Source organism: Triticum aestivum, chromosome 5A (assembly GCF_018294505.1).
Source record: "Triticum aestivum cultivar Chinese Spring chromosome 5A, IWGSC CS RefSeq v2.1, whole genome shotgun sequence".
Taxonomy (NCBI): domain Eukaryota; kingdom Viridiplantae; phylum Streptophyta; class Magnoliopsida; order Poales; family Poaceae; genus Triticum; species Triticum aestivum.
Genome location: NC_057806.1, coordinates 39,442,769 through 39,513,786, shown reverse-complemented (window position 1 = coordinate 39,513,786; position 71,018 = coordinate 39,442,769). Strand labels below are relative to the sequence as shown.

General features: G+C 45.3%; 4 protein-coding genes, 1 long non-coding RNA gene and 1 pseudogene across 10 annotated transcripts; 3 read left to right on the top strand and 3 right to left on the bottom strand.

The window, feature by feature from the left end:
• Positions 1-12,370: 12,370 nt before the first annotated feature.
• On the top strand, positions 12,371-17,935 carry LOC123106484 (uncharacterized). Its single transcript, XM_044528634.1, has 3 exons — positions 12,371-13,753; positions 16,456-16,538; positions 17,542-17,935. The coding sequence occupies exons 1-2, from the start codon at positions 12,447-12,449 to the stop codon at positions 16,508-16,510; spliced, it is 1,362 nt and encodes a 453-aa protein (XP_044384569.1). The 5' UTR covers positions 12,371-12,446; the 3' UTR covers positions 16,511-16,538; positions 17,542-17,935.
• Positions 17,936-26,653: 8,718 nt separating this feature from the next.
• Positions 26,654-30,847, top strand: LOC123102178 (pentatricopeptide repeat-containing protein At4g21190). 3 transcript variants are annotated; one of them, XR_006448802.1, is made up of 8 exons: positions 26,654-26,907; positions 27,006-27,103; positions 27,215-27,313; positions 27,648-27,791; positions 27,980-28,192; positions 29,346-29,736; positions 30,273-30,387; positions 30,527-30,847. XR_006448802.1 is itself a non-coding variant. In XM_044523480.1 (7 exons), the coding sequence occupies exons 2-6, from the start codon at positions 27,014-27,016 to the stop codon at positions 29,688-29,690; spliced, it is 891 nt and encodes a 296-aa protein (XP_044379415.1). In that variant the 5' UTR covers positions 26,654-26,907; positions 27,006-27,013; the 3' UTR covers positions 29,691-29,736; positions 30,273-30,847. The 3 variants fall into 3 exon arrangements, 1 of the variants encoding a protein (XP_044379415.1); XR_006448801.1 differs by having other exon boundaries at positions 30,486-30,847; XM_044523480.1 differs by having other exon boundaries at positions 30,273-30,847.
• Positions 30,848-31,901: 1,054 nt separating this feature from the next.
• LOC123102177 (wall-associated receptor kinase 3-like) lies at positions 31,902-33,314 on the bottom strand. Its single transcript, XM_044523479.1, has one exon. The coding sequence runs from the start codon at positions 32,773-32,775 to the stop codon at positions 32,071-32,073; it is 705 nt and encodes a 234-aa protein (XP_044379414.1). The 5' UTR covers positions 32,776-33,314; the 3' UTR covers positions 31,902-32,070.
• Positions 33,315-33,461: 147 nt separating this feature from the next.
• On the bottom strand, positions 33,462-37,152 carry LOC123102175 (single myb histone 5). The gene is made up of 7 exons (XM_044523478.1): positions 36,897-37,152; positions 36,560-36,811; positions 36,224-36,462; positions 36,014-36,098; positions 35,608-35,691; positions 34,522-34,878; positions 33,462-34,201 (listed from the first exon to the last, which is right to left on the bottom strand). The coding sequence occupies exons 2-7, from the start codon at positions 36,707-36,709 to the stop codon at positions 34,187-34,189; spliced, it is 930 nt and encodes a 309-aa protein (XP_044379413.1). The 5' UTR covers positions 36,710-36,811; positions 36,897-37,152; the 3' UTR covers positions 33,462-34,186.
• Positions 37,153-43,360: 6,208 nt separating this feature from the next.
• On the bottom strand, positions 43,361-46,175 carry LOC123102174 (uncharacterized). Of its 4 annotated transcripts, none has more exons than XR_006448800.1 (5): positions 45,457-46,173; positions 45,234-45,361; positions 45,083-45,143; positions 44,135-44,246; positions 43,361-44,029 (listed from the first exon to the last, which is right to left on the bottom strand). It is a non-coding gene; the product is annotated as an uncharacterized lncRNA (long non-coding RNA). The 4 variants fall into 4 exon arrangements; XR_006448798.1 differs by having other exon boundaries at positions 45,234-45,850; positions 45,934-46,170; XR_006448799.1 differs by having other exon boundaries at positions 44,408-45,143; positions 45,234-46,175.
• An 11,812-nt stretch (positions 46,176-57,987) lies between these two features.
• Positions 57,988-61,273, top strand: LOC123101185 (BTB/POZ and MATH domain-containing protein 2-like; annotated as a pseudogene).
• Positions 61,274-71,018: the final 9,745 nt, after the last annotated feature.

Sequence of the window (71,018 nt, the reverse complement as noted above, 5' to 3'; positions counted from 1 at the left end):
CTTGATATTCGCAAACGACTGGAATTTGCGAGATGGCATCGAGTTCACCCTTCTCATTGAGAGAAAACAGACGGATGGTATCATCACGAGCGGCAAAGACAATTACATCCTCAGACGAATGAGTCAATTCAATCTGCCTGGCAGCACAATCAAGCTGAGCCTTGTGCTTAGAAAGCCAATCCATTCCGAGAATAAGATCAATATCCGATTTACCAAGGATCATTGGGGAAGCCAGAAACTTGAAATCACCCATCGAGATAGAAATATCCGGAACTTCGTAGTTAGCAAGCAAGCATCTACCCGGAGAGACAACTGCTAATGGCTTATGCATAACTTGAGAAAACCACCCATGCTTAGATGCAAAAGGTCTCGAGATAAAACAATGCGATGCACCAGTGTCAAAAAGAACTTCTGCAGGAACATCGTTAACAGGAAGGTTACCCATGATGACATCTGAAGAATCCTCTGCCTGAGCTGCATTCACCATATTGACCTTGGCGTACTTGGGGTTATGCTTGACCACAACTATACTTGCCAATCTAACAGGAGGAGGAGGAGGAAGATGCCTCTGGTTGAAGCACTTGTTGGCGTAGTGGCCCTTCTGTTGGCACTTGTTGCACGTGACCTCTAAAAGCGGACGGTGGTACGGAGCACTCGATCTTGGAGCTTGAGACGAAGTCTTGTTCTGAAAGCCAGGGTTGGGTGGGTGGGAAGAACCACTACCACTTTTACTCTTCTGCTGATACGGCTAACGGAACGAAGGAGGAGGAAGCCAATACTTCTGCTGCTTGGCCACTTGAGTAGAGGAAGAAGGAGTAACATCTCTGACTCGCTTCTTGGAAGCATTACACCTCAACTGAGCAGCCTCTTGCTTCAGTGCCATGTTGTAGAACTCATCGTGTCTCAAGGGCTCGAAGAGAACAAGAGCTAGCTGAATTTCTTCTCTAAGACCACCCCTGAACTGGTATATCATGCTCTTCTCATCAGGGACGTCCTGCTTGGCAAAGCGGGCGAGCTTCTGGAACAACTTGTTGTAGTCATAGACAGACAAAGAGCCTTGCTTCAGATTGCGGAATTCCTCACGCTTGCTTTCAACCACGCTCTGGGGAATATGATGAGCCCTGAAATCTCGACAGAAATCGTCCCAAGTGATAACATGTCCACCTCTGGAGTCCTTGTACTGCTGGAACCATTCTGCAGCTTGATCTTTGAGTTGGAAGGAAGCGAACTTAACAAAGTCCTCAGGCCTGATGTTACTGCACTCGAAATGCTTGCACAGATCCACAAGCCAATCGTCAGCATCAGTTGCCTCAACACAATTGCTGAAAGTCTTTGGCCCGTTAGCAAGGAACTGGTTGAGTGTAGCAGAGTGATTCTAATTGCTGCCTTGATTCCCTTGGTTGCCTTGATTGCGCTCTTGGAGAATTTGCATGATCAACTGTGTGTTTGCATTGGTTGCGGCCATCATAGCTTGCCATGCCTCCGGAGGAGGTGGAGGTGGTGGCGGATCAGGATTCAGAGTCGTGCGCGTTGGAGGAGCCATCCTGAAGAGGTTGACCACCATTAGCACATTGACAGACAAATATTGAAGCTGAATCGAACGGAATGAAAATTGCAACATATAGTCTTTACATCCGAACAAAATGAACGAATGCATTCTTCTTGAAATGGTCACATATCCATAAATTGAGAAGCCACGTAGAATTAAGGTAGAGAAATAAATCAACAAGGTACGGATCAAGAACGAATAATCGGTAAGAAATCCCAATCTCAAACCAATATCCGTGGAAGAAGAACTAGAGCTACTAGAATTCCCACCTATGAAACTCCCGAACCTTTCCGGTTATGCAATCAGGTGTTGGGGATATAGGGGTAGCATAATATCTCACCCAAATCTAGCAAATCCTACATCCAGCTGTATCCATCCTTCAACACATAACCAAGAAACCTTCGGAAACCATCTACCTCAACCTTCGAAAAGCATCCGTTATACAAGTTATGGCGATACTCCCGAACTCCCGCCCCAGTACTGGGTGGCATCCAGGTTATCTCACCAACGAACTGCATAAAAGAGATTTTCGATGTCGGCGTACTAGACTCAGGTATTCCAGAACTGCAATGATAAAATTATGATGACAACACCTCGAAGCTCAACTCCCCGGGACACTTCCACTAAACCCCTGACAGGAGGCACCAAGACAATGTTCTCATCATAAAACCATCAAAACGATTCCAAGATACCTGCGTGATCCTGAAAAAAAAATTTAGTGAAATTTGAGAAGAGAAGAGTCAAAACTCTACGTCGGGATGCCTTACCAGAGCGATGAGGAGACTGGGAAGTAAAAAGAATTCCTAAACTCTCCGATATATAATTCCTAAATGACTCAAAACGTTTTTCTAGACACAACTCGGCCGCTAAAAACGATCAAGCAATGGGGCTCCTAAGGTCGGGGAAGGCTCTGATTACCAACTTGTAACACCCTCGATGCGACTATATCTCCCACGTGTCGAGGCACGACTTAGAGGCATAATTGCATTGAAGGCATATGTCGCAAGTTAGGTAATCTTCACAACATCCCATGTAATATAAATAATAAAGGGGAGATAACATAGTTGGCTTACACTCGCCACGTCAATCAAGTACATAAATAACATTACATCATCCAAACACTCATGGCCCGACTACGGCGCCAAAATAAAAGAGAACCCAACATGCGATAACGGTCCCAATCACCCCCAACTGGCCGCCACTACTGATCATCGGGAAAGGAAACATAGTAACGTTGAGAGTCTTCGTCGAACTCCCACTTAAGCTCAAACGTGTCTCCTGGAGCGGAATCATCAGTCCCTGCATCTGGTGTAATAGTAAACTGTGAGCCACAGGGACTCAGCAATCTCGCACCCTCGCGATCAAGACTATTTAAGCTTATAGGTATGGCAAGGTAAAAATATGTGGAGCTGCAGCAAGCGACTAGCAAGTATGGTGGCTAACTTATTCGCAAAAGAGAGCGAGAAGAGGAGGCAAAGCGCGTGCAAGAAACTAGAGAGCAACCTGCGCAAACATTACTCCAACACCGTGTCCACTTCCCGGACTCCGCCGAGAAGAGGCCATCACGGTAACACACTCAGTTGATTCATTTTAATTAAGTTAAGGTTCAAGTTATCTACAACCGGACATTAACAAATTCCCATCTGCCCATAACCGCGGGCACGGCTTTCGAAAGTTCAAATCCCTGCAGGGGAGTCCCAACTTAGCCCACGACAAGCTCTTACGGTCAACAAAGGCATATACCTCCTCCCAAGACGTTCCGATCAGACTCGGTATCTCGGTAATTCAAGACACTTCGACAGGTTAAAACAAGTCCAGCAACACCACCCGAATGTGCCGACAAATCCCGATAGGAGCTGCACATATCTCTTTCTCAGGGCACACTCAGATTGTCTAAACTTCCGGTAGGCCAGCCCAGAGTTGCCCCTGGTAGCCACCGGCGGCTGAAAGTTTGGACCAACACTCAAAGGAGCACTGGCCCGGGGGGGTTAAAATAATGATGACCCATGAGTCTGCAGAACCCAAGGGAAAAAAAGTCTAGGTGGCAAATGGTAAAACCAAGGTTGGGCATTGCTGGAAAAGCTTTAATCAAGGCGAACTATCAAGGGGTTCCCATTATAACCCAACCGCGTAAGGAACGCAAAATCCGGGAACATAACACCGATATGACGGAAACTAGGGTGGCAAGAGTGGGACAAAACACTAGGCGAGGGGCCGAGCCTTCCACCCTTTACCAAGTATATAGATGCATTAAGATAACAAGATAATATAATGATATCCCAACAAGTAAATAAAAGATGTTCCAACAAGGAACGGCCTCTCATTTTCACCTGCAACTAGCAACGCTATAAGAGGGGCTGAGCAGAGCTGTAACATAGCCAATCAACGGTTTGCTAGGACAAGGTGGGTTAGAGGTTTGACATGGCAATTTGGGAGGCTTGCAAGCAAGTGGTAGGCATTGTAGCAATGGCATAGCAAAAGAGTGAGCAAACTAGCGTAGCAAAGATAGTAGTGATTTCGAGGGTATGATCATCTTGCCTGCACAGTTGTCAGAGTTGACTGGATCCCCGAAAGCAAACTCAACGGGCTCCTCGTTAGCGAACTCGTCTCCCGGCTCTACCCAAACAAGACAAACAAGCAACAAGGATACAATCAACCACGTGCAAGGATCAAGCAATATGATGCAATGATGATATGCTATGCGGGATGCGATGCGGGATGCAAACTGCAAGATATGACAGGTAATGCATGAACCTGGTCTCAACTTGGAAAACCAAGTGTGCCACTGGAAAGATGAGATGAAATCGCTTGAAAACGATATAAAGAACGCCGGAATCGGAGTTACGGTTTGGAAATGGCAAGCGATTCAAAAATGACATCGGTCTGCGATTTACAGCAAGTAGCCATCTAAATGCAATGAGATGAACATGCTACAACCCCCAAACATGACAACAAAATACCTGTCAGAGATGCCCACAAGATGCTTAACAAAAGTCTAGCACTGAGCTACGGTCAATTCATCCATTAACAGGTTCAAACAAGCATGGCCAAAATGCATATGACAAACAGATTTCAGACTTAGTGAAATTAACACTTGTCTGGAATTACAGATCAGGTAGCCCTCTTCGGAGCAACAAAACTATATGCTACAGGACCTGAACATGGCAAAGTAAAGCATGGAATGGAGCTACTCAAAGAACTTAACAAAAGTCTCTTAGTGACCTTAACAAAAATACATGGGTTGCACCTCTGGAAAGATGACAAAACCCTTAACAAAACACATGTAGAACTCATGGGCATAGCATGCACACAATAATCATGGCAAAAATGACAAAAACCTAAACGGAGTAGCAGATCTGACAATTAACTCAAGTAGACCTCTTCTAACAGCATTTCGGGCATCAAGATGAGCTCAAATGAAAATGATGCAATGGAATGAAATGATGTACTCTCTGAGATGAACATTTTGATATGCTATATGCATGAATCGGAGCTACGGATGCAAAGTTACAGCCTGACGAACATGGGCACTTGGATCTGCAATTTCGGGAATTGGATGAAAAAAACAACCTCCGAATTAGGGTTTACTGTTCACCGCGAGCCGGATCCAGATCAGGCGGCACGCCGTTCGAGGTTGACTGGGGCAGCTCGCCGGAGCCGATGGCCGCGGTGGCTGGAGCTTGACGGGGAGGCGGCGGCACGGCGGCTGCGGAGGAGAACGGCGACGAGGTCGATGCGGCGTTGGGCGGCGCGGACCGGGTCGAGGCGGAGCGGAGCGGCGGCTGCCGACGTCGAGTCGGAGCGGCGGAGCGGCGGGCGCCGGTCGCCGGACCGCGGGAAGAAGAGGTGGGCGGCGGCGCGGGGCTCTGGCCCGAGCGGTCGGCGGGGAGGGCCGGCGCGGGAGGCGGGGAAGTGGGCGCGGCGCGACAGGTGGCGGCAGCGATGTGTCCGCTAGAAGGCGGACATGTCCGGCGGCGGTGGTGGAAAATTAGGGTTTCGGGGGGAGAGGAAGATCCGGATTTCGGGGGGTGTTTAAATAGGCATAGAGGGAGCTAGGAGAGTCCAAATGAGGTGCGGTTTTCGGCCATGCGATGGTGATAAAATGCTCTAGATGATGGATCAGAGTTAGGTGGGTTTTGGGCCAAATTGGAGGGGTGTTGAGCTGCAACACACACTAGGCCTTTTCGGTCCCTCGGTTAACCGTTGGAGTATCAAACGAAGTCCAAATGATACGAAACTTGACAGGCGGTCTACCGGTAGTAAACCAAGGCCGCTTGGAAAGTCTCGGTCCAATCCGGAAATGTTTAATCCCCACACACGAAAGAAAGCTAGAAATGACCACCGGAGGAGAACGAAGCGCCGGAATGCAAAACGGACAACGGGGAAAATGCTCGAATGCATGAGACAAACACGTATGCAAATGCAATGCACATGATGACATGATATGAGATGCAAGACAACGACAACAACACACGGAGACAAAGACCCGAACCCGAGAAATAAATATAACTTAACGCCGGAAGCGGCAAGAGTTGGAGTACAAATTGGGAAAGTTACATCCGGGGTGTTACAGTGCACAACTTCTTTGGATGAGGCAAACTTTAAAGTATTACGGTGTCATTTGTGACAAAGTGCCTCTTTGGTGTGACAATGAAAGTGCCATCAAGATTTCTCTCAACCCGGTCCAACACTTCAAGACGAAGCATATTGAGATTCGGTATCACTTCATCCGAGATCACATTAGGCGAGGGGAGATCGAGCTCAACTATGTCAACACTCATGATAACCTTGCATATATCTTCACGAAGCCCTTGGATGAAGCAAGATTTCGCGAGTTAAGGCATGAGCTAAATATCATTGATTCGAGTAATGTTGCGTGAACCTTTCACACTCCACCATACTGAACTTGATGTCTTGTTTAGATGTAGGCATGGACGTAGGGGGAGTGTGGTTCTCTCAATGAACCTTCCCTCCCCCATTATGCATAAACTAATCAAACTCTTTCACTCTAGCCATTTTTTGATGGTTCTTGTGCTTCAAAGATGAGTTTTGGTCATGGGCCCAAGGTTAAAATCTTCGTGGCGCCATACCTCCAGACTCAAACATAGGTGGCCTCGGCCACCGCCCTCTCTTGGAGAAGTGGGTGTTCTTTGTCTTCTTTGTGTTGGTTTTGCGTGTGTGTTCTCTCTTGTTTTCTAGTCATTTTGTCTTATTGTGCTAAGCCGTTTTGTCCAGTCTTTTACGGCTGAGCGGTACTACCACTGGGTGCGCGGTACTACCGCTGATGAACGTCAAGCGGTACTACCGCCCACCCCAGCGGTACTACTGCTACGGGGCGGGCGCTGGGGGTTATGTTGGGGTCAGGGGAGTTGCTCTTCTCCCCCATACCCATTCGCCCCACTCGCTTGTCTTCCTCGTCGCTCCAGCGACGTCTCGCCGCAGGAGGGCTTCGGCCGGCCGCCGTCTTTGTGCCCTCCCTCTCCAGTTCCTCCGATGGAGTCGATCCCCACCGTGTCCTTGATGACCCACAAGTATAGGGGATCTATCGTAGTCCTTTCTATAAGTAAGAGTGTCGAACCCAACAAGGAGCAGAAGGAAATGATAAGCGGTTTCCAGCAAGGTATTCTCTGCAAGTACTGAAATAAGTGGTAACAGATAGTTTTGTGATAGGATAATTTGTAACGAGCAACAAGTAACAAAAGTAAATAAAGTGCAGCAAGGTGGCCTAATCCTTTTTGTAGAAAAGGACAAGCCTGGACAAACTCTTATATAGAGAAAAGCGCTCCCGAGGACACATGGGAATATCGTCAAGCTAGTTTTCATCATGTTCATATGATTCACGTTCAGTACTTTGATAATTTGGTATGTGGGTGGACCGGTGCTTGGGTACTGTCCTTACTTGGACAAGCATCCCACTTATGATTAACCTCTATTGCAAGCATCCACAGCTACAACAAAAGTATTAAGGTAAACCTAACCATAGCATGAAACATGTGGATCCAAATCAACCCCTTATGAAGCAACGCATAAACTAGGGTTTAAGCTTCTGTCACTCTAGCAACCCATCATCTACTTATTACTTCCCAATGCCTTCCTCTAGGCCCAAATAATGGCGACCATTGCTAGCGGATCTGAGGGCAAGATCGCTGATGAGGAGGAGTGGATTCAGCAGCACTGTCCGTGGACCGACTCAGACACCGAGTAGTTTTCGACCGATGACGGCGGTGCAAACGATCCCGCTGGGATATGATGTTCAAGGTCCTCAGTTGGCTATCACCTGGAGCCGTAGCATCGCTCTTTGCCTTTTTGGTGTCTTGATGCCAAAGGGGGAGAGAGTTTAGGGATTTGTGTCGTTGTCGAGTTGCGAGCGTGTGTTTGTGTGGCGTGGTTGTCTTGCCTGTCTTTCTCGCAATATCTTTTCTCGTGTTTGAACCTTTCTTGTGTTGGTTTGGTTGTGCTCGTGAGACTTTTCTATCATATGGTGTAAGACATATGCACTCTATCGCATCTTATTGAGCTTATGTTACCTTGTGCTAGTTCTGATGTGCTGTTATCTAATATCTTGCTTAGTGTTAGCCTTATTTGTTGCAAGATATGCATTGTCTATAAAATATAGGGGGAGTGTTGATCCTAGTATGTGTGCCGTGTAGTCCAAAGCACTTTTCTAGATAGCACACATCTAGGGGAGCCCGTCTATATTTTAGAGATGTGGGGTTTGCTTATGTCATATATTTCCCCCTTTGTGCAAATCCCGTATTGTCATCAATCCACCAAAAACGGGGAGATTGTAAGGGCATATTTATCCCTAAGGTGTTTTGGTGATTGATGACAATGCTTTTGCGGACTAATCGTGTGCTTTGAGCATTTAAGAGATTCATCCTTTGGCACGAGACGATTCTTTCCCCTCGGAGTTTTTATTCAAGACAGTGTAGCTCTTTCGTTTCTGGTTTGGTGGACTTGTCTCGTAGGAGTCACCGTACTATCAAGAGGGGGTCCGCTTTGGTAAGGCTAGGGTGGAATCAACATGTACACTTCCTTTTCGCACCCTCTGAGCCTTCCCGCGTCGATGGAGGTCTATTTCCCTACTTTATGAGCTTGTTTTGGTCCGAGCGGTAGTACCGCGGTGCCCAATGGTAGTACCGCTTGTGGGTCCTCAGCCGTAGTACCGCTGCGGTACTAGGCTCCTACCGCGTCGACTCGAGGGGGTCGCCTCTAGTGTCGGATTGTGCGGCACTAAGCAGCGGCAGTAGAAGCGGTAGTACCGCTCGAGAGCGGTAGTACCGCCCTACCACCGCGGCAGTACCACACTGGGTTTGTTTCCTGCTCATACACCAGCCCTCCCAGACTGCACGGCAGTATCGCGAGGGGGAGCAGTAGTACCGCTGGTCCCAGTGGTAGTACCATTGCCCCCTGCGGTAGTACCGCCCTCTGCGGGACTGTTTTAGGGGGTAACGATTGGATTGTTCCCCCCTCTATAAAAGGGGGTCCTCTTCTTCATCGTTGACTCACCTCTTCCCCCAAAAGCTCCATTAATGCTCCAAGCTCCATTTTCGCCCGATCTCTCTCCCTAGCTAATCAAACTTGTTGATTTGCTCGGGATTGGTTGAGAAGGCCTCGATCTACACTTCCACCAAGAGAAATTTGATTCCCCCACTAATCCCTAGCGGATCTTGTTACTCTTGGGTGTTTGAGCACCCTAGACGGTTGAGGTCACCGTGGAGCCATATTCCATTGTGGTGAAGCTTTGTGGTGTTGTTGGGAGCCTCCGATTAAGTTGTGGAGATTGCCCCAACCTTGTTTCTAAAGGTCCGGTCGCCGCCTCCAAGGGCTCCAATAGTGGAATCACGGCATCTCGCTTTGTGTGAGAGCGTGAGGAGAATACGGTGGCCCTAGTGGCTTCTTGGGGAGCATTGTGCCTCCACACCGCTCCAACGGAGACGTACTTCCCCTCAAAAGGAAGGAACTTCGGTAAACATCCTCGTCTTCATCGGCTCCACTCTTGGTTATCCCGTACCTTCACTTGAGCAAGCTTATTTGTATTATTTCCATTGCTTGCTTGTGTGCTTGTTGTTGTTGCATCATATAGGTTGCTCACCTAGTTGCACATCTAGACAACCTACTTTGATGCGAAGTTTAATTTGGCAAAGAAAAGCTAAAAATTGTTAGTTGCCTATTCACCCTCCCCCCCCCTCTAGTCAACTATATCGATCCTTTCACTTGGGAGCAAAGTAGTCCCTCTGCATTAGCTTTTCTTCGAACACCCTATCCTGTTTGATCACTCTTCTCCCTTTGATTGAGCCCTTGAAGTTGAGAATATGCTCCATTTGCCGGTCCATTTTCTCGTGCATGCCCATGAGCATGATCATGTCCACTTCTACGTCTGAATCCGAGGAATCGAAGAACTCACCTTGAATCATTTGATCAAGCTCCGTCGGTCCATACTCCGCGTCCGATGAAGCATCCAAATCTATCGTTTTCCCTAATAAAATCACAAAAATTTTGTTCAAACAATGTGTCGAACACATCAGGCACAAGGCAGGGCCATAGAGTTGCCGGACGTATCGCGGTGGCGTCCGAGCCGGCGACGACATCCCCCGTAGCGAGGACGGGAGAGAGGACTGCTATACCAGAGCTGGTGGCACAGAGACTATATGAGATCTTCCTCCATGGGTTATATGAGATCTTCCTCTTGATACAAGCCCATGAAAAACACCTAACCCACATAGAACCACCACACACATAGATCACGGGTTAGTACACAAAAATGTAATGGACAATGCTTACCATACCGTGAGATCACTTGATCCCACTCGGTATATCTTCTATGTTTTGTGTTTTTTCTGAAATATGCATGGAAGCGTATCATTGCATTGATAGGTAGAGTTCGTTACAGGGTTAGAGGATCGCCAACACGTGCGCTAGTAAGGCATGTCGGGGATCCGCATGAGAAGAAGAGGAGCGGGTTACTCAACCCAGAAAGCAAAATCTATGTTAGATCTAGTATGGCTTGAATCCCCTTGGCGTCGGCCTTGGCCCAGGCGCGCACTCATCCTAGATGGCTAAGAGAAAGTCATCAATGGAGGGTTACCGATGATCGAAGATGATGACATTGCGATGCTTTATGTGTTGACCAACTTGAATCGACTCTTTGTACTTAGTCCTGATCAGCCTTGAATCATATCTTCTCTCTTCATAAAGATGATGTCTTGAAGGTAAACATGAATGTTCACACAATCTTCTTTTCAAGACATGCTTGCAATAGGCTCAACTCTCACATGACCAATCTTTGGATAACTCCTTGATTAGCACCTTGGTCGACACATAATCTTCTTCTAATAACCTTGAAACCATGAAAGGCGTAATTGGGAGGATAGTCAAAGGTGTAGCTTTACTGATCAAGATGAAACCATCAAACATCTCTTTCTAGATTGCCCGCTGGCCAAACTATTATGGCGTTCAGTTCATATAGCCTTTAATATCACCCCTCCAAATAGTATTCACACATTATTTGGGATGTGGCTAAATGGAGTAGAGACAAATATTGCGAGACATATTCGGATAGGAGTATGTGCATTACTTTGGGCTATATAAAACTATGGAAATGATATGGTTTTTAACAGACAAACTCGTATAAATTTGTTGCGGGTTATCTACAGGGGCACTGCTTGGATCTGTACGTGGTCATTACTCACCCATGTAGAAGCCAGGGAGCTTTTGGTTACTGGGTCTACCCGATGGGAGATGGTAGTTCGGCATATCTACAACCGGTTTGGATGGGGTCCAATAATAAGATAGGTGTTTAGTCATTAGTCCTGTTTTCGCCGGTTGTGACATCTTTTACTTGGTTTTACTTTTCAGCTTTAACGAGCTTGTTCTGAATCGTAGACTTTTTGGATACTTTGTTTAATAAAGGGGTTGCATGCATTATTCTGATGCAGAGGTCGGGGGTAATCCTCGTTTTCTAACTTGAAACCAATAAATGGTCTTCAAATAAAGCCTATGGACAAACCATTCAATTGTAAATCAAGGCAACCATTAGTCCATAAAGATTGTCATCAATTACGAAAACCAAACAAGGGGCACCATGCTCTTTCAGAGACCAAAAAAGGTTGCGGTGAACTAATCACATCCTATATTACTTGTGGCTTGTGTTGTCCGAAAGGGGCGATGTTGCTTGTGGCTAAAACCCTACTTGTCCAGCAAAAAGAAAATGCCCTCTAGTCCCTCCCTTTCGGTGCACTTACTTGAATTATCCGAAATCTCTGATTTTGATGTCAAATGAACGAGAGAAGTGGTGAAACGTCCGGACCGGTACATGGCATCCCCCCCATCCCTCCCCCCCCCCCCCCCCCCCCCATCTACATGTTCCGTCGCCCAAACCCTCCCATCTCCACAGAGTCGATGTTGCCCAAACCTACTCCTCCCAACCTGTACCAAGGCCCCCGTACTCTAGAGGCTGGTACGACATCACCCCAACCTGTACCAAGGCCCCCGTACCTCCCAGCTCGTAGGGGCGGATTGAGCGCGCGCCTCGCCGCCTTCCCCTGACGGCGTGGATTGAGACGAGCTCGAGCTGTCCACCAACAACGAGGGGCGCCACAAGAATCCATTCATTGCTTGCATGGACTTGTTTTCAAAATGGAAAATGGGGAACAGTTTTGGATTCAAATTTCAAATTGACAGAAGTCACACACACACACACACACACACACACACACACACACACACACACACACACACACAGCCTGGTCAGAAAGGAGGGAAAAGACCGGGCACGCAAAGTCGCAGACAGGTCTACAGTCTCCAGAGTCAATGAGCACCTCTACGCCCCTGCAGGCTGCAGCGTACAGGCTACGCTCCAACGGACCGCACCAAGCTCGAGGCCGCCGCCGCCGCCATGCCCCTCCGGCGCCTCCTAGGCCTCTCCGGCCGCCTCCGCCGCCCCCTCTCCACCGTCGCCTCCTCGCACCCACCGTGCCACCGCACCCTCTCGACCGCCGCCTCCTCGGACCCACCGTGCCCCGCCCTCTCCACCGACGCCGCCTCCTCGAACCCGCCGCGGCGCCGCACCCTCTCCACCGCCGCCTCCACGCTCCCGCCGTGGGTCATCATCGACAGCACGTCGCCCGTCGACGAATCGTCGTCGGCGCCGGGCGCGCGTCTCCGCCCCGTCGACCCTCCGCGCGTCTCCAGCATCTCCGTCCCGGCGCACCTCATCAACGCCAGGGAGCGCCCCGCCGCCGGCAGCAACGTCGTCCAAGTCCTCGGCGGCCGCGTTGACGCCGCCAGCGCCGACGGCCACCTCCTCCTCACCCACTACGACACCCTCGGGCCCGAGGGTGCCCGCGACTCCTGGAACCTGACCGCCGACGTGGAGGCCGAGCGCTGCATCCGCAACCCCGTCACCGGCCAGCTGCTCCGCCTCCCGTACCTCGACGGGTCCAGGAAGAGGCCGGAGTACCGCCACATGGGCCTCCTCACCAAAGCCGGCGACGGGGACGCGCCTCACCGGTTCGCCGTCGCCGAAATCGTGCACCAGCGTGACCGCGTCGTCATCGACCGGTTCCTCCCGGAGACTGGCAGGTGGGAGCTGGTGCTCGGCCTGCCGTGCCACCCGCCGCTCAAGTGGGAGATGGAGATGAACCAGGAGACGGTGGCCTTCCGCGACCGCCTCTTGTGGGTCGACCTCACCCGCGGCGCCATCTCCGTCGACCCTTTCAGCCACCGCCCGGAGTTCCGCTTCGTCGAGCTGCCGGAGGGCAGCAGCCTCGCCGACTTCAGACAAGCCCCCACCGCGACCTTCTTCATGAGGGAGATGGGCAAGTACCGGCGCATCGGCGTCAGCGACGGGAGGCTGCGCTACATCGAGGCTTCTCTTCACGCCCCGTTCCTGCTCAGCTCCTTCGTGCTTGACGACGAGGGCAGGAGCTGGACGCTGGAGCGCCAGGTGGAGCTCGGGCGGGTGTTGGAGGATGGCGGCCACCCGTGCGAAGAGGGGAAGAGGCCGCCGCAGATCGCCGTCATCAACCCGCTCAACGCCGATACCATCTACATCACCGTCGGCGAGCAGAAGCACATCGTCGCCGTGGACATTTACCAAGGCAAGGTGATCGCGAGCTCTCCGCTTCAACACGGATACCGTTCGCTTGTACCATGTGTGCTTCCACCCGCGCTTGGATCAAGCCGGATCCCTACCTACGGCAGGTAATCCATCACTTCCTTGTTCTGATCGATTGAGGCTTGTGCATTTCAGATACAGTACAAAATTTGTATGCGAGTGCTGATTTGTTGGTAGGATTGGTGCTATTGATCTGCTTACACCGTCTTACTGTAGATTGGCAGTTCTCTGTTTGGTAGTGGCGTTCACTCAAGCAAGTGCACATCATCTTTCTTTCTGTCATTTGTGCTTGCTCCTCTTCTTATTTTCGCAGATCGTTTTCGATTCTAGATTATCACAATGGCACATTCTCTTCTTTTAGGGTTAAATAATGTATGTTTTTTTTTGACTGAAGGAGCTCAAAGCTCCCAATTTCATTGCCTGAAATTGATAAACAGTTAAATAATGTATATGCGCCCATGAACTATGTTCATTCATAGAACGACATAGCTATGCATGTTATTTCAATCATGTATTTCAAAAGGACTGTGATATTTGGCACACGTGTGCCATATAAGCAAAACTGCCACACCTCTACTTTTTTCATTTTAAAGTACCACACGATTCCTCGTCCTTTGACCTCGCCTCCTCCCAAACGACCCTGTAGGCTCGCCCGAGAAATCCGCTTCTCCCGCACATCTCGGGCACCCACCCCTGAGAAAACTGTCACTTCTTCACGTCTACCATATGATTTCTCCTCAGGACAAAGTTACCATGGTATTTGTATGCAAGTTATCAGGCCTATATTGCATAACTTACCGTGCTATTTACATAGAATGTATCAGGTATCTATGCTTCAAAAACTACATCCCTTCAAAGTTACCACTGTGTTTTGTACACAAGTTATAAGGTCTTCGATGTGTAAAATACCGTGGTACTTACACATAAGTTATCAGGGTATATGTACATCAACCTCCCCCCGGTCAAAGTTATCATGAGGGATTGTACATGAGTTACCGGGTCTACAGTTCGTATATTATCATGGTACTTGCACCTAAAAACCTTGGTGTGTTTCGCTAGCTTTTTCCATAGGTTAAAAATTACCACGAAGTTTTTGCGTAACTTATCACGCCTATAGCACGTGTGCCCTCATGACACTAAATATTATGTGACTTTCTTGTGGCACGCCATGCGTTCTGTTCATCCAAGAGGCCCACGCGCGAGGCGAGTGTATGTTTTTAATAACTTAGTTTCCTTTGATAAAAAAGTTATCATCATGTTTATATTGCAAGTTATCGGTTATGCGGTGCTTATATTATCATGTTATTTACACAAAAAATATTGAGGATGTTTTGAACAACTTTTTTCCGGGACAAAAAGTTATCATGGTGATTCTAGGTAACCTATCAAGCCTGTAATGCTTAAAATATCATGCTATTTACACAAAATTTATCAGGGGTATGTTTTAGCAAATCCCCCTCCCCTCACGGGTCAAAAACTTATCATGGTGTTTAGTTATCGCAGTGCATATGTTTTCATGCTATTTACACATAAAAATGCCAGGGGAGGGAGGTATACTACCGTGCTATTTACATAGAAGATGCCGGAGTATCTTTTCAAAAAAAGATCCCTACGGTCAAAGTTACCATGGTGTTTCTACCTCAGTTATCAGATGTGCGCTGCGTATATTACCATCTATTTACACATAAATTATCGAGTATCTTTTCACATTTGTCTTCCTCAATGGTTAAAGTTACCATGATGTTTGTATCTAAATTATCAGGTCTATGGCGTGAATGTTATCGTGCTATTTACAGAAATTACCGGGGCGGGTTCAACAAATTTATTCCCAATGATCAAAGTTACCACGAACATGTCAAAAACAGTATTTCCCTTAGCTTGCTCAACAATGAGTGTCATCGGTGAGGTGGTTAGCTCCCTTTGTTGATTACCTGCAGAACAGAGATCAAATCCTAGTCCAAGCATTATTTTTGTTGAAAATCGGGAAGGCGCATGGGCCATAATTGACGATTACGAAAATTAGGAAGGCACGAGCGGGTGTGCCCGATAAAATCGGGGAGGGCGTGCGGGAAAGGAAAGAAATCGGGGGAGGTCGTGCGGGAAAGGAAGGAGATCGGGAGGCATGCGGGAAAGGAAAGAAATCAAGAGGACGTGCAGGGAAGGAAGGAGATCAGGGGGGAACTGACGGCGCTAGATGCGTGTGGCAGTTTCGCAATCTGCCACACGGTTGCCAAATACATTTTTCGATTTCAAAATGTACAGTGTTCTACAACAACATTATATATTCATGAATCCATCTCTCAATAATCTTGTTCAGGAAGGTACCTGAAAGGTTGTTGTTTTTACATATATAAGCACTCCTGTGCAATTATTTAGTTAACTGACCACCCAAGTTTTGTCCTCTGAATAAATTTAATCCCCTGGCGGGTCACAGGCTATGTGCTATCTGTGATGAACTCTTCATGTTCTGTTGTAGTATGTTTCAGTTCTGTTCCCTTCCCTGTCACAATTGTTATCAGCAATTCACACTGTACGTAAACCATGGAGCTGTGATGTTTTTCTGATTGGATTTTTTCTTTAGTAAGGAAGGGCATCTGAAGTAAAACAATTAATCCCACTTTGACAAAAGTCGCAAATCATGTTAATGTTATGATAGTGTTAGCAATTTTGTGTTGCAGTACCAGTATGTTGCATGGTCTGGACATATGCTACCGGTATTGTTTCTGATTGCCCAAACCGAATGCAGAGTTGCAAGTTAAACTTAGGCTGATGTTTTCTCCCATTGTAGGAACCCTCTCCATGACTTCAAAATGGTCACTGGGCCATCATCAACGCCATTTTAGCTAGAATTCTTCTGAGAAAGTACTCAAGGTATATCTTGTCAGAGTAGATTTTGATGTAGTTTTTTTCCTGTTTTACTATATCATGATGTAGCTTTTCTGTTTGAAAAATATCATAGTCTTCAAGAGCATGCTAAAATGAAAACAATAATCCTATTACCAATGAATATTTACTCTTTGGTGTTGGTAGTGCAGAAGAGTGCTAGGAAAACCTCGGTCTCGGGTTGAACGGCAGGCGTGTAGTCAAAAGTGACTAGACCTTATATGGGCTACGCCACTAAGGGCCAGTTCTTTTCGGCGATTCTCCCAGAATCACCCCCCTCCCCAGCTTCTCCCAGAATCGCCACTCCATATTTTTTTTACAATCCTATCTAGTTAAGGTCTAATTAGCTAGGATTGTAAAAAATATATGGAGTAGTGATTCTGGGAGAAGCTGGGGAGGAGGGTGATTCTGGTAGAATCGCCCAAAAGAACTGGCCCTAAATGGCATTACCATGATGATGGTCCTGCCCCGCCCCCACCCGTAAACCGCGTATTTTGCAGTACAGTAGAGGAAGGGAGCGCCGAGCGACGCCCTTTGCATAGGTGCCATACCTCTGGAAGACGGTGCCGATTTATTTGCATCTGAAACACTTGAACTACAATTCTTAGCCTACTTATCCTTGGCTCATCACGTTCATGGTTCCCGTGGTACTTCTGTTAGTCCCCAAAGGAGCAATAGTGCAATATAGAGAGGACAAAGAATACATGAGAAGATGCAAACACACGACTCAAGTACAATAGCTTTACATTGTTCTAGTACATCCATTAGAAGTATAAAAGAAAAGGCATTTTCCATTTCTTGGGCCTGCAGCTGGTGTTTTTAAGCCATTTGTTCCAAGAGATCCATTTGCGGTGTACATATTGCTCGGGCAATTGATCGATTCACCGCTAGCTTTACATAAACATCTCTTGATTGATTCTGTGTGTTCTCACTGAATGACTGAGGATTAAAGTTTGTCACTGATGATATCTTCTTGCTGATACTTATGTAGGTACCTACCGTTTTTGCTAAGCCAGGAGCTGAAGACAGGAAGAAGAGGCAACACTGAGACGCGCATTCAGTTATCCATGGGAGGAGCCTAAATTCAGTCATTATCTTGCCAATGCAACTTGGTTATTCTTATAACATATTTACAACTTGGTGATGCAACTGTCTATATAGGCTATATATATTTACAACTTGGTGATGCAACTTGGTGATGCAACTTAGTGGTAGTGGTGCTATCTTCTTCAGTTATCCCTGGACACTTGACATGTCAAGGCTGTAGGAAGAAGCTAAGCTAGAACATCAGTTAACAGCAACGCTTTTGGAACGCGTCGATGTTCTTGTTTCGATCCTTCGGAGCAAGGTCGCTTCTAGCTCTACTGCTGAAACCTGTATTTATAGCCCGCGCCATTTTTACTAACGGTAGGGGTTCCTTCCGACTGTCTACATTTATAAGTTCTGTTCTAGCTTGTACAGTTACATAGAAGAAACTCTAGGGCTAAGCTACACTACTAGTACAATTACAAAAGAAATTGCGACAACATATGTGGCAGCGCAGGGAATACCAGAAAGAAAAAGAACCCAAGCCTCAAACGAATTATAGATTAGGGAAACGTTTCAGGCCGGAGCGCCGGCCGAACCTTCGGCCGGTTGCGAGCCATGCTGGCACCCCGTGCCCGCCCAAGACGCGCCCCACGTGAGACTCCTGTTTATTGTTGGGCCCCATGTGGACCACTCCTCCTCCCTTATCTTTCCCCTGACTGCTGCCTTCATCCCCTACCTCCAGACACATCCTTTCCCATGGCCATATTTCTTCTTCCTTTTCCCTGCGCTGCTGCCTACCGGCGGCCGCTGCCGGCCGTGTGCTTCGCCAAGGCAGGGGGACTACCTGACTGCTGCCAGTCCTCCTCCTCCACACATCTTCTCCCCCAAAACATCTCTCCTTCTCTCTCAAATAAGCCATGGTTCAAGACGAGGCAAGGTCTGGGAAGGAGGCTGCAACCGGTGCCCGGGGAGGCTGCGACCGACCATGAGACGGCGAGCATGGTGACCTCAGGACGGCGAGGATGGGGCGACGCTCCTCCGAGAAAACAATCAACGTCGTTATTTTTGCTACATGCTTCAACCTGCGTCGGAATTTGCTACAAATGGCATCGCATACTGCTGCCACCGGTGTCACGATTTGCTGCAATGCACAATCGACCTCGCGTTTTTGCTACAATCGTTGTTGCGTTTTGCTACAACCGTTTTCATTTTTTGCTACATATGTTCAGGCTGAGCTGCGACCCGACGACGGCGGCGATGACTTTTTTGGTGCAACCATAATAGATTTTTGGTACATCCAGCAACAGTTTTTGCTACATCCATTCTTTTTTCGCCGGCGACGATACAATGGTGAGATACAACCACCAATGACGATGACAAGTTTTTTCATCAAAAAGCTGCAACGGGCATAGTCAAAAGCTGGAACCGGCCATCAGCGGAGCTGCATCTAGTGTGGTGGTGCCCCGGCAGCCATGTCGGGCACCTCTCGCGGAGCTCGACGCCCATGGCCATGGCGACAGCCCCTCACGGAGCTTGACGGCCATGGCCATGGCAGCACCCCTCGCGGAGCTCAACGGCCATGGCAATGACAGCATCCCTCGCGGAGCTCGACTCCCATGGCCATGGCGTGCCCTAGCAGCCACGGCGGCATCCCTCGAGCGGAGCTCGACGAACATGGCCATCGTGTCCATCACCAGGCGGGGAATCATGCACCTCGCGGGTCACAGGGGGCGCGCGTCTAGCGTGAGGAAGAAGACGAGTTTGGGGGAGATTCGAACAGTTACGGGCGCGCAGATCCTACAGCTACCGAGCGACCGGCCGAAGGCGCCTATCGTTGCCCTATAGATTATATACTACACGTACTTCCTCTTAATTAGCTCCCTCTATAAGCCACTTGATTTCTTCTTTCCACTTTGCTCGACAACTCTAAAATTAGGCTGGATGGCTTTAAGATGTATTCATTGCTGTGCTCCATATAGAGTTATAAACATGTGACAAGAATGATAATTTCAAGCGAAAAAAGTGTCTTTCAGAAAGAGATCAATGTGATTGATTTGTTCCTTGATAGAGCCTGCCAAAGGAGTCCATGCAGTACACTAGTAGACCCAACAAGCAGCTGCAGATTGACAGTGGAGGTTGAACTCTAGTTTCCAAAGTAACGCAAGTAAAATCGGGTATGAATAACTAAATCCACTGTCATATACTGTACGAATGAATATGTAGGAAGAACAAAAAAAACCTATTAAGACTATCTAAATATTGTTAAAGCACCAACTCCGGGGGGAAGAGCCACATGACATTCCATCCCAGGCAGCCAGGCTCGTAAAACCTCGTCGGTTTAGCATTCTGAGTTTTCATATTTAACACCTCGCCCGACTCGAGAAAATAGATGGCATCCTCCTTGATATCTCCACAAGGTGCAGAAACAAACTTGGAGAAGTGTTGGCTGATGAATAGTGCTCGGCCGCCACCGAGCCCATTAGCCATGGGCACCCATTTGCGTGTCTTAACATCGGCCATGAAAACATCAACCTGGCGAATGGATGAGGAATAGTCTGGAAAGATATGGATGTGTGGCTTCACCATGAGCAGCTCCCCGTGTGACTGGACTAAGTGCCAGCAAGTGTACTCTTTATCGCGCATAAATCCATGATGTGAGACATTCCGATAATTGAAGTTATTTCGACCATCATCATCATTTGGCACTGTTGGCCCCTCATGAAAATCATTGACCACCACATTATCAGCCACGGCTATCATGCCCACCGCAGCCTCTTCTTCTTTTTCTTCTTCCTCCTCCTCCTCGCCTTCATCCCCATCATCTGCAGCGACATCAATATCTATCACTTCCTCATCTTGGTCATCGTGATCATCAACATCATCTTCGTTGTCGTCGTCGTCCTCATTGTCATCTTCGACGTCGTCCTCATCTTCATCGCCATCATCATCTTCATCGTTGCTAGCCCTGTGCGTTCGGTTTATTCGGTTTATATGGTTTTTTGGTATGTACGGTATTAATACTTCGGTAAATACGGTATGAAATTAAAATACGGTTCGGTTTCGGTATATACCAAATTATTTCGGTATGGTTTCGGTATATACCATAAAAACCAAAGTTGACGCGAATTTGAAAATGACGTAATAATAATTTGCAAATTTATGACTCAAAACACATTCTATTTTACACAAATAGTATATGACTATATATATAAGTATATATGCATGCATTGATTCATCTGTTGATGGTTATGGACGTGCTTAGCATTTTAAAAAGAGAAAAATGACAATGTTACAAGAAAAATGTTGGTGCTTAGTAGTGAATTTGACTCATGTACAAGAAAAATGACAACTTGTACGGTTGTTCATCTCAAAAAATATATATTTATCTTTTACTTCGGTTTATTCGGTTAACTATTCGGTTTTTCGGTATATATCATAAAAACCAAAGTTCAAATCGGTATGAAAAGTTCATACCATACCGAAACCAGAAACCATAAAAACAAAAAAATCGGTTCTGTTCGGTTTATTTTCGGTATGGTTTTTCGGTTCGGTTTTAAAATGCACAGAGTGAATCGTTGCTACTATAATCATCATCCCAACCATCGTAATCAATTGGCCGTCGGATTACATGCCTTGCAATGGTGACCATGGGCCTTCCATCCTCATCCAACCCTAGGTCAAAAGGGATAAGGTCCTCCGCCTTGCTAATGCCATAGAGCTTCTTTTCATGGAAGGCAATGTCAATGATATAAACATATGGAACTGCCCGTGGTTCGGGCACCCACACACCCTTTCCTGGCAGGATCACGATGAGCGGATGGTTCTTGTTGGTGGTGACGACGGCCATGAAGTCATGGGCGGTGGATTGCATCCGGAACTTGCTGACGCGGTAAGCGGGGTGGAGGGCTGCGTCCAACTCGGTCAAAGAAACACGCTCTCCGGAGAATATATTGCGTAGAACATAGTTGTCGATGAGTTCGGGGGTCCGGTGGTAGACGCCGAAGAGTAGCCACTCGTCGGCGGAGCCGGAGAGATGTGAATTCTCGGGGATGAAGGTGGGGTGTCCCGAGGGACCGTTGGTGGGTGTGACGACTTCACCATCAGTGAAGACCATCCATGGTAGCTGGGCTGCCTGGGGTCCATGGCGTCGCACGGCGGAGTGCCATGAACGGCACACGGCGCGGGAACGGGCGCGGTCGGCGGGGTTAGGGAGACCGGCGACAACAAGGTCTAGGAGCTCCGGTGGGAGGTCCGCCCACGACGTCGCCATAGAAATCAATCGTTGATAGTAGAATCGTACCAAAAGTGGGGTACTTATTGTAGTCCTGGCAGAGATAGAGTCATGCACGTCGCCGGCGGCCAAGCTCCAATCTCTTGTACTAGTAGTATAGTTTGTATTGACGTCCATCTAATGCATGATTTGTTCTGTATCAAACTTTGCCAATTGTGATTCTCAAAAAAAAACTTTCCTAATTGTGCATGTTGTCAGTTGTCACTTCCAGGATGAAATTAGATTTTTTTTTGAAATAAGATTAAATTAGAACTTATTTTCCTTTGTTGGTCGGCTTTAACTGGGTACTCATATTTCCCTAAAAAAATATTTCCCTAGAAAAACTGGGTACTTATATTTCCTTTGAAAAACAATATTTCCCTAAAAAAGAAACTGGGTATTTATATAAAAAAACTGGGTACTTATACTATCACATGAGACACTGTATCAATGTACATTTTCGTAAGCATGAATGCATATCATTTTTTCCCGCCTAGACATACCGTATTTTTGTAAAATGTAGAAAATAATATAAATTTTTAACTTGTTGAGAACAACAAATACAGTTGAAACTCCACATCAAGTTAATCAAAAGATTAGCTACGACAATTAATACATAGAGGGACGTAGCCAGACCCAGGCTACTAGGGCCATGGCCTGGGGCGTCACGGCTTGTTTATTTGTTCACTGTAGCAACCGGAACACTATTTGACATTATTTACTAGGGATAATTAGATTTATGCCCCTAGTTGTGTCCCACTCGTCTGTTTTACTCTTAATTCCCAAAAGTCACCGGTTCTGTCCAAGTCACTTTGATCCTCTTATGCTTTTGCCCTTTGACCGTTTGACCGTTAGTTTGAAAACTTCATAACTAATTCATACAAAATCAAAAAAAAAATGCAAATAAGATACCAAAATGTTCAGAAAAACATCACCTATATGTCAGTGTCATTTGTATTCATGAAAAAAAGTGTTGGAAAGTGCACATCCAAGTTTAGCTCTTTTGATACCACCATGAATAGTAAACTCTAAAAAAATTCAAAAAAAATATGGTGGCAAAGAACGACAAGTGTTCTAAGTGCTTGCCAAGTTTCATTAGGGAACGGCATTCGTGGAAGTCGTGGCAAAAAAGTAATCTATTTTGGAGTGCTGATTGTTTTTTTTTTTGCCGCGGCACCCACGAATGTTATTCCCTGATGAAACTTGACAGCCACTTAAAACATTTGTCATTCTTTGCCACCAAATTAATTTTGAATTTTTTCTTGAATTTTTTTAAATTTTACTATTCATGGTGGTAGCATAAGAGCTAAAACTCGGATGGGCACTTTCCAACACTTTTTTTCATGGATGCAAATGACACTGACATATAGGTGGTGTTTTTCTGAACATTTTGGTATCTTATTTGCATTTTTCTGATTTAGTATGAATTAGTTATGACGTTTTCAAACTGACGGTCAAACAGTCAAAGGGCAAAAGCATAAGAGGAGCAAAGTGATTTGGACAGAACCGGTGACTTTTGGGAATTAAGGATAAAACAGACGAGTGGGACACAACTAGGGGCATAAATCTAATTATCCCTATTTACTACTGTAGTTAGGTTGTTAGCAGGGGCATGCTCCCCTGGCTACGCCTATGAATACATACACAATGCAAATGGGCCTGCCATAAACAGATCATCAAACCGCGTCTCGACCAACACCGGTCACCTCAAAGAGCAACAACTTCAACTGAACTTTCCTTATCAATGCACCAACCACCCTTCAAAATAGAACATAAAAGTCCTTTTGTACAAGTCTCCTTTGAAATAAAAGTCCTTCAAAATAGACGATGTACCAATCGTGCATTCTTGTAAGGGCATCTCCAACGCAGACCCTCAAATCGCCCTTATATGTCCTTTGCAGGAGTCGTGATGGGTTTTTCCATCCAATGTTATCCCTCAAGTGTCACTGAATAGTCCGGCAAACTAGAAGCAAACTAGGGGGTTTGCTTTGGGGGAGTCCAGACATCCGTCTAGCCAACCAAAAGCCATCATGTCGGACATTCGGGAATTCTCTCTCTCTCTCTCTCTCTCTCTCTCTCTCTCTCTCTTCAACTGCGACATGCACATGCATAGATGGATATTTAGGGGACATGATTGGATAACCGGCTTCCACATCGGTGTCCTTGAACTGTTCCGGACCAGACCGTGGACAAATAATGCACCCATTTTAGGGGTTATCATTCGAGATGCCCTAAGCATAAAAGCATACAAAATTTTATTCTGACCATGGTTGCCTTGCTGATTATATTAGGCATCTCCAATGCAGATCTCATTCCGACCTAAATTGTTAAGAGTCGTACTGTTCATCACGGATCCCTATATTACGCCTGACATGCTCGGATGCCCAGAATTCCTTGGGTTGATCCCAAATCGGGGGGCTCAATAGGGGATTCCGGAATCCGAATGTCTGCCGCGTCGAAATCTGATAGACCGGACCTACTCAATCACGCCCCCTCCATTTATAGGGTGTTAAGCAACTGGATTATGATTGCAAATTCAAGTTAGCTGGAGGGTAATTGTTGCTTGACATGAGTTCTTTAGATCAATGGTGACATAAAGCTAATGAAAATGCTAATATATTTAAAGAAAAGGTTAAAATTGGCATGACAAGAGAAAACAAAAATGTGAATTCAAAATAGGAGATGAAGTCCTTCTGTACAAGTCTCTTTAAGACATTTTGCAGGTAAATTTCTATCCAAATGGGAAGGCCCATATATCATCGAGGAAGTTTACTGGCCAGGAGCAATCTCCAACGCGGACCCTCAAATCTCCCCTATATGTCCTTTGCGGGAGTCGTGATGGGTTTTGCCATCCAATGCTACCCCTCAAGCGTCACGGAATAGTCCAGACGTTCAAATTCCGGCAAACTAGGGGGTATGCTTTGAGGCAGTCCAAATATCCGTCTAGCCAACCAAAAGCCATCATGTCGGACATCCGGGCACCCTCTCTCCCTTCAACCGCGACATGCACATGCATAGATGGATATTTAGGAGACATGATTGGATGACCAGCTCTCACAACAGTGTCCTTGAATTGTTCCGGACCAGACCGTGGACAAATATTATACCCATTTTAGGGGTTAGCGTTGGACATGCCCTAAGCACAAATGTCTATGTTGCTTCCGTGTACAACTTTGAAGGACTCTACTTGACCTTGTCTCGCCTTCTTTGACAGGGACTCCTTTTTTTAAGAGAAAGAGAAGGGCTTTAGGAACATTTTAACTACGTATTAGGATGATGCAAGTCATCCAATGTAGTGCCCCATCAATCCATAATCTCGCAAACTAGATGCAAATGTCGGAGTTCGGACGTGCCGCCACTTACCCGCCTGTTTGCCATGTCCTACTTAAAACTTTCTTTGCTCGAAAAACCCTCTCCAAACGAGCCGTTTGCAGCGCATTCATGTTGATCAGGCCGGTACAGAGCAGACGCGACTCCGCGACATTGATGCTTGTCAGAACAATGTGACCGGACGAGTGGGCGGCGCCGCTTCAATGCCAACACGGTGACCAAGAAGCCTGCTTCAGCTGGTGTGCCACATTGAAGCCAGTGGTCTGCTCGTTCGCCTGGCTGTGACTACTTAATTAAGCATGGCTCTGGCATCATCCACGCTACACATCACATTGTCTCCTCTTCATTCCTTTTCATCTCTGCTCATCATCGTCGATGATGACGAAGTTCTAGGTCTCCACGCCGACAAGTGGTGTCTCCGGATCCGGGATCGTGGCGTCCTCACGCCGCTCTCCGGGTCCAGGGCCATCGTACCCCACGGTGCCCGGATCCTCCGGGAAGGAGGAGATCATCTTCTGCTCCGGCGACGAGGAGGAGCGGAGCCACATCAGTCGTGCCTCCTCGAGGAGGTCGCCGCAACAGACGAGATTATCGGGCGCACTTGGATCTCCTTCTCGAGTGGCCGCTCGAGGACCGCGGTCCGTCGTCGCCCTCGTCGCCCCTCCATCGCATGAAGGCGGAGTCGAGTCGGCATTGTTGCTTCTCTGGCGCGTCAAGGCGAAGCCCTCCCCCCGTGCAACCTGTCCAAATCAGACGTCATGTGAAGCAGGAGCCGTGCGCCGGCGCCGCACCGCCGTTATGCCCGAATTGACGAGTCGGCGTTGCCGTCCTGCCGCATCTGGCGCGACAAGGCCATGATGGAGGAGGTGCCCCTGGCAATTGCGAAGGCGTGTGGCCGCCTGGCCGCAACGGCAGCTCCTCGTCGTGGAGCATCATGACGGCGGAGGAGAGGGTGGTCAAAAAGGTAGGCGGAGGGAGTAGCACAACGAACCACGCCGGGCGTTTGCTCTAGAAATTTGATCTACAATATTTTTTCATTATCATAGTGGATCTTAAAAAAAGGACTTTGCTCCTACTTAAAACAATAGTTGTAATTGTATTTCCGAGCTTAGGTTTATTTGCACCCGGTCAAAAAAATTCATAATGTTTTTAAAAAATTTCCCAAAAAATTGCACGGTAGATAATTTGGTGCATGAAGTGCGCTCCAAATTTCAGATCTTTTAAACATATGAATAGCTTTGAGCAAAAAAACAAATTTACTTAGAACAGTAAGCTTCTTTACAGACCCCCAAACTTGTCCATTTTGCCGAGAGTTACTCAAATGTTCAAAAGATGTAAAATTTGGAGTGGACCTCACGCACCAAATTATCTACCGTGCAAAAAGAAAATTAGAATTTTTCTGATATTTATTTTGATTTCTTTTTCCTTTAGCATGGGTGCAGATGAGTCCAGGCATCGAATTGCTGCTCTTTTGTATTACAGTGTTTTTCTTTTCTATAATTTTGTACGGTCAGTTCAGTTCAGCTTCAAAGAAGAGAGCACGAAGCTTATCTCAAGCTTGGAAAACTTACCTTTGTCTCTCCACCACTCGCCGCCGTCCGTACGAGGAAGAGGACCCTCTTCTCCTCCCGTCCCGACCCGGAGCTCCGCCGCCGCCGCGGCCGCCGCCTGACGCGCGCCGCCGCGTCCCTGCCCCCCTCCGCAATCTCCGGAACCCGGGTGTTCGAGGTACGAGCCTGCTCTTTCGCCTCCAAAGAACCGCGGAGAAGTAGGCGGGTAGTGACATTGGAGGCTTAATTTGGGGGATTCCTGCTTCCCTGCTGCAGATTTCATCATGCTTTCCCTGTGGTGTTGGGCGCCCGCATTCGGTATAGCATTCGAGAGAGCCGTCGTTCTGCGGCCGCGAAAGTTCAACTCTCTAGTGGTGAGCTGCTTCATTCGCCTCCATGGCATGCGGGGTTCGTTCAGAACTTGGTGTTGTTGTTGGTGGTGGTGGTGCTTATCCTGATTAGTACTGTGCAACCTTGTGGCGCAGGTTTGCGGTGCCAGGGGTCCGAGGCCGAGATATCCTCGCGTGTGGAAAACTGATAAGAGAATCGGAACCGTGTCCAAGTCGCAGAAGCTTGTCAAATGTGTGAGGTTCTTCTACATTTCTCTGTTGTAATTATCACTAGAATCTGTACTCTATGTAGATTTGTGCTTATTCCTGCACTGAGACACTAGATTGCCCCATAACTCCATGCCTGCACTGCGACAAAAACAGTTGTCTCTGCTTCAGCTTTCTGATGGAACTCTACAACTTTCAGTTGCTCTGTGGTGATTTAAATAAATTGTTACATGTAGACTGTTTATCAGAAAATAACTTTGGGCCGACAGGGATTATATGTTCCTTGTTATTTTGGCACCAAAGGGTTGCAGCCAGAGTTCCGTTTCAGGATTTGCGTGACACCTTTTTCCTTATCCTGCAGATTAAGGGTTTGTCTAATGTAAAGGAGGAGGTTTATGGTGCTCTTGATTCATTTGTTGCATGGGAACTGGAGTTTCCCTTGATAGCGGTAAAGAAAGCACTGAAGACGCTTGAAGATGAGAAGGAATGGAAAAGAATAATTCAGGTATCAAATAGGAGTTCATGCTTGTTTGTGTGAAGAGTCGATTATTTTGTCTGATGTGTTTCTATCTTGTATTTCTAATGAAATTGTTGGTGGATATTATTTCTCTATTGAATATCTAGAATTGACTCCTCCCTTTCAATAATATTTTTTTCTATGTCAACAAAATAATTGCATGGTCTTCTGTTTAGGTTATCAAGTGGATGTTCAATAAAGGTCAAGGGAAGACCATGGGAAGCTATCAAACTTTATTAAATGCTTTAGTCGAGGATGGACGAATTGAGGAAGCAGAAGAGCTATTTCAAAAGATATTCTCGAGATACATGGAGGGTTTGCCCCGTATTTTTTTCATGAAAATAATCTCCTTGTATTACAGATTGGGGTCATACGAGAAGATGTTTGAGGTAGGAAAACAAAACTTGATATATTGTGTTTAATTTCAATGTGCAAATCTTATAAATGTAGATTTTGCACCATTTGGTCCTACTTGCATGGAGGGGCAATAGCTATACTACTGTAGAACTATCTGCATACTTAGCTGACATAGTAATACGCGAATCTGTATTCCTTTTATTTATTTGAGAGAAGTGCATTTTTCAACCCCGAACTCTTGCCCTAGTCTAATTTACAACCCCGAACTTCAATACCATCTAAATTACAACCCTCAACTCTCAAAACCGGTCAGGATTCAACCCTCCCCTCCCTGTTGACTGGTTTTGACCAGGGGCGACCAGTTTTGACCAGTCAACGGGTCCAATCAGCATGCCACATCAAAAAAAAATCAAAATTTCAAGAAAATATAATTAAAAATCTGTAAGATCGAGAAAAAATCCGAAATAAAATTTCCTGGGGAAAAAGTTTGCGAAAAAAATTCGAGAACTTTTCCTGTAATTTTCGGGAAAAAAATAATAACTTTTTTGGAAATTACTTTTTCTAGAAATTTTAACTTTTTTATTTTACATTTTTAAATATTTTTCTTGGGAATTTGAAATTTTTCCCTGGAGTTTTTTTTATTTTAAGTATTTTTTGGTTTTTCATGGAAATATTGATAATTTTGTTTTTGGAAATTCGTTTTTTTATTTTTCCCTGATTTTTTCCTGCAAATTTGATTTTTTTTATTTCTTTTCCTGGATTTTTTTCGATTTTACAGATTTAAATTTTTTTGTTGACGTGGCATGCTGACTGGACCTGTTGACTGGTCAAAACCGGTCAACAGAGAGGAGAGGGTTGAATCCTAGCCGGTTTTGAGAGTTGGGGGTTGTAATTTAGACGGCATTGGAGTTTGGGGTTGTAAATTAGACCAGGGCAAGAGTTCGGGGTTGAAATATGCACTTCTCTCTATTTATTTTCACCTAATTTTGTGCTTGCCTTAAGAGATTTGGAGTTTGAGTTGGTTGTATTCTACATGGTATTGACCTTACACTGGATGTGATTGTCTCAACATTTGCTTTTGTGGTAGAAAAGCTAGGCTTAAAGGAACATTGTTGCAGAAATGATGCTTACTGCAATGGCTGTTCCATTTTTAACCGTTTCATGTTTCCTTCGCACCCCATCTAGGTTTTTGCTGATATGGAAGAGCTGGGTGTTCGACCTGATACCTCGATTGTCAGGATGCTCGGTGATGTATTTATGAAGCTAGAGATGTTGGACAAATACGAAAAGTTAAATAGGAAATATCCACCGCCAAAATTTGAATACCGATACATCAAAGGCAAGCGCATAAGGATAAGGGTTTATCCAGACGATAGTACTGAAGAGGTAACACAGAGAGACTCTGGTAGAGATGAACCGGAAGATGCAGGAAGCATGAATCCTGACAATGAATTGAAAGAAGTGCCAGGAACAGGCCTGGACATGAATGTATTAGGCGATGCGGCTTCTGGAGACCTTGAATTTGTGTAGCTCAGAACTTGAATGTGGCGTTTTCGTGTCTGCTTCATCATAGCAGGTAAGGTTAAATTTGGCTGGTTAGCTTGGTCTAGTTTTGTGTCAGTAAATCTTCAAATACTGAACTAGAGAATGTCTGAATTATTCTATTAAGAAACTGGGAGATGTCGGTACATATCATGCTGTTGGAAAGCAAACAAATAATAATTATTTCACCAGTTTTTCAAAGTTCTTTTAAGCAGCCAAGCAAACAAGTCATGAAATAAATTTTAGAATGTAATGTAAGGTGTCCAACATGGGAATGAGAGAATGTAGAATGTAAATGATTGGATCAAGATTATGTCTGCAGTGTAAGGTGTTTGACAATGGAATTTAAAGAATGCTGTGTTTGATGTAAATAAGAAAGTTCTTTCAGAGTATTGAGTATTCATGGTGGTTTACTACATCAGCATTTGTTCTGCTTGCATATTGCTCATGCTTCATCTCAATGCTCCTAATTTGATTTACACATATCTGTAGACACAAATCGTGATGATAGTATGGAGCTTTGTTCATATTTTCGATGCCTATAACATGGAGTGCTTCTGCATTTTTCAGTTGTGCCGCAACTCTTTCAATAATCTAGCAATATTAGGCCACTCTTGCCATATTTGGAAACAACAGCTGTCCAGCAATTTGACTGAAGATGTCCAGCTGTTCAGTAAATGATATGGTATGTTCTAGGGACCTGATGATAGTTCATTTCCAGGACAAGCTTTATTTAATTTTCTTCAGAAAGATATGTAGTTAATCATCTTTGGCATGAGGCAGGATACAGTCCTTGATGTCTTTGTTGTGTTGTATTCATCAAGAATTGTGCATTGGTGCGGGAGAGAGGCAGCTCATCCTGGATACATTGCAAGTTTTCACCATGTCCTGAGACGGATGGACTTAAAATCCTGACTACGGTCACACGAGATGCTTTGGGTAATGTTCAACTGTTTCAGGAAACATGTACAAGTATTATTTGTAGCACTAGCATTAGACAGTAGTACGTATCTGAAATGGAATGGTTGTACTAGAAAACCTTAGATGTTAGTAATATCGATCGGGTGTTGTAGATGAATCTTTTGCCGCTTTCAGCGTCGTCTTACATTACCTCCTTGTTTGAAAAAACGTGAAGCGCCAGTTCAGATAGTAGCATATAGCTATGGATTTGTAGCGAATCAGGTTTATTGCTCTGCAATTCTCAAACGTGGCCCTGTTAGATACATTGAAGGGTTCTTGAGCAGCTACTCGCCAATAAGGGAATCAAATGCTGCAGGTTACTGGAAATTTACAGTGTCTAATCTGTGCACGTACGGTTCATAGCCAAAGAGGGATAGGTGCTGTAAAGATGTGCAAAGACCATGTCTTGTTGAATCACATTGTGATCAAATCATTTGCTCTAAACTACCAATAGCACAATCAATTGATTATTTTCTTATATTTTGCAAGCAACAAGCATATGATACTAGAACCAACAAAGCGGCACACAAGACCATGTGTTGTTCCATGTGCAGAGCATAGCAATCTTCTAAGCAACAGTTTGACCATCCCTCCATGTAAATAATTATGCCTCACTTTCTTTGGATGATTCCATGACAAGAACTACGTGTACTCCCAGTTGGATATGCCTCCCTTAAAGCCACCTGAATATACTGACTTGTATGTTCTTCTCCCTCGGTTAACTTTTGTAAGACGTTTTAGACAACTGCCATTGAACTGTTTTGGGTGTTGTCTGAACTTTCTAAAACGTCTTTGAAAAGTGAACAAAGGGAGTACAACCAGAAGACTAGGCTTCTGACTACCTTGCTGAGTGGGCATTGGCCTAGTTATATGAATTGAAAATCACACAAAGGAGACGAAGTGGTGAAATTCCTCAACAGCAAAAAAAGGTGATGACTAATCCGGTCCAGTTCCAAGTTGTGAAATCATTGAGATAAAACTTTATGATCAAATATGTTACTAGAATGTAATTAATACTACAACTCAAAGAACTTTTTCATCACTTCTTTAGATAATGACAACTCAAAGAACTAGAGGTGCAACTGTTTCATAGTTCCCATCACCAAAGGAACTGGCATGCGCAAAATTGTGAAGCTTCTGCTTTTTCCGACGACATATTTCTACTTCTTTAAATGGACAAATTTCCCTTTTTTCTTTTGATACATCATTGAGTAGTGATGAACATGAAAGGTATGCATCTGAGTTTCGAAGATCACAACCAGCGTTTGCTCTACTTCAAATACAGTAATACTGGTACATAATTTGATGTCTTGACAAATTATAGCCAGTAAAAATTTTCAGGACACTAAAGCGGTTACATAAATGGATGGAATATTCAGAATATTAGCAAATTAATTGTATTCTTGTTCTAGTCTGTGGTTACCACATTCTTGCAATCCTTGAGCAAGGGAATATCATCCGGTGCAGGACTAACATCTCCTTGGTAGTTTGTCTCCTGTGTGGACTGTCCAATAATTTGGAAGAGGCATTGTTCTACTTGTTTCATGTCTAGGCGTTCTTCTGGATTAGGTTTAAGACACTCCACGGCGACCTCGCCGACCATTTCCAGAAGCTTAATGTCCCCCTCGCTTGTAATAGCCTGATAAAAAAAGTGCCTTGCTTGTTTATCAAGAGAAACTTGAACAAAGCTCGCAACATAGCTCCTTCGGTCGTCGTGTATGGCGGGCCTCCTTGTGATCAGTTCTATGAGAACAACCCCGAAGCTGTAGACGTCGCTCTTCTGTGTAACAACTCCATGCTCCATGTATATTAGATCTATGTAATTTAGATCCCCAACGACGCGCTCGGTCTTCACAGATTTTCCCCTCGCGAGCAGCCTCGTCGTTCCAAAGTCTGAAACCTTTGGAATTAATTTATCATCTAGAAGAATATTGGCAGATTTAACATCGCCATGGCGTATCGTACACTCCACTGCTGAATGCATGTATGCTAGGCCTTCGGCTGACCCGACAGCAATTCCGAGGCGCGTATGCACAGGTATGATATCTATGCGCCTTAGTCCAAACAGAACATCATGTAGACTCCCCCTCGCTGCATATTCGTAGACCAACATTGGAGCATCCACCTCCAGGCAACAGCCTAGGAGCCTGACGAACACAGAGACAACAATGAAGGCGGCAATGCCTGCAGAAGTGCAGAGTAATGAAGCTTTTAGTTAATGCTTGTTAAAACATTAACATAGTGAGTTCAAACAAAAAGATTAGAAGTAATGAAGTATGTAAGCTGTTGTTTTCCTATTATGTACAACTTATTCAAGAATTGGAGGCACTGTATTGCATTTGAAGAAGATCTCTCTCTCTCTCTCTCTCTCTCTCTCTCTCTCTCTCTCTCTCTCTCTCTCTCCATACGTCACACTTGCACTTCATCGCTCTTGTTTTTTTTATCTTCTTTTTTCGAGATGACCACCAATGTTTTGGTTTGCGGCCTCTATAGAACGTGTCTATGTTTGTTTGCTTTTCTTCTCTGCCGCTCGTACATTTGTTTGCAAAATCCAAGCTATATATGCTCCTATATATACAGGAACTGAGAGTACAATGAGTTGGTTGTTGCCTCTGTCAGTGTCCAGCTGACTGTAGCAGCCAGCGCATTTGATGAACATTTTTCTCCTCCTTTATTCCATGGAGAACAACAACGATTCTCTGGTAAACAATCACACGGATTGAAAAAGCATGTGTGCGCTTTGTACAATTCCAAGAAACTTTGGGTTGAACCAAGACGCACATGCCACCCAAGTTCACCGATATCAAAGATTGGTAGACGTTGGATCACCAAATGTACAACTGCGTTTTTTCCAAGCACCGGTACAATACCAAGATAAATATTGGGTGAATTCGGCCTGCCAAAACATGTTATGTTGCCAACTATTTTGGCTTGGCAAACTTATACAGACTGAAAACATGAATGAATTCTATAGACGCTGTGATTATTCTGTACCAAATACCTTGGCCTGGGGCAGACCAGACAGACAAGCGGCAAACTGAAAGGCACCGTTCATTCGGAAGATTCGCCGCAAAAGGAAGGTAAGGTAATCCAACACATGGTGAATAAAATTCCAACATGGCAGTGACCTAAACCATGACAGCAACAAGGGTCCAGAAAGATGGAATGACCATCATCTGTATTTATTCAGCTTCTCATCATCCCACAGCCCGTGCAGATCACATTTACGTCTCTGTAATGTGGGAGTTAAATATGAGTTTGTCTTCCTCCATCCCTCGGCAAACCGGCATGAGGGAGAAAGGTAACTAGCTTCAAGGTGCAAGTCAGAAAACCAAGCAAGTTTGCGCTGCTTGAATCTGGGATGAGCTTGCATGGATTAAAATAACAGATCAGCATTGCCATCAGCTCGATGGCTCCAGTAACACCAAAGCATCAGTTAGTTTGCGCTGGAATTCAGCAAAGATGCACGCGCGCACAACAAGGTCAGAGGAAAGCGGACACTGAAGCAGGTCCCACAAGATGTGTCAACCTCGAATGATCTGCATGTGAGCATGAAAGCGTTCAGGATTTGCTTAAGCAGATAACATGTTTTTTTTTCACGATTCTAAAGTGTCCATTTCCTATATAAATTGCTTGAAAGCAGTGATTCTGATTATGTGTGTTCAAGTGTTCCAATGTTTTACTCATGAATATGAATGCGACTGTTTGTGGAGGGGGCTAGAAATTCATATTAAAGCAAAGTGAATGTATTTACTTGCATTTAAGTGGCGTGATGTAAGTGTGCAAAACCAACAAAATGTCAACTGAAAACATGAAAAAAAAAAGTTGAACATAGAGTCTAAGTACTTGAAACAATTACCAATTTTGCGGAACTCCTGTTTTTTAATGTCAACATTGCTGCTTCCGCAAAGGCTTGTGCAGCTACAGCATCAGCTTCTGCAGCCTCCGCTTCCCTCATTGCGGCTTCAGCTTCCGCCATGATAGCGTCTGCCTCAGCAACCGCACGAGCTGCTGCAGCTGCAGCCTCTTCTGCGCTCATGTTTCTCATCCGTGCAAGTTCAGCATCTACCTGAGATTTGGTGTGGGCTGTAAAGCCATCCCGCTCTACCTTCTCTACCTTGGTTGGCTCCTTTTTTATATCATCAAGCAGCAGCATTTTGGAGCTTCGCCCTTCTAAAAAGGACGAGCTAGGGGCTATCCTGTACTTCCGATTCACCTAAAATTGTTAAACTAATAAACTTCAGTATTGGGCTGCATGGCAGATAGCTTATACACTTAAAAAGAGTAACCTAGCCTATCTAGGTGTCAACATACAAATTTTCAAGGCTAAAATATTAAGATTATCCAGGTTCATGATTTTAGGGACCTTACATTCCAACTAAATATATATATATAACAGCAATTTCCAGGTGGTCCATGGCAAAAAAAAATACGCATACAAAAGATATCATTGGAACCAAAGAGATCCAGCAAAAGGTATAATAGTACCTTTCTGAAATATAGTATGGCATTTTGAATCTTACTACCTAGATAAGTACTGTCCTACTAGACATGTTACGGCACTGAAAGCAATTATAATAGAATAGATAAGTACACCGTCCGTCCCAAAATATAAGAACGTTTTTGACACTATCACAGTATTTTGGGACAGAGGGAGTAGATGCCAATAGCAGGCAAACAATGTTTGGAACAGAGAGTGCTCACACACGTGTTGATAGGGTGAATGCATTTGGGGGGAGCACAACATATCAAGCACAGTCATCCATATAATGATAAACCCAGACATAATATGAAAACATCCTAGTTCATTGAACTTCATCAGACTTCATTTATATGCTACAACAACGGTAACAGGTGTGACTTTAATACTTTATATCAGGGCACTTTTTTCACACCTCTTTATAATTTACAATAACGGAGTTATGGTAGAAAGAAACGTTACTACCTTCATCAATTTCCCAGATGATGTCAACTCATTCAGTTTTGCAGACAGTACATGATCAAAATCAGCAGGTGGCCAGTATTGTTCCTACATGACATGAAAAAATATGTTAAGAACGGAGCAATCTACAAAACAAACTAGATTAGATAGAACTCTGCCACAAAGGAATGGGATTTTGTAGCCACTGGTTATCATGAAATCATTTCTGTGTGCCTATGTTGTCACATAATTTTTTTTCTGCATCACTGCCTGAATTCAAAAGTATATTAAGTGATGGGCAACGTAAATAAGCAATGTTTTATTCATGAAGACTACGAAATTTAGCATTTGTAAAGCATCATATATTATGTTTGTTGTTGACATTTCATTGTGATAAAGTACATGATAAACAGAAGAAGCATATAGAGACCTCTATGTAATTAGCAACGGCTGTTTTGTATGACCCTGTAGGCTCATTCAAGGTCTTCACGGCCTCCAGTATGATATTTTCTAGCCTGCAGGAACGGCACCATAGAGGTACATCAAAGCAGTCAAAACCTTGCAAGTTTCTGTTCGAGATACTGGTAGAACAAAGGAAATAAACAAGCATTCAAACCAGTATATCGAACAGGGCACCTACCTGGATAGCGATTTATTCCCTGAACCTGTAGTAAACGTCACAATAGGCTTTATGATAGGCTTCACGTCGATGACGTCATCATCGCCGTCGGAGGTGATGGTGGTGATCGCCGTCGGGTGGTTTTCCTGCTTCGGAGCAGACCTCGGCTTCTTAGCCGTGGGTGTCGTCGTGGTCGTCGTCCTCACTTTGTCGCGAGTGCCCGACGCGTTCACCGTGACATTCATGTTCCGCCACTTGTCCTGCAATCATGCAGCAGTCATCAGAGTCTCTCCAATCTAGTGGAGCGGCTAAAGCGCGCAGGGTCTGGCAGCCGAGGAAACGGACGCAGGAACGAACCTTGAGGTCAACGTTAGAGCGGTAGCGCAGGATGTTGCTGAACTCGGGGTCCTTGAGTATGGTGCGCCATTTCCCGGCCCCGTGCTTGCCTATCCCGGCCTTGAGCGCCGCCTCCTCCTCCGCCGTCCACTTCTGCTTCGGTGCCCCCATCTGCTTCGGCCTTGCCCTAGGAGTCTAGGGCTCCCTCTCCTCCTCCTCCTCCTTCAACAACGACAGCAACAGCGCCTGCCGCCGAGCAGATCGGAGGCGGATCTAGGCCCGGAATCCCTCGAGGTCACTTCGGGATCGACTAATCAACCACCGGATCGACGCCTAGAAAGCTCGTACTCGTACGTACCTCGGAAACGAAGGCTGCGGGCGGGACGGGGGCGGGGGCGCGGCGAGGTAGGGCGGAGACGGCGACCGCGCGCGGGGGGCGCCGGCGGTGGCTAGGGCACGTTCGGCGGCAGGTCTAGGGCACGGTGGATCGGAGCTTGAGATAGGGCAGGGCGGCACAGGGGAGGAGGAGGATACGGTGGAGAGGAAAAGTCGCCGCGGGGATGATGGATTTTTATTTTTTATTTTTTTTGCTCTGTCGACACACCGAGAGCGGAGGGATTTGATTTGTTTTGGCCGTAAACTAGTAAACGTGTACGTGCGCACGTCTAGATTAATATAAAATTATTTAAGGATGACGGTCATCTAAATGTTGCATATCATGAATAACAAAAATCGTTTAAATTGTTGCATGTCGTGAAATAACAAAAATCATTGTTAATTCAAATTGCAAGTCATGCACACGACATGTACATATGAACTAATGCAAACTTAGTTAAACCTATAACAAGCACAAACGATCGGATTGTGGCAATGTCACGGAACAACAAAGTTTTTAATTGGAATACCACAAACTTTGTAATTTACTTTATACTAATAAGTACTATAAATACCCTTTCCCAAACAAGATGCATTACCAGCTACATATATGAAGGTGTGCATATTCAAACTATTTTTGCCTCAGTAAAGGATAGACTGAGTGCTAAGCTTCCACACCAGGACCTCTTGGGACAAGTGGGGAGTATTTCACCCACTCGGATACATTCCCGAAAAGGTATCAAGCTGCTCACTCAAAAAACCTAAATTCATTCACAAAAGGCATCCGTAAGCACTTGGATACATGTAGTGCGGAAACAAGGTAGATAACAAAGTTAGTAGATCTTGGACTTCTTTGCACTTCATTTGCACATTGATATGATTACAGTAGTAACAAAGGGGAGAATATAGATATCAAGTAGATCTTGTTGCAGTTGATAGTACAATACTATTTATTCCCAGCAATTAAATCTCATTGTACATCAATTGCTCACCCATGGTAAAAAGGAAGCATCACTGATTTATGATCACTACAAAGTAGTCTAATTTAATTAGAAACCACATGCATTTAGCCAAAGTATCTCTGGTTAAATATTCAAACAATGAAATAAATCACTTCCAAGAAATAAATATGTGCTCTTAGAGATTCTAGAACTGTGTTCCTGGAGCTCTTTGAGGTAATCATTCTTTTTGTAATCTAAAACATGAACATGTGGATGGTAAAAAAACTTTGCATTAAATATGTGCATGATCATAAATACAAGTGTTTCCGGTTGTAACCTGAAGGCATCCAGCTCAATTGTAAATGTTAATCATGAAACCGAATCTAGTCGTTTGCCCTTGATAACCTGCACATTCTCTTGTTAAGTTGTTAGCACTAAAGATGACATGAACCTGAACATATATGAGCTGCTAAAAGACATATTCACATGGCCATCGACCAACAGTAATGCAGTATACATGGCGCATGTATAGGGTATTACTATCCTTCCTCTACCATGTGGCATCTGCGGACCAGGAGGCGGCTTTGACACCACCAGATGCTCAGCACTGTGATTCGATGGAAGAGTGTCGATTGGATGCCCACCATCCCGTTTCTCGCCATGGTAATGCATGGCCCCAGCCACAACCTCTTCCCCCATGTCCTCGGCCTCTCCATTGCATCATTCCAGCTTTGTCATAGAAACCATCCTCACCCTATATAAGAGACACACCATTAGATAGATACCTGCCGCATCTTCTTCTTCATACTCTTCAAGATCAACTTCATCCGCAACCTCCTCATCTCCACCTTTTCTTCCTTGACCGATCCCATGTTTCTAGTGGCCAGTAACAAATTAAATGTGAAAAAAAGGATCCCCTACAATGAAGCATGCGATATAATGGTGATATTAAAAAAGTCTTGTGGGAACAGTCTGTCCTCTAAATGTAATCTTCACTAAGCACTTAAGCAGGCTTGTACTCGTCAATAAAAAATGACAAATAGATGTAGCCAAAATAGTAAGATGGAGAAGGAATACATAGGACAATTTTGTGTGCATTATGCTCAGAATCAATCTATGATTACTTCAAATTTTGCATAAAACATGGCATGACCAATAAAAAAAGATATTGAATTGGTCAGGATTCATTAAGGTGCCAGGAGCGAACAAACTCTCCATGTCACCGATCACGTGTTGATCGATCCAAAATTTCAGAAAATTCAATACAAGAGGTAATTGAGCATACACAGAAGGTCCATTTACATATTTCATCAAATGGTATGTACGTATATCTTTGCTGATTCGTAATTGAGCATATACAGAGGGTGTTGCCGGCAAGCTCATGTGACCTCGATTTAGATCCTCTACTCAAACATACTGAACAGAGAGGTTAGAAACACAGATTGGGTGCAGAGGGTGCAGTTGGTCCTGCCGCCGCCCACGCCCTTATGCCGGCACCGCCGCAACGCCTTGCTGCAGCTTGAGAGGGACAGGAGAGTAGAGAGGGAAGAAGGAACATAGAGAGTGAGAGGGAGAGAAGTACCCTCGTCTGAAGAGCCTTCTCGTCACTGCGCTCGTCAGCGTCAAACGGCCCCACCCCGTCATCGTTCTTCCACGTCTCCACCGCAGAACCCTTGCGCACGCAGCAACACCGCGTGGGCATCAAGCGTCTGGTGGAGCAAGCGGCGGAGGCTGCGGGGAGGGAGCGCGGCGACCCGTGCAAGATGGAGCGGCTGCGGCGGCGGCATGCGGGAGGCTAGGAGGGCCAACGCGAAGGGCGCCCGTGAGGCTGTCCCGAGGGCAGTTCGGGAGAAGATTGGCTGTTACGTGATTGTAGGGATTTGTTTCCTTTTTTAAAGTTTTGTTTCCTTTCTTTTTGGATTTTTGGAATCGCTAGAGATGGTGGCAGAGTATTCGTCCAATGCCTAAAATTGCTAAACGCACACTCAAGGAGGATAAGTTGTTAATCCTGACGGTTAGATTGATATGAGTGGGCCTGATCTAAGGCTCTAATTGTTTCGGTTTGTTTTGTGCGCATTAGATGGGGTGCACTTAGCGATGAATATGTTTGCTTGTTTAATAGTAGTATAGATTCGACAAAATCGCACGCTTTGCGCATTTAATTTTTGACGAAATATCATTTTGTACTCCTTCCGTTCCTAAATATTTGTCTTTTTATAGGTTTGAATAAGTGACTACATTCGGAGCAAAATGAGTGAATATACATTCTAAAATATGTCTATATACATCCGTATGTAGTAACCATTTAAAATCTCTAGAAAAACAAATATTTAGAAACAGAGAAAGTATATTGTTAGAAAGTTTGTAAGGACTGGAATTTGGGTCTTTTGGTTCAAGGTTTTTTTTTTGCGAAAATGGTTCGAGGGAATTCATGGGCATTTAGAATATTTCTATAGGAGCAACTCCTATTGCTCCCTTATCCCTAAAAAAACTACACTCCACGAACAGTTAAGACAAAAATGGCACTTCCATAGCTTTGTCTCTCCTCCAAGGAAAGACCGCTACAGTTTCTGCCTTTCGTCGGTGGCGTCGCCGATCTGCCACGTCTCCTGTGGTCTTAGGACCATGGGTGCGCGGTACATCCCGGCCTTTGCCCGCGGGAGGGCTCCGTTTTTAGGTATTTCTTCAAGTTGTGTAGGGTTTGTGTCTTGCTCAGGTAGACGAAACGGCGGCGGCTACCTGAAGATGGAACAAGGTTCTCCTCGCCTAGCCTCCGTCCCGTTAGTGCGTCTAGCACCGCCGGAGGGCGCATGGAGGTGTGTCTCCGGCGGATCTCGCGGGTTTCGGTCGGTGAGTGCCTTTGGTGCTTGGATCAGGTCTTTATTTCTCGTTCTTCGCGTGTCTTTAGTTTAGATCTTTTCAATCTACGCTTCTCTTATCTATGGTGGTTACTGTTCTGGTGTGTTGGTTTTATGGGGCCTTAGCATGACAACTTCCTGACTGTCTACTACAACAAGTTGTGCCCGGCTCCGACACGGGAGGGCCGATGACGGTGGCGCACCTTCGACTCGTTTCAACGCTTGTAGTCGTCGCTAGGTGTTCTACGTAGCTGGATGTAATTTTAGTTATTTCTGGTGTTTGTTGTACTTTCATAAGTGAAAAATAAATAGATCGAAAGTTTCTCAAAAGAAAAAGAAACAACACTTCAATAGCTCACGTAAACCCCTTTCAGTATAATTTGGCAGACAGAAAACCGCGTAAAAGTTCATGGGAGTTAGGGATCATTAAGCTCGTAACTCGCTTTTTAATGAATAGTCAATCATTAATTTTACCTTTGTTAAATTTAACGAGTTTAACGAAGAAGCTAAATGGGTTTCACGAGTAGCTCGTTAAGCCCATTAGCACAACACAACACATATTTTTTATGCAACAACATTTTTGTAGTATGCAACCCATCTTTTCAATCTAATCAACTCGATCCAACCTATAAAGGACAAAAACCACACCTCTTCTTATAGTTATAGCCACCATATTTTTTCGTAAGAATTAGACCCACACTCTCATGACATAGACCATAATACATCATAGTTTGTTAACGAAGCCTCGCGAGTGTTCATGGATTTAACGAGTTTTAAAGACGGAGCCAAGCATGATTTTTTGGCTCATTAAGCTTAACGAGCCAGGCAGCTTTTTAATCCATCCCTGCGCTCGAGAAACCCTCGTGCAACCCCCTGCAGGCCCGTGCCACCCTGCTTGACCATGCCGACTCAAACCCGCGTCGCCCTGCCTCCCCCGTGGCCACCCTGCCGCGCCGCACCTTGTCGTCGTTGCACCATCACACATACAAGCCCAATGTCGGTCATGTGACGGACAACATCATCCGTGACATTGATTGTGGGCCCTAGGCTTGTTTAATGGGAAATAAAAATAATACGGAGAAGATGCTTACAGTAACTAAGAAATTACCTGACCAGCCAACTTATCTTAAGTTACATAGACTTCCCATAGAGCCAGTTTTACGGGAAGGTTGTTACAGGAGCTATAAAACTATTTGGTTTGTAAGATTGAAAAATGTACAACTTTTTTCCCATATGGTTGACTGTCCGTGCAACTTCAAAGGAAAAGTTATACAATTTCTTTCCCTTTCGTGTGTAAGTTGCGGCTAGGGCAAATTTTTTCCTTTCGATTCTTCGATGGTCAGCCCGCAGATTCGCGTCCCCTTTGTCTATCACTCCGGCGGTTGGTGGCGAGGAGAGGAAATCCAGTGTCTTGGCTCAGACGGATCGCAATGCTTCTTCTTTAGGTTGATCTTCCGGCCTTTGATCCTCCTTGAGTTCATTCATCTAAACGGAATTGATGGACCTCCGTCCTAGATTTTTGTCATCTCCTTGGGCGACGTGGTTAATTTTTTTGCTAGATTTTTGTCATCTCCTTGGGCGTTGTGGTTAATTTTTCTGCTCGTGGGTGCGATATGGTGAGATCCGGTGTCAGGCACTTTAGATCGATTCAAGAGTCCAACGTTGATGGCGAAGGCTCCTACGAAGACTTTCTGACTATCAATATCATCGATGTGATGAGGTCGGTTTCATTGGGAAGCGGCGACAACGGTTCGTTCTGATAGCGGTAGTGATCGTTTGATGGTCCAAAGAGCTCAATGTAAGTTGTATTTTGTGTGCGGTGCCTTGAACATATGGTAAAATTTTATAATACATTTGGGCCATTTTTGCAATAAGAAAAGATAAATTATTTCACTGCTTTGGGTAATTTGAACAAAATTTTAATAAATTTGGGAGGCCATGGGTGCGCGGTAGATCCCGGCCTTTGCTCGCGGGAGGGCTCCGTTTTTAGGTGTTTCTTCAAGTTTTGTAGGGTTTGTGTCTTGCTCAGGTAGACGAAACGGCGGCGGCTACCTGAAGATGGAACAAGGTTCTCCTCGCCTAGCCTCCGTCCCGTTAGTGCGTCTAGCACCGTCGGAGGGCGCGTGGAGGTGTGTCTCCGGCGGATCTCGCGGGTTTCGATCGGTGAGTGCCTTTGGTGCTTGGATCGGGTCTTTATTTCTCGTTCTTCGCGTGTCTTTAGTTTAGATCCTTTTGATCTACGCTTCTCTTCATCTGTGGTGGTTACTGTTCTGGTGTGTTGGTTCTATGGGGCCTTAGCATGACAACTTCCTGACTGTCTACTACAATAAGTTGTGCCCGACTCCGGCACGGGAGGGGCGATGACGGCGGCGCACCTTCGACTCGTTTCAACGCTTGTAGGCGTCGCTAGGTGTTCTACGTAGCTGGATGTAATTTTAGTTATTTCTGATGTTTGTTGTACTTTCATAAGTGAAAAATAAATAGATCAAAAGTTTCTCAAAAGAAAAAGAAACAACACTTCAATAGCTCACGTAAACCTCTTTTTTCTTAGGATTTCATAAAAACTAGATGATACCCCCGCACGTTGCTGCGGGACTTTGTGGTTTCCATGAACAGATTCAAAGAAAAGCATATATGTACGAATGAATATTAAATACAGCTTGAAATGCTGAACATTACAATTACATTCTAAATATTGGTATTGGAGATCCAATGGAATATTTATATTTACATTTGAAATGTTGAGCAAACATATTTCTGCACAAACATAAAGAGAATTATCAGTAACGTGCATCGATTCCTCTCTCAAGTAACTATGTTGTATTTTAAGAGCATTGAAGTAATTCTAGTACACTTGGTTAGCCTATAGTTGCTCCAGATGAGGCATTTGTTCACCTACAAAGAAGTTCAAATTCGTGTGGCCAAATCTTAACAACTGGAAAAATAAAGTATGGGCATATGATAGTACAGCTAAAGCATATCCAAAGAGGCATCAAGAATAGCATACATCGATATAATTCTTTATTTGCTAAGGAAGCAGTACCGTACAGAAACAAAACTAATTTATTTATTTATACTGGCATGATAACTTTTTTGAAAGGCTTATACCTATAGGTTGTACCTTGTCTAGAAATTCCCTCCTCAGATGATTTTATGTTTTGCATTCGTAACAAAGAAAAAATTCGAAGTTGAGTTGTACTTGCCATTCTTGGTTCTTCAAAAAAACTGAAATTGGAGAATAGACTCTTCATGTTTATCTGGATATTTTGTGTAGCCACTCCATTAAGATCGCCGATGAGCGGAAGCTGCAAGATCTCCTACAAAAGCGAGGCACGACAGTGAGGCAACATGTTCTTCAACAACTGGAAGAAAAGTTTTAAACTTTTAGTGTTTACGACATCCCATAGGGCTAGGGAAACAACCTGCAGTGCTACAATCCGATGATATCTTTTGGTTTTGTTTTGAGCATGCATGACAAAATGAATAGTGAAACTCTGGCCCTCCATCTACCGTAACCATCCATGTTTCATTGTTCTGTTGTAGGAAATTAGATAGCAAAATTTAACAATAATCCATAAGAGGAACCAATAAACGTGTATAGATGGGATGCAAACTAATGCAAGTATTCATTCGTCTGCAAACATAATTGCTGAAGGCATGGGAAAGATAATAATCGTAAAATTATAGAGGATAACCTCACGGTAAGTGGCAAGATAGTGTACCAGCAGGCGGCTGTAACTCCAATTTTCTCCGAGCATTATAACTTGTATTATGAGAGTAACATACATGAAGGGATCAAATAAATAGCATGGTGAGGCTAATTTGAGCGGTATAATCAGGGATTAAGGTAAGATGGTGCAAACTGGTATGTACTCCCATATTCGTGTTTCTATGAAAGTCATGTATCATGGTAACCCTGCAGTATTGCTTAATTTCAAGACATGAAATTATTCTAGAAATTGTTATTTTCCTGAAAACAGTGGACTGAAAATTTATTTAGTCAATAAATAGAACATGAGTTGAGGAGGGACTGTTGGTTATTCATATGGCTGCATGAATATTTCTTTTCTAAGTCTACAACACCGTGCATGAAGGTGAAATTTGGTGATCATCTGCATATTGTGAATGTCCTTGCGGATCTGTTGTTGACTCACATGGGTATGAAGAGAATAGGCCCATGACATTAGTGACAAAGATATCAATGGATATAAGATTTAAATGGGTGCAGTTGCGCATGTACTCAAAAGCAATACAGATGTCTGTTTCAACAGTGAGAGTAATAAGAATATACAACAATTAAGTACTAAGCTGTCATCAGGCCATGACTCATCTTCTTCGTACAAATAATCGTGTTCATTTGTAGTTCTCACCTGAAAACTTTGAGGCAGCTCATAACATAATATGATGCTTTGTTGAAACTCTGACGTGTCGCTGCATGAAATGATAAGAGATTGAGGTTTAGTTAGTAGCATCCCAAAAAAAAGTTAGGAAACAGAATAGCATGCCAGAATTGATTCTTACAATCTGGACTTTCCAATATTCCTAAAAATTTGATCCTTTTTCTTGGCCACCTGAAAATTAGCTCCACCCAAATGGAAGTTTCCAACTTGTATGATACGTGTGAACCCACTGTCATCTGCATTAACAAACTTGCATAAAAAAATCGAGATGTTCCTAATTAATTACATGCCAAAGCATGAAGAAATCAGGCTGCAGAAGTAAATTAGGTAAGTCGTAATCATACCCAAAATGATTCCTTTTCCTAATATCGCATCAAAAAGAAAGAAAGTAAATTAATGCCCTAATCAGATTTTCTAATTCAAAAACAATCCTTTTTTCGGGACTTCTAACCAATCTGGGAGAAAACGTATATACCTCGTTGCTTCCGATTCTTGGATTACTCTATGGTGCAGCCGACGCAACTAACTCTTGGCGAGGCCATCACTGCTGAGAAGAGCACGGCGGGTAGAATCCTCTGGGATTGTGGCTTCATCGAGGATCTGGGATTCAGGGTGGCCGGCGATAGAAAGGCGGCCTAGCCCGCGCTCCTACCATAGAGATGTGGAGGAGAGGCCGAGTGGCGGGACGTGAGAGGAGGTACGGCGCAGACCAAATTCGGCCATGTCTTCCTCCATGATCTGCGTCGGCGGCAAGGGAACCACGAATCACGATTGGCCCGCATCCGAACTCCGAGAGCGAGCGTGGGGGATGGGGGGCATACTGGCGGACGTGCAGGCGGATTGCAGCAGATCGGTGGGGAGGGAGCAAACCTCCAGATTGACAGCGGAGCGAGACTGGTCGATCTTGGATTTGTTAGGCAGACCAAGAAGACAGACCGGAGAGGCACCGGACGGCTTGGGAATTAAAGGTGAAAGTGGAAGTGGAACGGGAAGAGGAAGGGGAGACCTGCGTGGAAGTGGAAGGGAAGACCTGCGAGAGCTGCTGAATCAGGGGAGAGCGAGAGAGGACGCGCGTGAGGTCAGATTGTGGTGGGTCCCTTAGGCCTTAGCACTAACCGAACACCCATGTGACAGGGTTGTTGTACTCGTTGGTCCTATATGTAAGTCACTGATAGGATGCTGATGTGGCAAGTATGTTGAGATGGATAGGTTGCATGTTAAGAGAAATAGGTTAGTGGGGATGAACTATTTAGATATCATATATTTTTTCCAACTCCCCTCATATTTACGGGAGCATACCCCTTTCAGTATAATTTGGCAGACAGAAAACCGCGTAAAAGTTCATGGGAGTTAGGGATCATTAAGCTTGTAACTCGCTTTTTAATGAATAGTCAATTATTAATTTTACCTTTGTTAAATTTAATGAGCTTAACGAAGAAGCTAAATGAATTTCACGAGTAGCTCGTTAAGCCCATTAGCACAACACAACACATATTTTTTGTGCAACAACATTTTTGTAGTATGCAATCCATCTTTTCAATCTAATCAACTCAATCCAACCTATAAAGGACAAAAACCACACCTCTTCTTATAATTATAGCCAACATATTTTTTTCTAAGAATTAGACCCACACTCTCATGACATAGACCATAATACATAATAGTTTGTTAACAAAGCCTCGCGAGTGTTCACGGACTTAACGAGTTTAAAAGACGGCGCCAAGCATGATTTTTTGGCTCATTAAGCTTAACGAGCCAGACAGCTTTTTAATCCACCCCTGCGCCCGAGAAACCCTCGTGCAACCCCTTGCAAGCCCGTGCCGCCCTGCTTGACCATGCCGACTCAAACCCGCGTCGCCCTGCCTCCCTCGTGGCCACCCTGCCGCGCCGCACCTTGTCGTCGTTGCACCATCACACATACAAGCCCAATGTCGGTCATGTGACGGACAATGTCATCCGTGACATTGATTGTGGGCCCTAGGCTTGTTTAATGGGAAATAAAAATAATACAGAGAAGATGCTTACGGGAACTGAGAAATTACCTGACCAGCCAACTTATCCTAAGTTACATAGACTTTCCATAGAGCCAGTTTTACGGGAAGGTTGTTACAGGAGGTATAAAACTATTTGGTTTGTAAGATTGGAAAATGTACAACTTTTTTTCCCATATGGTTGACTGTCCGTGCAACTTCAAAGGAAAAGTTATACAATTTCTTTCCCTTTCCTGTGTAAGTTGCGGCTAGGGCAAATTTTTTCCTTTCGATTCTTCGATGGTCAGCCCGCAGATTCGCGTCCCCTTTGTCTGCCACTCCGGCGGTTGGTGGCGAGGAGAGGAAATCCAGTGTCTTGGCTTAGATGGATCTCAATGGTTCTTCTTTAAGTTGATCTTCCGGCCTTTGATCCTCCTTGAGTTCATTCATCTAAACTGAATTGATGGACCTCCGTCCTAGATTTTTGTCATCTCCTTGGGCGACGTGGTTAAGTTTTCTGCTCCTGGGTGCGATATGGTGAGATCCGGTGTCAGGCACTTTAGATCGATTCAAGAGTTCAACGTTGATGGCGAAGGCTCCTACGAAGACTTTCTGACTATCAGTATCATCGATGTGATGAGGTCGGTTTCATTGGGAAGCGGCGACAACGGTTCGTTCTAATAGCGGTAGTGGTCGTTTGATGGTCCAAAGAGCTCAATGTAAGTTGTATTTTGCGTGTGGTGCCTTGAACATATGGTAAACTTTTATAATACATTTGGGCCATTTTTACAAAAAGAAAAGATAAATTATTTCATTGCTTTGGGTAATTTGAACAAAATTTTAATAAATTTGGTTTATTAAAAAAAGAGAAATAATTTTGTACAAATGTGTTTACCAAGAAAAAATGTTAAAATGTGTTTATTTTATAGATTAGAGATAACTGTTTGGGCTAATCATGAAATAATTTAGTTTAATCCACTTCTCTCTCACACACACAACCATGGATGCCTTTGCTTCCCAAATACGTACGGCACAAGCGTGCACAAACTCGCTCCACGATAAAACCACTATCCCCTTTCCCAAAGAGAAAGAGGCGACCTTGTCTTCCGCCTCGTGTGGACGCTCCTCCGGCGATAGATCCCGACGGGCTCCCCTCCCCTGACGGCCTTTATGGCTGGCGGTGTGGATGGGGCTCGCGTTGCGCATGGATCATATATAGTTGTAGGTAGAGGGCCTAACTTTAATGCTCTTGATGCAACTATATCTCCCACGTGTCGAAGCACGATTTAGAGGCATAACCGCATTGAAAGCAATGTCGCAAGTGAGGTAATCTTCACACAACACATATAATACATAAGGGAAAGAGATACATAATTGGCTTACAATCGCCACTTCACACAATTACATGAATAAAGCATTACATCAACCAGTTACAATCAATGCCCGACTACGGAGCCAAAATAAAAGAAGACTACCCCAAAAGCGACAAGGTCCCCCGATCGACCCCAACTGGGCTCTACTACTGAACAACTAGAACGAAACAACACAAAGGACAAGATCTTCATCGAGCTCCTCCTTGAGCTTGGTTGCGTCATCTGCACGGACTCATCGGCACCTGCAAGCTGGTTTTGGAAGTAATATGTGAGTCACGGGGACTCAGCAATCTCGCACCCTCGCGATCAAGACTATTTAAGCTTATAGGAAGGGTAAAAGGTATGAGGTGGAGTTGGAGCAAGCGACTAGCATATATGGTGGCTAAAACATACGCAAATGAGAGCGAGAAGAGAAGGGAAAACACGATCGTGAAACTATGATCAAGAGGTGATCCAAGAACAACCTACGTCAAGCATAACTCCAACACCGTGTTCACTTCCCGGACTCCGCCGGAAAGAGACCATCACGGTTACACACGCGGTTGATGCATTTTAACTAAGGTCAACTTCAGGTTTTCTACAACCGGACGTTAACAAATTCCCATCTGCCCATAACCGCGGGCACGGCTTCCAAAGTTCAAATCCCTGCAGGGGTGTCCCAACTTAGCCCATGACAAGCTCTCACAGTCAACGAAGGATATTTCTTCTAGCGGGAAGACCTGATCAGACTCGGAATCCCGGTTACAAGACATTTCGACAATGGTAAAACAAGTCCAGCAACACCGCCCGAATGTGCCGACAAATCCCGATAGGAGCTGCACATATCTCGTTCTCAGGGCACACTCAGATGAGACATCCTATGAGTAAAACCAAACCTCAAGTTGCCCCGAGGTGGCCTCGCAGTCTGCTCGATCGGACCAACACTCAGAGGAGCACTGGCCCGGGGGGTTAAAATAATGATGACCCTTGAGTCTGCAGAACCCAAGGGAAAAAGAGGCTAGGTGGCGAATGGTAAAACCAATGTTGGGCATTGCTGGAAGAGTTTTATTCAAAGTGAACTGTCAAGGGGTTCTCATAATAGCCCAACCGCGTAAGGAACGCAAAATCCGGGAACATAACACCGATATGACGGAAACTAGGACGGCAAGAGTGGACCAAAACACCAGGCATAAGGCCGAGCCTTCCACCCTTTAACAAGTATATAGATGCATTAAGTAAATAAGATATATTGTGATATCCCAACAATGATCATGTTCCAACAAGGAACAACATCTCCATGTTCCAACAAGGAACATCTTCAATCTTCACCTGCAACTAACAACGCTATAAGAGGGACTGAGCAAAGCGGTAACATAGTCAAACAACGGTTTGCTAGGACAAGGTGGGTTAGAGGCTTGGTTCAACAATATAGGAGGCATGATAAGCAAGTGGTAGGTATCGCAGCATAGGCATAGCAAAAGAGCGAGCATCTAGCGAGTAAAGATAGAAGTGATTTCGAGGGTATGGTCATCTTGCCTGAAATCCCGCAAGGAAGAAGAACGAGTCCATGAAGAAGACAAATGGACGTAGTCGAACGGTTCCTCACAAACGCGACGTTATCGGAACCAACCCGAAGAAGCAACACCGGAAAGAAGCAAAAAACATAGTAAACAACCACGACATGAACATGGCAGGATGCACAATCAAGTATGATGCATGTCCGGTTTAATGATACATGGCATGGCATGGCAAAGAGCAACAAACCACACTACAAATTAAGTGGAGCTCAATATGCAACGGAGTTGCATATTGAAGAAAACACCACATGACTTATTTAGTTGCACAGTGACGACTGTCCGGGTCGGGTCCGGGACAACTTTTCGGACGCGCGCCCGATGGGGTTTGATGCACTGAGCAGAGAGGGTTTCAGACCATGCGATCGCATCGGACAACTCCGGAAGCGAAGAGGGGAAAGAGGATGGACTAGGTGGGCTGTGTAGAAGGTCTCGAGCTGAGATAAGGGAAGAGAGGGAGACCCGGCGACTGTTTCCGGAGACCGAAAACGTCCGACGTTAGACCGGCTACTATTGCCGCTATATTTATCTGTTGGGGCGTCAAACGGACTCCGAATGCGATGAAACTTGGCAGGTGGTCTACTGACAGCAAAAAGACACTGCATGCCAACTTTCAAACCATTCCGAGAACATTTTCCGGCCACTTATAAAATACTATTTCAGACATGCCGCAGGCGCGTGCAAGTGTGGTTGGGCTCAAAATGGACAACGGAGAGAACTCAGAGAACCCGGACGAATGCAAGTTTTGAAAAACATGATGATGCTATGCACATGATGACATGATGAAATGCAACACACAAGCAAATGACATGGCAACGCCGGCGAATAACTAGAAGACACCCGGCGCAACGGTCTCGGGGCGTTACAACACTCCATCACTACGAGAGGATCTCGTCCCGAGATCTAGAATGGCACCGGAGGGAAAAACGGAAGAGAAAGAGAAGAGGTAAAACTAAGTTGCTTCTTTGACAAACGAGTGAAACCAAAGAACCTTAAAAAGTTGAACAACTTGGAAGGAATAATACCACGGAGGTGATGGAAGTTGGAAAACACTCTGTTAGGAACGAGGAACAAGGAAGAACCAATTCGGACAGCACTCCGTTTGAAAAGTGATACAAGACTTGATAAGATGAAAAGAACATGAGCAGCGGGCACACACTCCGGTTAAAAGGATAAGCAAGAAAAGATCATGATCTTCACAATTCGAGATGATGATTGAAAAGAGCAACATCACAAGGCCTCCGGGAGAAAGAAATAGAAGATAGATAATTGAAAGAAAAGAATGGAGAAGAAAATGCCAACTTCTGCCACAAAAGAGCTTGAGAAGGCATCCTTAGGAGAAGGGTCGAACGGAGTTGTTGGAAAACCAACAACAAAACGAATAAGCTTGTAGTGGGCTTATGGAAAACATCCCAAAATTATGAGGTGAAATTCTGCCACTAACTGAAACAATAGATTGGATAGATATGAACAAGGAGACGAGAAACTAATTTATCTGGGAGGATAAATGAAGACTAGGGTCGTTTATCAGCACCATAATTATCAAAATCCTTAGGGAAAGCTTTAGGTGAAATATAACCCAAGATAAATCCAATGAAGAGGTTAATTGGTTGAAAAGATGTCTTGAGCGAAGAGAAAATGATGGATTTAGATATGTCACTCTTGAAAACCTGTGAATCATGAAACACGAAGGGAAATTATCAACAATGACATAACACCACCTCAAAAGATAAGGTAAAAAGAATTGCACTCCGGATTGCAAGATGAAGAATACATGAGCTCCTCTGAAAAGAATCTCGATGAATGCTTCGAGAAGGAATTTAATCCTTGATGAACCAATCATGTAGAACCTCCATGAAGAACTCGGGTAACAAAAGGATAACGAAAAGAAAGAGAAGTTGAAAACCTAAGGTGAAAACTTGTAATGATTTAGATGGATCTTCGTGATAAAATAATTGAAAAAGGTTGGAACTCCGGGAAGAAGAGAAGATGAACAATGGAAATCAAGAATTTGATGAGCCTCTGGAATAAAGAATTAAACGCTTGGATGAAACAAGAATAAGAATTACATTATGCTTATCCTTCACCAATTTAGATTGATGAGAAGCAATGGATTTGACATACTACTTATTCTCGTAGAAAGGATTAAGATAGATAATGCGCAAACTTGAAGAGGCCTTCAATGATCCACCGGTAGGATTTGAAAGAACGGAAGTATGATAACGTAAGAAGAGGAATCTTGAACAAACCACCGTAAGAATTTAAAATGAACGAAGAAAATATAAAGAAACACCGGAAAGAATTAGGAAATGAACGAAGAAGCTTAAGGGGATTTAGATACATCAGAACGAAGAGATCAAGAACTGATTTGAGGATATTTGATTGATGCACCGGTAAGATTGGAGAATGAGAGCTGCCAGCTGAAATGAATAATATTTGAAAAGATGGCCTTCGGAGGAAAGAAATGGAAAACAACTCAAGAAATGCTTCTGATGGGTGAAAAGAATTCTCACGATCAAAACAATTATGAGAGGATGGTCTCGAATTAGAACCACGAATCTCTGAGAGAACAGATAAGATATAGAGGTAAAACTCTTCTTCGGTCTTCAAATGTTGAGAATGACGATGAGAAACACCACCATGAATTGTTGAGGCACTCCGGAATAAAGAAGAATATAAAAGTTGAACCAATGATGAAAAGAATTTGGAAGATCTTGGAGAAAGACATTTGACTGATGATAAATCATTCTTACGTCAAACTTCAAAAAGAAATTTGAGGATAGCTCCGGAAAAAATAAGAAGAGCCAGGTAAGATCCTGGAAAAAGACCTGTGGGTTAGGGCCCACTCAAAAGATACACCGTTGAAATGATTACTTGAAAAAGGAGAATGCACTAGTTGAATTAAATGGTTTGAATGAGATAACATCCTCGAGATATCTTGAACGGATTGAGAATGGAAATGAATCATCCGAGATATTTTTAGCACTCCGGAGCAACAGAATAGCGAGAAGTGAATTATTATGAGGTGCACCAGTATTAGAAGGCATTTGAAATGAGGAAAGAATACGATCAACACCAAAAGCTTGAATTGAATCTACCGGAGACGAAAAGAATGGAGAATATTGAACTTGAAGCTTCGATACAATCTTCCTGAGAATCACCGGGTAAAAACATGAAGGAAAAAGAATGGAGAGACTTCACATCAATAAAATGATACTTGATTGAGATATATGAGTCCTCGGAGAAAAGAAAGGGAGGGAGGGCGGGAAAACAAAGACAACTTGGAGATGGATGAAACAAACACCGTTCAGAAGAAAACTGATACTTGATCTTACGAAAATTGGCAAGATTTGACCCACTTGAAGAGAAGCACACCGGTTGAAAAGGATTTACATGACAATCTCGATGCTCATGAAGGATTAGTATCCGCATAGGAGTATGAGAACACCGTTTAGGAAAGGTAAGGAATCAACACTTGACATTGAAGCAACTCGAATACCACAACTCCAAACAAAAACAAAGGATTGGCTTGCAGAATAAGCCGAAACAAACATATGATAGAGATTTCGTGCGAACTTTTCGTGGTGGGGCCTACACGGGCTCGATCGTACATCACCATCATGTACAAGGCAGTGCACATGACATACGAAGCGTCCCCGAGTTGGCATAGCCAAGGACTCTTTAAGACACAACGAGACCACTGTAAAACCGACCGTGAATAGGCGGACCACTAGACGTCGAATCCCAATTTCATATCATACATCTGTCGGAAAGATATACTAAGAGCTACTTGATTTCCCACTTATAAACTCCCGAAATTTTCCGGTTATGCAATCAGGTGTTGGGGATACAGGGGAAGCATAATATCTCACCCAAATCGAGCAAATCCTACATCCAGCTGTATCCATCCTTCAACACATAACCAAGAAACCTTCGGAAATCGTCTACCTCAACCTTCGAAAAGCATCCGTTATACGAGTTATGGCAATACTCCCGAACTCCCGCCCCAGTACTGGGTGGCGTCGAGGTTATCTCACCAACAACTGCATAAAAGAGATTTTCAATGTCGGCGAACTAAACTCAGGTATTCCAGAACCGCAATGATAAAATTGTGACGACAACACCTCGGAGCTCAACTCCCCGGGACACTGCCACAACCCCTAAATGACAGGAGGCACCAAGAACAATGTTCTCGTCACAAATCGATCGGAACAATTCCAAGATACCCGCGTGATCCTAAATTTTTTTAGTGAAATTTGAGAAGAGAAGAGTCAAAACTCTACGTCAGGATACCTCACCAGAGCGATGAAGGGACTGGGGAGTAAAAAGAATTCCTAAACTCTCCGATATATAATTCCTAAATGACTCAAAACATTTTTCTAGACTCAACTCGTCCGCTAATTCGATCAAGCAATGGGGCTCCTAAGGTCGGGGAAGGCTCCGATACCAACTTTTAACGCCCTCGATGCGGCTATATCTCCCACGTGTCGAAGCACGACTTAGAGGCATAACCGCATTGAAATCAATGTCGCAAGTGAGGTAATCTTCACACAACCCATGTAATACATAAGGGAAAGAGATACATAGTTGTCTTACAATCGCCACTTCACACAATTACATGAATAAATCATTACATCAACCAGTTACAATCAAGGCCCGACTACGGAGCCAAAATAAAAGAAGACTACCCCAAAAGCGACAAGGTCCTCCGATCGACCCCAACTGGGCTCCACTACTGAACAACTAGAACGAAACAACACAAAGGACAAGATCTTCATCGAGCTCCTCCTTGATCTTGGTTGCGTCATCTGCACGGACTCATCGGCACCTGCAAGCTAGTTTTGGAAGTAATCTGTGAGTCACGGGGACTCAGCAATCTCGCACCCTCGCGATCAAGACTATTTAAGCTTATAGGAAGGGTAAAAGGTATGAGGTGGAGTTGGAGCAAGCGACTAGCATATATGGTGGCTAAAACATACGCAAATGAGAGCGAGAAGAGAAGGCAAAGCACGATCGTGAAACTATGATCAGGAGGTGATCCAAGAACAACCTACGTCAAGCATAACTCCAACATCGTGTTCACTTCCCGGACTCCGTCGGAAAGAGACCATCACGGTTACACACGCGGTTGATGCATTTTAATTAAGGTCAACTTCAGGTTTTCTACAATCGGACATTAACAAATTCCCATCTGCCCATAACCGCGGGCACGGCTTTCAAAAGTTCAAATCCCTGCAAGGGTGTCCCAACTTAGCCCATGACAAGCTCTCACAGTCAACGAAGGATATTCCTTCTAGCGGGAAGACCCGATCAGACTCGGAATCCCGGTTACAAGACATTTCGACAATGGTAAAACAAGTCCAGCAACACCGCCCGAATGTGCCGACAAATCCCGATAGGAGCTGCACATATCTCGTTCTCAGGGCACACTCAGATGAGACATCCTACGAGTAAAACCAAACCTCAAGTTGCCCCGAGGTGGCCCTGCAGTCTGCTCGGTCGGACCAACACTCAGAGGAGCACTGGCCCGGGGGGTTAAAATAATGATGACCCTTGAGTCTGCAGAACCCAAGGGAAAAAGAGGCTAGGTGGCGAATGGTAAAACCAATGTTGGGCATTGCTGGAAGAGTTTTATTCAAAGCGAACTGTCAAGGGGTTCCCATAATAGCCCAACCGCGTAAGGAACGCAAAATCCGGGAACATAATACCGATATGACGGAAACTAGGGCGGCAAGAGTGGACCAAAACACCAGGCATAAGGCCGAGCCTTCCACCCTTTACCAAGTATATAGATGCATTAAGTAAATAAGATATATTGTGATATCCCAACAATGATCATGTTCCAACAAGGAACAACATCTCCATGTTCCAACAAGGAACAACTTCAATCTTCACCTGCAACTAACAATGCTATAAGAGGGACTGAGCAAAGCGAGAACATAGCCAAACAACGGTTTGCTAGGACAAGGTGAGTTAGAGGCTTGGTTCAACAATATAGGAGGCATGATAAGCAAGTGGTAGGTATCGCAGCATAGGCATAGCAAAAGAGCGAGCATCTAGCGAGTAAAGATAGAAGTGATTTCGAGGGTATGGTCATCTTGCCTGAAATCCCGCAAGGAAGAAGAACGAGTCCATGAAGAAGACAAATGGACGTAGTCGAACGGTTCCTCACAAATGCGACGTTATCGGAACCAACCCGAAGAAGCAACACCGGAAAGAAGCAAAAAACATAGTAAACAACCACGACATGAACATGGCAGGATGCACAATCAAGTATGATGCATGTCCGGTTTAATGATACATGGCATGGCATGGCAAAGAGCAACAAACCACACTACAAATTAAGTGGAGCTCAATATGCAACGGAGTTGCATATTGAAGAAAACACCACATGACTTATTTAGTTCTGTCTCGTTTATGTACCCAACAAGATTAAATGTTGATTAACATGGCAAGAGGGTGAAGCATAATAAAACTACCTATCTAGTCAAGTTTAAATGAGGCCGGAAGCAACGAACAACAATTCCGGTAAATCCCCATATGCATATATTAGGTTTGGTACTGTTCTGCCCTAAACCATATTTTAGAGTTATTAAACATGAAAAGTGAGTACAACATGTTAAACTAGGCATTTTTCTACCCCATTTACATCTAAAGTTTGTTTAAAACCGAGCTACGGTTAATTAGTTATGAAATAAAGCAGTTTAGCATGGCATTTGAGCAAATTTAATCAAACAACATTTTAAACATTTCAAACATAGATGAAAGTTAGATATTATGAATCTAGACAAAATTCTAAGCAAGTTTCATATATAAAACATTTTAATCCGATGCACAGTTGTGAAGTTATTAAATGCATGAAGCATGAGGGTTGTTCTGTAAAACTATAAACCTCTGGATAAATAGATAAATCACTCCTCAGGGAAAAACAGGAGTCGGGCCAAAAATGCAGACTGGCCCAACAAGAGAAATAAAACAAAAGAGGGGCGTTGTGGGTGGCTTCACCCGTGGGCTTCGGCCCGGTCAGTGGAACAAAGGCAGGCCGGGCGGTTGCATCGAAGGAGCGGAGAAAATGGGCCGGTTCAGTGGGGAGGAGTGCTAACCACGTAGTCCAGGTGACAGCGGTGTCAACGCACGGCGACTTGCTGACGTGGATCGAGGCAGCGGCATCTTTCTCCTCGAAGCAGAGTAGGGGAAGGAGAGGAGGCGGCCGGGAACGGGTCCAGGCGGCGGAGGTGATCCCCTGTGGGGCGGCGCGGCGCGGCTTGAACTCCGGCAAGACGGAGGTTCGGCGGAGAGCAGAGGAAGGAGCTCCGCTTGGGCCAGAGGAAAGGGATGGCACGATGACTCTCTCCGGCGAGACAGGGACTTGGCGCGGGCTCATCGGGGTCCTACTGGTGGCTCTCTTCTCCAGCGAACTTGGACGCAGCGACGTCGAGGTCCTGGAGCAAAGTGAGGAGGCAAGGGACGTCCAGCTCCGAGGCGGACGGGCGCGGTTCAACGGGGACGAGGCGCAGGAGAGCAGAGGGCCTGCGAGGCGGCGCAGCGAAGTAGACCCCAGCACGGGTCTTCAGCGGCAGAAGGCGAGGCCGGAGGGCGGATCCGTCCAGGAACAGGGCGGATGCGAGCTGGGCGTCGAGGCGATGAAGGCCATGGCGACAGCGTGGTCAACAGGAGCGGGACGAGGCGGAACGACGGCGGCGACGTCGTGGAGTTTGAGCGAGCTTCTGCTCGTTCCTGGGAAGGAGAGAGAGAGGGCCACCGTGAGAGAGAGACGGAAAAAATTAGGAGGAGGAGAGAAACGGGACGAGGCCGGTCCTGGTCATGGCCGCCGGCGGCGGGGTTGTCGGAGGGCGCGGGCTGCAGGGTCGGTGAGGCTCGGGCGCGAGGGCTCCTGATCCGCTGCTGCTACGGGTTCGAGGAGAAAACAGAGGAGGAGCTTTGGGGAAGGAGGAGGCTGCGGCCGGAGCGATGTATGGATGGATCGAAGGGACTGGGTTGGCTCGGCGCTGAAAATCAGGAAGGTGGTCGGCTGCGGGTCTGGATCTGGGAGGATCCCGAGGTAGGAGGCGAGTGAGTGGTTGGCTTGCGGCGGCGTGGTGGGAAAGGGTGGATTGGTTAGGGTAGGCTAGGGTTAGACTGTTATATATATATAGCAGATGAAATCAGTATAGGGTGGTTAGGTCCCTCCGATCGTAATTGGACGGATGGAAAAAATAGGTTAGGTAGCCCAAAAAGAAAAACAGAGACGTTTTGTAGATGTTTGGGGATGATCCAGACACAACGGTGACGACTGTCCGGGTCGGGTCCGGGACAAATTTTCGGACGCGCGCGCGAGGGGGTTTGGTGCACTGAGCAGAGAGGGTTTCGGACCGTGCGATCGCATCGGACAACTCCGGAAGCGAAGAGGGGAAAGATGATGGACTAGGTGGGCTGTGTAGAAGGTCTCGAGCTGAGATAAGGGAAGAGACGACTATTTCCGGAGACCGAAAACGTCCGACGTTAGACCGGCTACTATTGCCGCTATATTTATCCGTTGGGGCGTCAAACGGACTCCGAATGCGATGAAACTTGGCAGGCGGTCTACTGACAGCAAAACAACACTACATGCCAACTTTCAACCCATTCCGAGAACATTTTTCGGCCACTTATAAAATATTATTTCGGACATGCCGCGGGTGCGTGCAAGTGTGGTTGGGCTCAGAACGGACAACGGAGAGAACTCGGAGAACCCGGACGAATGCAAGTTTTGAAAAACATGATGGTGCTATGCACATGATGACATGATGAAATGCAACACGCAAGCAAATGACATGGCAACGCCGGCGAATAACTGGAAGACACCTGGCGCAACGGTCTCGGGGCGTTACACTAACAATCTAGCTTTTGTGCCGTCGACGGTTATAGCGTCGTCGTCGAATAAGGCTCCAGATCTTTCCTTGACGAGGCAGTTTGCGTGGTCAATGGGCGGATCTGGGTGTCACTATTTTGCTGCTTGGTTGGCATGGTGGCGACAGTGACCAAGTGTTAGAGCTCCTTTGATTCAAAGGAATTCTATAGGAATTCCGAAGGATTGAAATCCTTTGGAATTTTTCCTAAATTTGTCCTTTGATTCATAGGATTAAATCCCATAGGAATTTTTTCTATGGAATCTTTTATACTATATTTCATTGGAAATCTAACATTCACTCCAATCTTTTTTTACAATTCCTTTGTTTTTTCCGTGAAATCAAACACTCCTTGATAATCCTATAGGATTCAAGTGGGCATGACACTTCAATCCTATATTTTTTCTATTCCCACGTTTTTAAAACCCTGTGAATCAAAGAGGCCCTTAGTAGTTGTGTGCCCCAGACATGCCTCTTCCTGAGTGGTGCTGCCTCTGGCATCATCATTTGGTACGGGCACTTGTATCGAAGATGTGTGTCCGTCGTTCTTCGCCATGATGGCTGACACGACGGTGTGCGCGAGAAGATGTGATCCCGTGTAGGGTTTGTGGCTTGTGGCGACGAATCCGATGACTCTCCTTCGACTCCATCGGACAGAGGAACTGTTTCTGGGCTGATGTGCATGGAGATAGGCCCTGGTCGATGCTTCACAACGACAATGATCTGACATGTTATGACTGGTTTCTTCTTTGACTCGGAAAGCCAATTCGGTGATGGTGCGACCTCAGCTCATGTGATGGTGGCTTCCTGCATCTCTCTTCGACGGTAGCCCATCGGCAAATTTAGGTGTTTGGCTTTGTATGCCCAGGGACTTAGGGATCTGATTATATTCTTGTTTCTTCTGTGGGAGTCTTCTTTGCACTTAGGTTGAGACTTCTGTCCTCTCTCGTGTTATGTGTATGTTTAAAAAATGTGTATGTTTATGCTTGTGTGTCTTGTACTCCTGGAATGTTGCTAACGAAGCACGTACAGTAGTACTCCCTCCGTCCCATAATGCAAGATGTTTTTTTTGACACTAGTAGTTTCTTGAAAGAAAAAAAGTCACTCAACCTGCGTAAAATGACCAACTTCGCTCCCCTCGTCGAGACCCTCGTCCAAACCCTCGTTCCGCAATTTGGCCGCTGCCGCGCCTGTCGGCCCGCCACTGCTCCCCACCTCACCCTCAGAGCCGGAGGCGAAACCACCTCTCGCATCACCGCCAGCCTTGATCGAGAGTTCCAACCCACGCCGACCCCCGTCCTCCTCCCAACTCCCACAATGGCAGCATCGCCGAGTTCATAGCGATGGTGCCGTCGAGGTGCACAGCAGAGACGCACATGGCGCGGGCAAAGGTTGCGTTCGAGATCGCTAGCTACAGCCGTCTCAAGGGCCTAGGTAGAGGCGAATGTCTCCGTTCTCCCGTATTCTCCAATCTCCATCGGCGGCTACGAATGGTGCATCTGCTACTACCCCGACGGCCAAGGCGAGGCGAGTGAAGGTTACGTATCTGTCTTCCTCAAGCTGTTGACCAAGAACGCCGAGGTGAGGGCGATCTACAATTTGATGCTTGTGGATCCGGTTAGGGGCCGGTCACCTGTGGTGCTCTCCGGGAAACCGCCACGAGTGTCCGTCCCTAAAATGCCATCATGGGGCGTAGGAAAGTTCATGAAGACGACCGTTGAAGTAGAGTCGATGTTCGTGCGGAACAGTTGTCTCTTGATCGAGTGCGAAGTCAGCGTTATCAAGGAAACACTCGATATCCATGTGCCGCCCTCTGACCTTTCGAATAATCTTGCAACCTTGCTAGAGGGGAAGATAGGAGCAGACGTGACTTTCAAGGTTCAAGGGGAGGTCTTTTCCGCTCATAAAAATTTGCTTGCTATGCGATCGGTGGTCTTCAACGCGGAGTTCTATGGTCCGATGGGGGACAAATGTGTACAGGACATAGTTATTAATGACATGCAGCCTGCTGTTTTCAAGGCATTTCTTCACTTCATCTACACGGATTCGATGGCTTCCATGGACGATCTTGATGATGATGACAAAAGAGAAATGGTCAAGCACTTACTCGTGGCTGCAGATAAGTATGCGATGGAAAGGATGAAGAGGATATGTGAAGGGATGCTATGCCCTTGATGTTGAGACTGTGGCGACCATATTAGCTCTAGCTGACCAGCACAATTGCAGCAACCTCAAAGATGCTTGCATTGAATTTATGCTCTCATCGAATAGAATGGATGATGTGATCGCAAGCCAAGGGTATGCACACCTCAAAAGATCTTGTCCTGTTCTCATCGTAGATGTGTTTGAGAGAACAGTTAAATCCCGCAAAATTTAGTATGCCAACTTGGTGTGAGCTACTGGTTATCCTTCAGTTCTGAAAGATCGTTGGAGGCGAATGCCTTATGTTTGGTCGGAGAAGGCATTCAGTCTTGCTAAATTTAGCTTCTATCTAGTTACTTTTGATACATAGTGACCTGAGCTGAGGTTGCTATATCTTTCAGTTTTTAGAGATCGTTCTTTCATTTCTGGGTTATGTGAAGAATGATAAAACTTTGAGTTCTTGGTTATCACTTTTGAGACAATCTATTTTACCTGTATGAAAAACTTACATTATGACTGCCAACTGTTAGATTCTAATTAGAGACATTTACAAATGGTTTTTTGACATGAACCTTGGTAGTACAGCAGTTTGTCTTTGATTCAGAAAATTTCAGTTAGAAAATGAACTTGAAATCTTGAACCAAACTACTTTGAGATCAGAACCAGGCAATTATAGATTTAATTTTCAGTTAGCAGTACTTCTATTGTACTAGCATATGTTCAGTGAAGCCTCTTTGTGTGTTAGCTACACAAGCACAATTCTGTAAGAAATAGGCAACTACTTAAGCTTCTGTACTTGTATTTTTGTACTATATAATTGATGGAGGTGTTAACCGTACAAAAACTGAGAGATGGATTGCGAGGAATCTGTAGGTTTAATCCCAACAGCGAATGGGTGGGGGAGTGTGGATCACCCTCAACTGCTGGGTGGATTGAAATCCCCGAGGGTATTAGAGACCCACCAACTGAACAAAGCCTAATGTGGATCCGTGCGTGATGCTCCCCTCTGTTTAGCTCCGCTTCTGCGCCGTCCGAAGCTGGAGTTGCCCTGGCAAGACGATGATGGCACCGGCTCGTGGATCTTGTGTTATATTTGTGTCGAATATATTATGTATGTAAGGGGTTACATGGATTTAGAGTTGTAATTGATGTGGTTAGGTATGAGTTGTGTAGGAGTCGGACACTTGTATCCTAGGCCTCTTATATACGGAGGGACACCACACGTTGTAACCCATGATGACGACTTGATAGCAACAGGTACGCGGGGGAGCCGACGGCTTGTGCCGGCGTCCGGGCGGCCGGTGTTGCGGTATCTTGGGAAGGAGCGCCCGTAGTCATGCCCCGGGGATGTAGCCATATCGGTGAACCTCGTTAACAAATATCGTGCCTCCGTGTGTCGTCTATGATCTTGCATTAGCGTTTTATTCTAACAAATGGTGTCATGAGCAAGGTTGCGAGAAGGCTATGTGAAAGATCATCCGGAGGTACGAGGATCATGCTTGACAGGTGCCATGGAATGTCCGATTGGCGCAAGGTGGAGCATGGCGGCGATCGCGAAGGCGGTCGGTGGTGTCGGACACTTCGGGCAGGAAGCCTGGACCGTTCGATGGGCTGCGGCCGGTAAGGATCGGCTAGACGTGGCGATCGGACCGGCGTAGTGGTTGTTGAAGACGTTGCGGAGGCGACGGATTTGGTTCGCGATCAGACCGGCGACTAGACATGGGTGACGGCCAGATAGATCGGAGTGTGAAAGCATCGAGATGATGCGCTCGGTGTCGTACAAGGACGACGGCGCGGCACTGCGGACGGATTGTGTCGGCGTCGTGGATGGCCAGGGTACAGCATGGCTTGTGCACAGACGATGGGCGAGGTGGCGACTGTTACGACAGGGTTGACGTGCGGCAGAGTACATGTGACAGTGCTGTTCAGTTTGCTGGCAAGAACCAAGATCAAGACAAGGCGAAGTTCTCGTCGGAGATGCAGCAGCGGCGGAGTTTTCCGAGGGACACGGACAGAGGAAAGGTTGGTCAGACCTCGGTTGTTGGGGCTGCGTACGCAAGACGACCGCTCGGGAGGCGTGCGACAGTTGGATTTCGCGGGCGGCAAGGAACATACGCGAGGGGCGTTCGGTGGCATGTAGGGGCAGGACTCTGCGGGCGTGCAGCGCAAGGAAAGATAAGATAGTACTTTCCGTTTTTAAATATTTGTTTTTCTAGAGATTTTAACAAGTGACTACATCTGAAAGAAAATGAATAAATCTACACTCTAAAATATGTCTATATATATTCGTATGTAGTAGTTCATTTGAAATTTCTAAAAAGACAAATATTTATGAACGGAGGGAATACAAAAGAAAAGCGCGGAGTCCGGCAGATTAGCAGGCAAACATGCATGTCGGTTTGGATTTTGAAAAGAAATTATGTGCGTGCATGTGGGGCAGTGCGGAACCGTGATATAGGTCCTGGAGATTTCTTGGGCGTGCATGTTGGGTCAGTTTTTTCATGCAAACCGTGGTGGACTGAGACTCTATTTCCGTGCCAGAGAGGAAAAGACTGGGCCGGCTGTATCCAGCAGTAATAAAAGGCTGGGGCGACGAGGCGCAAAAGGCACAGAAAAATCGTCTGCAAGTTCGGGAAAAGGTGGAGCAGATTCGGCAGGTAACTTGTTAATCTGCAAGTTGAGCTTCACGGAATTTTCTGAAGGGCGGACAAGGATAGTGCAAGTCAGATTTCTTGGTAGATCGCAGACTGCGGCGTGGCTTCAGACGAGGAATACGGGATCAGTGATCTTTTCCGTGAGGAAGTCGCAGAGGAAAACAAGGACGGTCAGACCGGCGGCAACAGGTCGGTTAGATCGCGGCTCGGCATGGCGCCAGGATTCACCAGGTTTGATTTGGAGAAATTCGATGGCACGGGTAACTTCGGTCTATGGCAGACAAGAGTCAAGGTATTCTGGCGCAGCAGGGAATCTTGAAGGGTTTGCAGGAGACGAAGCCGGCCAAGGCTAACAACGATGCATGGGAGGATATGCAAGTGCAGTCGGCCGCTACCATACGGCTTTGTCTTGTGGATCAGGTCATGTATCATGTCATGGACGAGGATTCTCCTAAGGGAATTTGGGACAAGTTGGCAAATCGTTATATGTCCAAGTCAGCGACCAATAAGCTGTATTTGAAGCAAAAGTTCTATGGGCTGAAGATGCAGGAGGGGTCAGATCTTGTGGAGCATGTGAATGCCTTTAATCAGTTGGTCACGGATCTAGCGCGTCTGGATGTGAAGATTGATGATGAGGATAAGGCGCTACTTCTTCTTATTTCGTTGCCACTGTCCTATGAGCATTTGGTCATTACATTGACACATGGAAAGACAACCGTCGATAATGAGGAAGTCACTGCAGCGTTGCTTGAGCATGAGTTGAAGAAGCAAAAGAATGCTACAGAGGAGAGTACTCAAGGTTTGAGGTTGGCAGTTAAAGGTTATCAGCTCAGAAGGGACAAGAGGCGGAGAAGAAAAGGAAGAAAAAGGTGCAGTGCTACAGGTGCAAGGATTGGGGACATATAAAAAGGGAATGCCCAGAATTGAAGGGTGGGGCATGTGGTAATGCAGCTACTCATGGTGATGGCTCGGACAGTGATAGTGATGTTCTCGTTGTATCAAACAGGCGGTCAACAAAAACTGAAGCGTGGATGTTGGATTCAGCTTGCTCTTTTCATGCGACGCCCAACAGGAAGTGGTTCTCTTCGTACAAGTCTGGTGAGTTTTGTTTAGCCTATGTGGGCGATGACACAGGCTATTATGTTGCTGGAGTAGGTGACATCAAAATCAAGATGTTTGACGGAGATGAGCGGATGCTTCGGGGAGTCAGGCATATGCCAGGGTTAAGGAGGAATCTAATTTCACTTGGTGTTCTTCATGATGGTGGTATGGAATTTCGTTCTGATCGGGATAAGAGGACCATGAAAATCATGGAAGATGGGGTGACCGTGATGATAGGAGAGATGACGGCTTCACATCTTTACAAGTTGCAAGGGAGCACTATTGCAGGTGGAGCCATGGAGAGTGGAGTTGTAGGAGTAGCAGTGAAGTCCCACGGTGGCGGCAGGTCTGGCCCGTCGGGTAGCTCTCAGTAAGCTACAAAGGAGACAACCCAAGTCCGGAGTACATGAAGGTTCGAGCATGAACGACTTCTAGGTGGTGGAGAATATTCGCTAAGGTGGAGTTTGTTATATTTGTGTCGAATATATTATGTACGCAAGGGGTTATATGGACTTGGAGTTGTAATTAATGTGGTTAGGTATGAGTTGTGTAGGAGTCGAACACTTGTATCCTAGGCCTCTTATATACGGAGGGACACCACACGTTGTAACTCATGATGACGACTTGATAGCAACAGGTACGCGAGGGAGCCGACGGCTTGTGCCGGCGCCCGGGCGGTCGGTGTTGCGGTATCTTGGGGAGGAGCGTCCGTAGTCATACCCCGGGAATGTAGCCATATCGGTGAACCTCGTTAACAAATATCGTGCCTCCTCGTGTCGTCTATAATCTTGCATTAGCGTTTTATTTTAACATCTTGCTCTGCCGGCTGAATCTAGCAGGGAGAACGGAAGTCAGGTAATGTATCCGCGATAGCTTCACATGGGTGATTTCGGTTAGTTTGTACGCAATTTGGTTTTGTATCTGTCATTTCTATTCCCCAAAAAGCCCCTGTCAGACCATTTTTCTAGGAATATTCAGCCCCAAACGTGATTGATTTCTATCTTTTTTCGGCCTGTTTCTTCTTTGAAATTCGCATTTTCAAATCTGATGGAGTGATACTGTTTTCTTTGAAACGAAACTATTCATTGCTTTTATGTGATCCATGCAGTATAAGTTCGGTTCTTGCAGTTCAGTAAAGCTTTCTCGATTATGAACAGGTATACAAGTTTCCCTCATATCACCACTTCATTTTTCTGAATTGTTCGGTTTAACATAACATAGGTGCCTCTCAGTTTTTGAGCGGGCACCAGATACTTCTACATATCCAGCTAAAGTGACCGTTGACTAATTAACTCTACAATTTATTTCTCCGGATTGATTGCAAAGGTATCACTCAAAATTTCCTGTGGGAGGTTCTTGGTTCAAAGTTCAATATGATCGTAGGGCTGGCTAGGAGGTTATCGGGATCTATCATAGACCGGGTGTAATCTCCTTTTTCAAAGAAAAAGATGTAGAGATTTGTTCGAATTATAGGATTTTTTCCTATGGTTGACTTTTCAATTTTCATGCAATTTCAGAGGAAGTTCTCATACCTCTGTTTCTGTGACAACGATACCATGCACGGATGCACCAAATCTTGGAGGAAAATTCATGGGTGTTTTCTTTTTCTGTGATGAAACACCTTATATTGCAGACTCATTCAAGTGTTTACTGAAAAAGGCTTTAGCTCCCTTGTCGCGGGAATGTCCATGTCATGATCTGTGACCGTTGTGGGCTCCAAAGTCCTTTTGGGTTCTTTGGAGCTCGTTAGCTGTTCCGTAGCGCTTTGTATCCATGTTGATTTTATTTTCCTATTCAAGTGTTTTCAAATCCTCTAAAATTCAGTATGGCACTATATTCTCCATATTTATGAGTTTTTAGGATTATGCAAACCAAAGAGCTCTTTAAATGTCGGATCCGGGGTTCCGCAGACCCTTGAGAGGTTCGAACACTGGGGTGCGTGCAAAGAACTCTCCCTTTCCAGTCCGTGTGCCCAATGATTCCACGGCCTAGCTCGACGAGCCCAAGGGACAAGAAACACAACAGTTTATCTGTTGGAGAACGTAGTAATTTCAAAATTTTCCTACGCACACACAAGATCATGGTGATGCATAGCAACGAGAGGGGAGAGTGTAGTCTACGTACCCTCACAGACCGACAGCGGAAGCGTTATGACAACGCGGTTGATGTAGTCGTACGTCTTCACGGCCCGACTGATCAAGGACCGAAACTACGGCACCTCCGAGTTTTAGCACACGTTCAGCTCGATGACGATCCCCAGACTCCGATCCAGCAAAGTATCGGGGAAGAGTTTCGTCAGCACGACGGCGTGGTGACGATCTTGATGCTCTACCGTCGCAGGGCTTCCACTAAGCACCGCTACAATATTATCGAGGATTATGGTGGAGGTGGGGGGGCACCACACACGGCTAAGAGAACGATCACGAAGATCAACTTGTGTGTCTAGAGGTGCCCCCTTGCCCCCGTATATAAAGGAGCAAGGGGGGAGGCCGGCCGGACCTTGGGCGCGCCAAGGAGGAGGAGTCCTCCTCCTAGTAGGAGTAGGACTCCCCTCTTTCCTACTCCTACTAGGAGGGGGAAAGGAAGGGGGGGAGGGAGAAGGAAAGGGGGGGCGCCGCCCCCCTCTCCTAGTCCAATTCGGACCAGAGGGGGAGGGGTGCGCGGCCCACTCTGGCTGCCCCTCTCTCTCTCTCTCCACTAGGGCCCATAAGGCCCATTACTTCTCCCGGGGGGGTTCCGGTAACCCTCCGGCACTCCGTTTTTCTCCGAAATCACCCGGAACACTTCCGGTGTCCGAATATAGTCGTCCAATATATCAATCTTTATGTCTCGACCATTTTGAGACTCCTCGTCATGTCCGTGATCACATCCGAGACTCCTAAGAAATTTCGGTACATCAAAATATATAAACTCATAATAAAACTGTCATCGTAACGTTAAGCGTGCGGACCCTACGGGTTCGAGAACAATGTAGACATGACCGAGACATGTCTCCGGTCAATAACCAATAGCGGAACCTAGATGCTCATATTGGCTCCCACATATTCTACGAAGATCTTTATCGGTCAGACCGCATAACAACATACTTTGTTCCCTTTGTCATCGGTATGTTACTGCGTGAGATTCGATCGTCAGTATCTCAATACCTAGTTCAATCTCGTTACCGGCAAGTCTCTTTACTCGTTTCGTAATACATCATCTCGCAACTAACTCATTAGTTGCAATGCTTGCAAGGCTTATATGATGTGCATTACCGAGAGGGCCCAGAGATACCTCTCCGACAATCGGAGTGACAAATCCTAATCTCGAAATACGCCAACCCAACATGTACCTTTGGAGACACCTGTAGAGCTCCTTTATAATCACCCAGTTACGTTGTGACGTTTGGTAGCACACAAAGTGTTCCTTCGGCAAACGGGAGTTGCATAATCTCATAGTCATAGGAACATGTATAAGTCATGAAGAAAGCAATAGCAACATACTAAACGATCGGGTGCTAAGCTAATGGAATGGGTCTTGTCAATCACATCATTCTCCTAATGATGTGATCCCATTAATCAAATGACAACACATGTCTATGGTTAGGAAACATAACCATCTTCGATTAACGAGCTAGTCAAGTAGAGGCACACTAGTGACGTTTAGTTTGTCTATGTATTCACACAAGTATTATGTTTCCGGATAATACAATTCTACAATGCATAATAAACATTTATCATGATATAAGGAAATAAATAATAACTTTATTATTGCCTCTAGGGCATATTTCCTTCAGTCTCCCACTTGCACTAGAGTCAATAATCTAGATTACACAGTAGTGATTCTAACACCCATGGAGCTTTGGTGCTGATCATGTTTTGCTCGTGGAAGAGGCTTAGTCAACGGGTATGCTACATTCAGATCCATATGTATCTTGCAAATCTCTATGTCTCCCACCTGGACTAGATCCCGGATGGAATTGAAGCGTCTCTTGATGTGCTTGGTTCTCTTGTGAAATCTGGATTCCTTTGCCAAGGCAATTGCACCAGTATTGTCACAAAATATTTTCATTGGACCCGATGCACTAGGTATGACACCTAGATAGGATATGAACTCCTTCATCCAGACTCCTTCATGTGCTGCTTCCGAAGCAGCTATGTACTCCGCTTCACATGTAGATCCCGCCACAATGCTTTGTTTAGAACTGCACCAATTGACAGCTCCACCGTTTAATGTAAACACATATCTGGTTTGTGATTTAGAATCGTCCGGATCAGTGTCAAAGCTTGCATCAACGTAACCATTTACGATGAGCTCTTTGTCACCTCCATATACGAGAAACATATCCTTGGTCCTTTTCAGGTATTTCAGGATGTTCTTAACCGCTGTCCAGTGATCCACTCCTGGATTACTTTGGTACCTCCCTGCTAGACTTATAGCAAGACATACATCAGGTATGGTACACAGCATTGCATACATGATAGAGCCTATGGCTGAAGCATAGGGAACATCTTTCATTTTCTCTCTATCTTCTGCAGTGGTCGGGCATTGAGTCTTACTCAATTTCACACCTTGTAACACAGGCAAGAATCCTTTCTTTGCTTGATCCATTTTGAACTTCTTCAAAATTTTGTCAAGGTATATGCTTTGTGAAAGTCCAATTAAGCGTATTAATCTATCTCTAGAGATCTTAATGCCCAATATGTAAGCAGCTTCACCGAGGTCTTTCATTGAAAAACTCTTATTCAAGTATCCCTTTATGCTATTGGGAAATTCTATATCATTTCCGATTAGTAATATGTCATCTATATATAATATCAGAAATGCTACAGAGCTCCCACTCACTTTCTTGTAAATTCAGGCTTCTCCAAAAGTCTGCACAAAACCAAATGCTTTGATCACATTATCAAAGCGTTTATTCCAACTCCGAGAGGCTTGCACCAGTCCATAAATGGATCGCTAGAGCTTGCACACTTTGTTAGCTCCCTTTGGATCGAAAAAACCTTCCGGCTGCATCATATACAACTCTTCTTCCAGAAATCCATTCAGGAATGCAGTTTTGACATCCATCTGCCAAATTTCATAATCATAAAATGCGGCAATTGCTAACATGATTCGGACAGACTTAAGCATCGCTACGGGTGAGAAGGTCTCATCGTAGTCAATCCCTTGAACTTGTCGAAAACCTTTTGCGACAAGTCGAGCTTTGTAGACAATAACATTACCGTCAGCGTCAGTCTTCTTCTTGAAGATCCATTTATTCTCAATTGCTTGCCGATCTTTAGGCAAGTCAACCAAAGTCCACACTTTGTTCTCATACATGGATCCCATCTCAGATTTCATGGCTTCAAGCCATTTTGCGGAATCTGGGGTCACCATCACTTCTTCATAGTTCGTAGGTTCATCATGATCTAGTAGCATGACTTCTAGAACAGGATTACCGTACCACTCTGGTGCGGATCTTACTATGGTTGATCTACGAGGTTCAGTAGTAACTTGTTCTGTAGTTTCATGATCATCATCATTAGCTTCCTCACTAATTGGTGTAGGTGTCACAGAAACCGATTTCTGTGATGTAGTACTTTCCAATAAGGGAGCAGGTACAGTTACCTCATCAAGTTCTACTTTCCTCCCACTCACTTCTTTCGAGAGAAACTCCTTCTCTAGAAAGTTTCCGAATTTAGCAACAAAAGTCTTGCCTTCGGATCTGTGATAGAAGGTGTATCCAATAGTTTCCTTTGGATATCCTATGAAGACACATTTCTCCGATTTGGGTTCGAGCTTATCAGGTTGAAGCTTTTTCACATAAGCATCGCAGCCCCAAACTTTCAAAAATGACAACTCTGGTTTCTTGCCAAACCACAGTTCATAAGGCGTCGTCTCAACGGATTTTGATGGTGCCCTATTTAACGTGAATGCGGCCGTCTCTAAAGCATAACCCCAAAACGATAGCGGTAAATCAGTAAGAGACATCATAGATCTCACCATATCTAGTAAAGTACGATTACGACGTTCGGCACACCATTACGCTGTGGTGTTCCGGGTGGCGTGAGTTGCGAAACTATTCTGCATTGTTTCAAATGTACACCAAACTCGTAACTCAAATATTCTCCTCCACGATCAGATCGTTGGAATTTTATTTTCTTGTTACGATGATTTTCAACTTCACTCTGAAATTCTTTGAACTTTTCAAATGTTTCAGACTTATGTTTCATTAAGTAGATATACCCATATCTGCTTAAGTCA

Coding starts and splice junctions, on each gene's coding strand:
- LOC123102177 (XM_044523479.1), bottom strand. CDS start 32,775: ATGTTGGTCTACGAATATGCAGCGAGGGGGAGTCTACATGATGTTCTG.
- LOC123106484 (XM_044528634.1), top strand. CDS start 12,447: ATGCCCCTCCGGCGCCTCCTAGGCCTCTCCGGCCGCCTCCGCCGCCCC. Junction 13,754..16,455: donor CGGATCCCTACCTACGGCAG/GTAATCCATCAC, acceptor CTCCCATTGTAG/GAACCCTCTCCATGACTTCA.
- LOC123102178 (XM_044523480.1), top strand. CDS start 27,014: ATGCTTTCCCTGTGGTGTTGGGCGCCCGCATTCGGTATAGCATTCGAG. Junction 27,792..27,979: donor AATGGAAAAGAATAATTCAG/GTATCAAATAGG, acceptor TCTTCTGTTTAG/GTTATCAAGTGGATGTTCAA. Junction 28,193..29,345: donor CATACGAGAAGATGTTTGAG/GTAGGAAAACAA, acceptor CACCCCATCTAG/GTTTTTGCTGATATGGAAGA.
- LOC123102175 (XM_044523478.1), bottom strand. CDS start 36,709: ATGGGGGCACCGAAGCAGAAGTGGACGGCGGAGGAGGAGGCGGCGCTC. Junction 36,463..36,559: donor GCTCTAACGTTGACCTCAAG/GTTCGTTCCTGC, acceptor GCATGATTGCAG/GACAAGTGGCGGAACATGAA. Junction 34,879..35,607: donor CATCTGGGAAATTGATGAAG/GTAGTAACGTTT, acceptor TAACAATTTTAG/GTGAATCGGAAGTACAGGAT.